This window comes from Onychostruthus taczanowskii, unplaced genomic scaffold, assembly GCF_017590055.1.
Source record: "Onychostruthus taczanowskii isolate IOZ18803 unplaced genomic scaffold, ASM1759005v1 scaffold115, whole genome shotgun sequence".
Lineage (NCBI taxonomy): Eukaryota > Metazoa > Chordata > Aves > Passeriformes > Passeridae > Onychostruthus > Onychostruthus taczanowskii.
In genome coordinates, this window is record NW_024498183.1 from 1 (window position 1) to 57277 (window position 57277).

Genomic DNA, 57277 nt, shown 5'->3' on the forward strand with positions numbered 1-57277 from the left:
GCCATCAAACAGGCCAAGAGGGTGAAGTCCTTATGGTATGGTGGGCGGTGTCCAAGTACAAGTATGGGGAGGCCTGGCAGATTGACTACATCACACTGCCCCAGACACGCCAAGGCAAGCGCTATGTGCTCACAATGGTAGAAGCCACCACAGGGTGGTTGGAGACCTACCCTGTGCCTCATGCTACGGCCCGTAACACCATCCTGGGCCTTGAAAAACAAGTCCTGTGGAGACATGGTACCCCTGAGAGGATTGAGTCCGACAATGGGACTCATTTCAAAAACAGCCTCATCAGCACCTGGGCCAGGGAACATGGCATTGAGTGGGTGTACCATATCCCCTACCATGCACCAGCTGCAGGCAAAGTGGAAAGGTACAATGGACTGCTAAAAACCACCTTAAAAGCCTTAGGTGGGGGATCTTTCAAAAATTGGGAGCAGCATCTGCAAAAGCCACCTGGTTAGTTAGTACCCGAGGCTCTACTAACCGAGTGGGCCCTGCCCAATCTGAGCCTTTGCACAGAGCAGATGGAGACAAAGTCCCAGTGGTACATGTCAGGGGTTTGTTAGGGAAAACAGTTTGGATCAATCCTGCCCCGAGTACAAACACACCCATTCGTGGGGTTTTCTCCTGAACCGGTTGGGGGGGAGGGGGCAATTGAATCTGCTTTCGTAGAGAAGCCCCTTTGGAGGTTATCTCCCAAACTTGCCCTAAACCAGGACATTTACTCAGGAACTGAACCTGGAATGGTCAGTTTTCCCTCCTGGTGCTTTTTGTCTCACAAGTGAGCAAGGGTAAAGCAGAGCATGCCCAGTTTATTCTAAGTGTCTGAAACTGGGACAGCTGTTAAGCAAGAAAAGTAGAAAGCAATGAAAATCTGAAGCAAGAGGACATCAACAGCTCACTAAGCCAGCAGATGATTGGACTTCATTGCAACTTAAATATTTTAGGCCTCTCTTGTGAAAACTCTGTTTTTTGATCCTTGAGTTAACACATCTCTCCTCTTGTCTTTTTTTCCTATCCTATGTGCTTCCTATGTGCTTCACTCATGGAGAAAATTCATTTCCTTTAAAATAAAGCCTGAAATTCAAAAAAAGACAAACCCAACAGCTATGAGCCAATCAGATAAAATAGTATTGGGAAGGGAACAAAGGGGGACTGGAGAATGAATATGACTTGGCAAAAACATTACTAAGTAAAAGCTTTCAAAAGAAAGCAAATCCCATAATAAGTTAAAGGGGTTAAAGAGATTTAATGGGATTTACAGAGGATGAGGAAAAGAGAAAGTCCAAGCAGACAGTAGGTCTGATAGCTATATACAGCTTAGAGGAATAGATTAAATTAGCTAAACAGAGTAGCTGAATCCAGTATTTCACATTCGTTTGAGGTTTTCTTCAGTTTAAGAGAACAAAAATAATGTTGCATTTGAACATTTAATAATGAAGGTTCATGTAATGGTTAGCTACTGATAAGAAGTATTAGGAAAATCCTGTGAAGCCTGAAGAAAGCACGTGCTCCAACTTACATTAAAGGAGTTTGCAAGTGTATTTGGCGTGAGAGGCACGGACCAGAGTTTGGAAAATGATAGAAACATGCGCTACCGCGTAGTCTGGGAGTACTTCAGCTTTTCCGTGTTATAGAAGAGTTATCCATCTTCTGGTTGTCAATCCTGTGGACTCTACCCAAATTACACACACAACAGATAGAAGATAATAATTTTATCACTCCTTAGAATGCTGTCTACTCCTATGAAATAATCCAATGAATGTCATACAACTTGCAGATAATGTTCAGTAACAAAGAAATCCATCCCTTGGGTGTATGAAGGATTGATACCGTTCGACAGCATAATTTGGGTGGAAGTTAAGACATTAAAGGACATGACAGGGATGAGTGAAACTAGCAGGAATATTGGCCAAAGTAAATATGTAGGAAATTAGGAGCAATTCAAAAACGAGGCTGCAGACAGGTCTTAGATACAAATGGTAGGGGACAAACCAGTGCTGAAGCAGCACGACAACGCCTCAAAATCAGGCTTCTGGAATATATGCTTGTTTCTTCTCTAGCAGGCTCAATTGATTTGCCATTTTCTTTGGTTCTTGTCATCTTAAGGAAATGCATGACGCTATGCATACATACAGACCATAGGGGAAGGGAGCAAAAACTAACCACAGTGTAACAACCCAATGCAGTGCCCAACTGCCAGAGATACTGCTGAGCACATCCAAAATACAAAAATCCAGGAGGACGATGTCATAGTGCTCATTAAGTCAGCTTCAAATAAATAAATTAAAGCAGTTAAGAATAGTTGAAGATTTACTAAGCATTCTTAATAGCCAATCACTTCATCTGTCTGTCTTCCCCAGGCTGAGCTTACCACCACACAAGCTACTGGTAAGAAGCTTTTTTCATGTAATAATACTTACCATTTTATCTTGAGAGAGCTGAAAAAGCTGATACACCACTGCAGTTTCAAAAGCTCTTTCTGCTGTTGAAGAGCAAGGGCTTAGGGCAAAGACCTTACAGCTGAGAGGACAGGGCAAAGAACCACCATCACTTGTACTTTCTTCATCAGTTAAAGCAGTGCACATGAACACACTGTCTGATAACCCAGGGAAAGAAAAGTAGGATACACAGATAAGGCATCCTTCTGCAGCTCACCAGCAATCCCATGTGAGCTGACATGTCTCATTCACGTCCCAGAACAAAAAAAAACCAAAAACCAAACAAACCAGGATTTGGGTTTATTTTGACTCTCTCTCTTAATTTCACACCTAATGTGAATACATTTGATTAAAAATGAGACAAATCAAAGTATAACAAAATGACATCCAACACAAACACTGTTCTAGAATACTGCAACAAGACATGACCATGAATAAGGTCAATGCTGCATGGCCAAACATCTTCTAAGCAGAAGTGAATGTATTTTATCCCAAGCAGTTAAACAATAGAAACTATACAAAATTGTTCACAAGTATGACTAGAAAAATATTCTCAACGACAGCTTTCAGATTACTAGCTATTTTTCAGGACTTCATTTATATTACTAACCTGAATTTATATAAATACATGACACTCAGAGATAGGAAAAGAGACACAGCCCAATGAACTTTCATATCAGCACCCTCAGGCTTTTGGTAACCAGTAGCCTTCCTTACTGCTTTCTCTCTACATACACTATCGGTGTTTTGACTGAGCTGACATACAGGGAAGACATTACCTTTTTTGATGAGACCAGTTAACCAAGAACAGGACATGACATTTGACAGGGGAATAAAAAGTGGAATTTTTACAATAGACAACAGAGTTACTTAAGACAGTGCTGTTTTTATTAATGAGACCCAGACCGGAAAAGCTTCATATCTAAGAACTAGATTATTTAATGCTTATATGGTATGACATTTTACTTGATTTACAGAAAATTCAAACTCAGGGGGACAAAGAACAATGGCATTATTAAATAGGACAGGACATAGTAAGATCTTAACTCCTTAAGTCTCAAGATATTAGATATTAGAGCTTAAATTATGCTTTCATTGAGAATTGAACTGGACTTTGAAAGTAAACCACTGCACAAGGGACAGAATAATAACTGAATCCAACTCTTTATTATGGGACAGCAGTGAACATCCATGCTTCTGTCTAACAACATATTACTCAAAAATTTTTCTCCTCTCAGTTTTTAAAATTACATTAAAACAAAAACCCTAATTTTATGTGCTACTGACCTTCCTGGAAATTCTTTCTTATTTTCCTCCTCAGATACTGTGATGTTTCAGCAAAAACTCTAGCTGTGTATCCTTACAATGTCTAATATTATGAGGAATTTTTAATTCCCAGACAGGAATTTAATAACTACCAAATTTTTTAGCCATTTTTCCTACGTTGAGCCAATCCAGATCAGAGCAGCACAAAAAGTACAATGCAAAATGGTGGCAAGGCAAAGGGTGAGTATTGTGGGGACATGTGTTTAAATTACTACAAAGCTCAAGTAAAACCGCAAGTACAACTTGAACATTTTATTGCTTGTTCCTATGGAGAAAGGTTTTTCAGTGAGGCCTCAGACAAAACTCCCATCCTAATTCAGAAATTACACTGGTCAGTATAAAGAAAAGCAGTCCCAAGCTGATGACAAGAAAAATGAAGGAAAAGGGATGAGAAACACAACCTTGAATTCATATAGAGCATATTCAATCCACTATTCAGGCATGGCAGCTGTTTGTTAATCACCATAGTGCACCAGGATACAGCAAGTTTACTTGTATTTCTTGGCCAAGAAATTCAGAAAGTGCTGTCTGATAGCTGAGGTAACCAGCTCCAGGACATTCCTCCCTACCCTCCAACTAAATACTTCCAGTTGCAGACTGGTTTTCCGTGACTTTTTTGTGAGAAAGGTACAATACCATTTAACATTATACATAAGAAATATTATACATATTTTTCAAAAATAGTTTTGCATCGTTATTTCTGAAACATAATTAAAACAAAGCAACATAGCTTCATGTGTTTGGGAGCTGCAGCCAGCTCAGCAGACAAGCTCAGCAGTAAGCAACTCATTGCTTACTAAAATACAACTATGGAAGCCAGAGCAGTAGTCCTCTAATCCAAGGTGGAATTTTCCTTTAGAATTTAATTACACAGAATTTAAAACCAAGAGTTTTAGCAGATTGTCTCACTAAGAAAATATCATTGTCAGGTGGTTTTACTACAGCACCATTCCAGTTTTTCAAAGGATTTCACAGAGTTGGATTGTTTTCCATGTCAAATCACATCTAACCACAAAAGCAATTTCTGAATCCAGTGACAGCTCAATGATAGGGAACTCTCTAAGTAAAAAAGTATGTGTTTGTGGGAGAGGTTGTTTCAGTGATCCTGATGACAGAGAGAAAACACGGATGTATGCATATCTGCTAACATTTTTGCTGGCAATATGAGAAGGTGGCAGCATTAAAAATAGACAGCTGGTGTTAACTGATGCCAGCACGATCTCAGTGTGTAAGAGTCATTGACCATGGTTGGAGATAGAAAGGTGTGAAATCAAGAATGACACACCAAGTGAAAATAAAGAACCAAACTACAGTGTTAGTCCATATCCATAGGTCACATTCAAAGAAAGCCACAAAAATGTTTGCCATAACCAACAGCCAAGGACCAAAACATGACCTTCAAGAAGGGAGAATCCAGACTGCAGCTATGCACAGAGCAAAAACCAGGTATTTTCTCTTTCAAAGAAAACAAGAAATAATGAAGAAACTGCGTATTTCTTCCCTACTGGAAGACTGCCTTCCCATATGAAAGGGAAAATTGGATGGTGACAGCAAAGCTCTAAATATACAATTCCCAATCTTGGAGAATTTCCCATTCTATGTCTGTTTCTTGCAAAGGAGATTTCACTCTATGTTAAAACAACAACATCCACAATGATGTTCTGCTCCCCATGTCCTTCTTATCTTTATGTCTTATGAAACAGCAATTAGAGATGCAATTGTCTGCATTGGCAGCATTCTCATTTTACAAAACAAAAAGCAAGATAGAAGAATAGGTAGACTGTGGCCAAAACAGTCTCTCAAACAGTTTATAAATGAGAGTAGGAGAGCATTTGAAGAGGCATCCACTTGAAGAGAACAATACTGCTTTTAAAATGTGCAGATGGGAAATGTTAAGGCTAAATTATCGAGCAGCAAAACCCCTGTAACACTTATACATGAGAGTGTCTCGTTTTCACTACAGATCCACAAGCCAAATCCATATGTCTGCTACTGCCGGTGCAGAGAATATTCTTTAGTAAGTTCTTCTGCCATGCCTTTATCACTTCTTCTGCTATGCCTTTATCCTTACCATAACTTGTGGAGATAGGTACCTACCTTTGCACCGCTTAGGGAAAAAATAGCTAATGCATCTGACCACTTACTTCATATACCTCAAGAGCAGTCTCTAGGCACTTTTCATCTCAGCACAAGATTGTTGCTGTTGACAATGCAACCCTCAATCTGAATGAAGATCCCCCTACTAATCATAACCAAGAACAACTGTACGAAGCCCCTGTATACCCCACAAGTAATTAGGGCATGCCTGTGAGCTTAGAGACCAATATAATTCAACATAGGCAAAACACAGAGTTTTATCAATCTCCTCACAAAAAAACCCCAATTCTACAGAAAGAGAAAGCCTGCCAAACAAGTAGTTATAATAAAGCTACCTCCAGCTTCAAAAAGAAGCCACTTGGACTCCTTGGGTGAGTGAGACTGATCTCTCTGTGTTTCTCTACAGGGATCTGTCACCTCCCTGGTTTAAAGATCCGTATATCAGTCTTTACAGTGCTGAATCATGTGCGTCTGAAACCAATCCAAAAGAAAGGCAGAAAATTATGACAGTTGATACCAATACAGATATTCTCTCATTAACGTCACACTTCTTTATTCAAAACATGCAAGAGTTTACAATGGAGGTTTACCCACACAGTTGCAGACATCATCATCACAAACCAAAATGATAAGGAACAATTGGGAAGACTCCAAGATGCTGGAAAGAATTGTGAAAGCAGTGAGGAGACTATAAAAGAGCAAGCATATGCTCTTTTGGAAATCTGTGACTTAATAGACCAACACCTACTGAAGGAAGGTATCGAGCCAATGCGGGGTAAGATTTGCTGCCCTCTTGATTTTTGCTTTGTAAAAAAGGGTACTTTCATCTACAAACACAAATTAGTACATTCTTACACTAGCAATCTCCAGCAGCTCTGAGTTACTTACATTCAGAAAATGAAGCTTCACATCCATTTTTCTTGGATTACTATTTCAATTCTGAAAACTGTTTTCTTCAAAGCCTATGATTTCACCAGCAGAAGCAACAAAGTACTGCTCCAAACTGACATGTTGGTGCAAGAATATTCAATGTATCTATTCCCACAATGTTTTGTATAGAAGGGCAAGTTTTCTAAATAGTGGACAGTTAATGATGCAATTAGTATTAGACTTCTGTGCTCTTATCCCAATGCATGAGAGAAAACTGTCTTACTTTCCAGGTATATACTAACTTATCTGTGGTGCAAAATCTTCTGAATGAAATTACTGATGAATTTCCATGGGACCTAACTCAGCATATAGGGGTCCTGCCCTCCATCAGCACTTCCAATAGGGTAGATGCTGTTTGTAAGCAAGTATATCCTCATAACCTATAAAGCACAAAGCAAACTGGCTCTTGCAAGAAAATAGGATGGTACAAAAAATAATAGATAAACACAATGAATATATATATATATACAGTTCAGCTCTACGTTTTGTGTTGCATGTATCAGCCTGTGCAGGTCTACTCTGAAACCTCCCAAAACACACAACTGACAAACATCTTTGCAGGTTTACATGTTGGTCTTTTTATTACAGAACCTCTACATTAGGAATATTTATTCAAGTAGTCAATTTAATCTAGCTTAAGTTCCTGATGGATGTATTTATGGTTATTTAATGTCTCACAGTAACGACAGCAAAACCAGCAGGAATTCAAAAGCAAATGTTTCAGGCAAATTCTCTCCTTCAATTACTTAAAATTTGACAGGGTTGAACACAATCAAAGCAAGTTTTATGCACTCCTGAACATCTTACCCTACACGTACAGAGTACCCTATACCTACACAAAGCTCTGAGATCACAGCTACAAAAACTCACTTTTTAAAGTCTTTATGTCTTTCTAACTTGAAGCACTTATAGGGTGCCTACCCCTTTAGAGGCATTAGAAGCCACATCCTCTCACACTTCAAAACTCAAAAAAACCCTCCAGATTTTCAAATGGAGCTTAATAAAGATGACAAGCAGAAATTCTGGCCAGAAATCTTCTGAGTACATGCAAACCAGGTATACTCTATATGCTTCATTTTCTAAAAACAACAGCATATGACAATTAACAATGCTGTTGAGAAGTAAGTCAATACTGTAACCCCTTTAAAAATTACTATGTATGTTGCAGAAGCTGTGCTCTTCAGCAAATGACTTCCTCCAAGATTAAGAGATCACACCTGGGGCAAGCACACATAGAAAAAAATCTAATCAACACTTGGTCTAAGTTATTTGGGTAACTGTCTCTAGAAAATATGTCTTGTCATCTTCTTTATCTCGACACTTTGACAAATTGAGTCAAAAAACTTCCAAAAAGAGCAAATGTCATCTCAAATAATATCAAGTCAATGCCCCTAACATTAAAGAAGTCCAGTCCTCCATGGGTAGTCCTTCAGTCTGATTGCTCTTATATACCTCTCCTGTTTATCTCAGGTTAGCACCACTTCACTGTCAACCTGGACTATGGTTTTCACAGATTAGTACTCAAAGACAAGGAAGCCAGTGACTGGGTGACATACTGCAGCATCTAAGAGAGAAATAAAAGGAACAATCTTCCAAGCATGCATGAGATAGTGTATTGTTGGGCAAAGAACACAAAACTACATCAGGAAAGGAATTATCAAAATTGTTCAGAATGGCCAATGTTAACTGAAGCTGCAGTCAGCTGGATTTGCAAGTCAGACTCAAAACTAGAATGTTAAATCAGCACACAGAGTTCATCCTATTCAGTAGAGAAGCAGGAAAACCAAGCAGCTTATTTAACTGCCTAGTACCCTCTCTGTAGCTTTTTCATCTGGTTAGAGGAGTCCCAATAGGCAACAGTCTGTCGTCTTGAAAAAAAAAAATTATCAAGCTAGTTCTGTTTAGCATTTTAGTACAACACATTTCCCAGCTACAACATCCACTTCAGCATAATGTAAAGCTCTCAGCTGAAGTGAAGTGATGAAAGAAAAGAAACATGTCTGGAAGAGGACAGCACAGCTCCAGCTTTTCTGTAAAGGTAAGGAAATAATTTCTATTTGATTTTACTATGAAGTCTTGGGAAAAAATCATGCTATTTATGTTTTTTTAATAAAGGATGGATTGCTGAAACACATGGCAAATGTACTGGCTCTCTAAAGGATCTACTAAATTGAACATTCTCATTGTTCTTTTTAAACTAGTACCAGGACTTACTGGGAAAAAAAAAAATTTCATCATATTATAGTCATTAATTTTAGATTTGCATTCACACTCCATTATCTCTAATAATTAGCATTAAAAATGTCCTGAACTCAAATCAGTTCACCACCATTTTCATCTGATATCTAGAATTAAAATTCTTTTTTTCTGGATATATACAGGACAATCACCTAATAGAGTGGCTGCCATATGAAGTACATATTTTCTTTTACTATAACTACCTTTCTGTACCTACACATATTGTTCTGTTAGACTTGAAACCTATCTCTCAACCTACAAAGTTCCTTAGACTGAGAAAAGACAGAACCTATAAATGCCAAATTACTCCCTTTTTCTTATTTTTCCTATCTATAGGCTCTTTTAAGAATACCAACTCACCTGTGAAATTTTTTGCTTAAAAATTAAAAATGAGCCAAAAAAATAAAATAAAACATCCTCCCTAGAAACCCTCTTGTAGAGCTGAAAACATTAATCAATGCATACTGCTTAGAAACCTATGAAACCTTCTGTTGGCACCAAGCCAAATGCAAACAGTTTGACACATGCTGATCTCCACTTGGATTACAAATGCCCCAGGCATCTATTTCCATACAGCATCCACGACAGGAAGAAAATGTAAACAGCCTGAATTTGGAAGAAAGGTTACTTACTACAGGTTTCAAATTGCAACACAGGAAGACAGCCCATAAAGGAGTATCAAAATAGGACCCCTTGTGTTCCCCTAGTAACACAAACTATCTTAAGTGTGCAGCAGCAGTAGCTGCTGTGCACAGAAAGTGATGGGAGAGCTGATGGTAAATACTGCAGTCCTCACTTTTTAAGAAGCCCACACCACAGAGGCTTGTTCTAGCAGAAGCAAACACCTAACACCTTTTTGTGAAATACAGAATGCATATGATGATGACCAAGAACTGCCTATCCTCAGATCTATGATCCTCTAGTCAGTAGCTTCTTTTATTACTCTTACACTGGTCTGGGTCAGATATAAACCCTCCATTCTCAGCACTGTCGGTTCCATTCAGAAGTTTAACAAACACTACCCCACAGAGAGTAACAAACACCTCAAATATCACAAAACAGCTAAATCCAGGGTTAATGGATTTACTCATTACAATTTCCAGTGCAGTACCAATGGGTTACCTACCACTGGTAATGCACTGGAAATTGTAATGAGTATATGCAGAGATTCTGTACAACTGAGATACGATTCCAGACAATAAGCACAGACCCAATTTTGTTTTCTCACACAAGTTTTACAGTTGTGCTGTAATGAACTACTATTGTGTTACAGTATCACTGTATTATATATTGTTAAATGCAAGAAAAACAACTTCTCTTGTACACAATTATAATGATATAAAAGCTATCAGTTTAATCTTTTACATACCATTAAAAACACCATATTCACAGTACAATAACTACTTGTTAGCTTATTTTCATTTTTAAACAATATTTGCAACTGAAGGGCATATAATAAAGATGCAAGACATCTGGGCAATGAAGCAAGTGCTGTCATGTGTCATGAGAGTCACAGCCTGGTGCCAAAGATCACCAGTGTTCTGCAGCTGTTTATGCCCATGATCACAAACGGCACTACGTGGTACAATGCTCTCCTGTATCAGCAGAGACAAACAGATGTGCTGGCTCCTGCTCACCAGAGGATGGTGGTAGCTTATCCTTTTCTTCAGAGTCTTCTATGTTTCTGCCTAGAAGAGCAGCACTGTAGAAAACTTTTAGCTGTTCTGAGCTAAATGAGAATAAGGAAAGAGAAGTATATACCAGTTCGCAAAGGAAAAATATATGAAGTGACAGCTCTGCAGCTGCACTGGCTTGGCTTGTTTGCGGCAGGAAAATTGTATTGATTTTATGGACTCAAAAGACCCCATAAAATCAACTCTTGTGTCAAAAGGCTAGAAGCATCACGTGAAGCTAGTGAAGCCTCAACCATGAAAGTAAGGTAACAGTGCGAGACTGGAAGATTTCCCACACTTTCAACGCTCTTCCTTCCAGAACAAAGCTGAGGCAAAAGAAGAGGAAAGACAATTCAGTGCTGCCAAGGTAGCGTTCCCCATTTTCTGTCAGCACACATTACCATCCCCTCCTCAAAGCTCACAGTTCAAAACCCAAGCAAATGTCACAAAGCTTTGCACCCAGCACAGGGGAAAGGGCTCCACGAGCAGGGCAGTGCAGCACCACACTCCTGCAGCTGCACAGGGTCACTCCTGCAGCACCACAACCCCTGGCAGCTTGCGGGAACTCTGTGCTGGGCAGCTCTGCACACGGCATGGCACTATTCCCAAAAGGTTCTCCACAACCAATTCCTGGGAAGGAAAAGCACCGAGAAAACATACTGGACTTCAGGAATATCACACCTTCCCAACAGACACCGAGTGCCCTCGCTTTCACAATGAACTCTTGGCTCCACTGAAACAACTTTGCCTCAAGGTATTTTCCACCGCTTGCCAACGCTGACAAAGATTTGGGCTTGATTTAAAGCTGCTCCACAGCTTAGGCAGAAACTTAATGATGCAAAACCCTGCAGTTGGGTTTTCTGGCTGGTTTTCCTTCCTGAATTAAAAATGTCCAGAGGGTACAGAAACAGTCCCTGCCTGCCTGAGGGACAGACTGAGTCTCTTCAGCAATCAGTGCTGGGAATGCCTGCACTGCCAAAAACACTGGTGACAGGCAGTCAGTGAGCTGCTCCTCTTACTCCTCACCAGAAGGGTGCAACACCTTGGCCACAGTACTCCTGGCTACACTGTCAGCTGCAGTCAGCTTTTCTCGCTGAAACTTAACGCTTTCCAACATTTGCTCCTTCCACCATAAAACTTCACTATCTAACAGCACATCCTCCTAGAAGAAGTTGCCATGGAGATTTCTTTATGCAATTAAAATGGTCTGGGAGCCTGCAGAATCAGCACCAACATTCATGGTCTCAGCAAGGTTTTGAAATTATCGGTCTGCTGGTAATATCCACAACCTTTGTAAAAAGAAGAAACAAAAAATGACTGTAACATGGAAAAATAAATTTCAAAGGGAAAGTCTGCCCTTTTTGGGGGTGTGGGGGGCGTTGTACCAGAACTCCATATTAAAACTGTATTGACTTTGTTTTTAAATTCATGGGAATACATGCACATGCATTAGAAGACTGCAGAAAGTCAGAAACAGAGGTCAAGCTTCAGATAAAATTTGGATTTCATTCGTGTTGCTTTGCTTTAGCACATGCACAGACACACCCACACAAAAGTAAACGATAAGCAACTCCACTTCAATAATGCCAGAAAGTAACACCATTTTAACTAATCCTGGTGAGGATTTCATTTCCAGTCTTTAATGAGACTTGCTCCAATTCAGTTGCAAAAAAGTCCTCCTAAACATCTTGGTAATGGAAAGAGTACATCAATTAGGCTCTTCAAGTCAAGCCACTGTTGTTTTTTTAACGAACGCCAAACAAAAAGGTTGAAGAATGATCACAAACATCAGATCCCAAGCAGACTACATCTAAATTGTTTAAGCAGTTTTAGACACATAGGCAGATTAAATATATCTAATTGAAACATATATAGTATATTAATCCTCTTTCTGAGATGAAGGATTTCTAGCTCATGTCTACTTTTAGGAGTAAATAGCATCCATATACACATTTTTTCCCTATAAAATTTCCACTCTAACTTCAAAACAAGAATTTAATTTCTACTGCCTATACAGAAGCACAGAGAAACTTGTATTTATTCTACATGTCACCATGTACCAAACCAGCCCTGGACCATCTTGGTGGCCCTGCACCAGGCCTGTTCCGTGTAACAATCTATTTCCTGCACAGGGGAGCCCCAGACTGGGCACAGCACTCCCAATACAGTCTTACAAGTGCAAGCTGCATGCAAGGATCACCTCCCCAGACCTGCTCTGACCACACACTGACTCATGCAGCCCAGACGTAGCTACCACAACTTGCTGCCACAACTCACACTTACTGCAAGGACTGCTGTCACCTCACCTTCAGAAGTTTCTCATCTGTGCTGGTTTTGGCTGGAGTAGTGTTAACTTTCTTCACAGTGACGAGTATGAAGTGGTATGTTAGATTTGTGCTGAAAACAGTGTTGATAATATAGAGATTTTTTTTTTATTGCTGAGCAGCACCAAAATAGCTTCAGGGCCTTTTCTGCTTCTCCTGCTGCTCCTTCAGCAAGAAGACTGCGGGTATGCAAGGAGCAAGGGAAGGAATACAGTCAGGACAGCTGACCTCAGTTGACCCGTGGTATATTCCATATCATATGATATCAAGCTCAGCATACAAACGTTGGGAAGGAGGAAGTGGGGGATATTCAGAGTGATCATCTTTTAAAGTCAGTATTCTGCATGACGGAGCCGTACTTTTTTGGGGATGGCTGAAAACCTGCCTGCCCATGGGACAGTAAATTACTTCCTTAGTTTCCTTTGATTGTGTGAGTGATTTTTCCTTTTCCTATTGAACTATTTTTACTCAACCCATGAGTTTTCTCACTCTTATCCTTCTGATTCTCTTCCCCAGCCCACTGGTAGCAGAAACAGAGCGGCTACATTGGGCTTATTTTCCAGCTGGGTATTATTAAACTACAACACTGACACCATCACCACCTCTAGAGCTGCCCCCTAGATTGCTGGCCCACTCTCCAGCCCACACCTCACCAATTTGGTGATGATGTGACTGGAGTCAAGTCCTTGCTTTAATCAATGTATACTAACTACACCCCTTTACCCACAGTGTCAGTCATTTCATCAGAGAAAGCAATGAGGTCAATCAGGCAAAACTGGTCCTTGGCAAATCCATGCTGATTGCTCCAAATCACCTTCTTGTCCTTTGTGTTTTAAAAAAGGACTTCCAAAAGGATTTACTTCATAACCTCCCCAGGGACTGAGGTTATGGTGATTGGCCTGAACTTCAACTTTGCTCACTCTGTTTCTTCATGCATGGGCTTTATTCCTCCCACAAAGCCTGCCCCAGCTTCCGTCTCTTGCATACCTCCTTCTCGTGGGTCCAGCCCAGTTAGAAGCTCCACGTTTATTCTTGCCAGCCCGTTGCCATCCTTCCTGACTTCCTGCACATGGGAATGAAACGTTCTTGTGCCCTGAAGAAGTTGCCTTGAAGACCAACCAGCTCTCCTGGACGCCTCTACTCTCCAGGGCAGCTTCCAGAGAAAAAAATGCAGAGGCCAAGATCTGCCCTTCTGAAGTTCAGGTTTGTAATTCTATTGTTAATCTTGATCATTCCCCTCAGGACCTTAAACATTACAATCACCTGGTTGCTGCAGACAAGGCTGCCTTGTCCTCTGCATCTTAATCATCTTCTACTTCAATCCATGAAATCAAAACTGATATTTAACAATCTGGAAAATACTTGCCTGTTACTTAGTTTATTTAGTCAGTAAAACTAGGGCAGATTTCACATAGCTGCTTTTATAAATGAAAAGGGGGTAGTTTTAAATTATGGTGCAATTGGCTGACCTGCAAAAAAAACCCACAAACCAAAACAACAACTGACTTCTACTCTAAGCCAGTAAAAGTTTGTGTAGCACACATGTGGAATGGGCCACAAAGTGTGGCAAATACCAAGCAAGCTGCTATATATAGTACTGTGTATGACATCATGCAGCATTCCGTATCAGCTGGGAAATGAATCACCCACCACCTAATCTATAGGTTTTCATGTGATGTCCTGTAAAATGGTGTTTTTAAAATCCTAATCAGCAAACATCATTACAGGTATAACATTTACCCATTATACATGCATAAAATAAGCCTATGTTACAGCAAGTGAATTCCTTCCTTCTCATAGGCTATCACTGTTTTGCTTTTAGAATTTATGCCTCTTGGCAGAAGAGCTGCTGTGATTTTTTTTAAACAAAAAACATTCGAAGGATAAAGTGCAAATGGCAACATTACATTTGGTTCTTTAGGAAAAAAGGCACTTCGCTCTTAATTTCAACTAAAATATAGATGTCGCAAAAAAGAACACTTTCTGTTGAAACTTACCTACATTTCTACCTAAAAATGCACAGTTCACAATTTGCCTGAGACTTACCAGAAAAGATTTTCCTCTGCATATTGTTCTATATGCACTTAAAACTTATTTCCTGATGCAGCCATACTAAAGTACAAAAGTTAACTGTTATGCCTACTTCATGCATAAAGTAGGATTACAAAAATCCTTTTCTATGTCACTGCCAAAAGAATGTCTCCAATAGGGATGTAAAACAAAGCTTGCAACTACTAGGTACTTCATTTATACATAAAGACCACTACATACCTATTTAAATACTTGAAAAATTTAAGAGAGGCTTTGGTAAAAATCTCCATTAAAGACTATTTACTTCAGAGAAACCTCATGGACAGATAGTTGTTTTGAATGAGCTCAGGTGTCAAAGTACAAGTCCTTTCAAATACAAAAAGGAAGCAAGAAGTATCATTCTTATTCAATACAAAGAAAAGACAACAATTATATTACAGCTGACAAATGGGGAAAGCCCATACTCATTCTTGCCGAGAGTTTTCTTGCCAGCTTCTCAGAGCAAACATTACCCAAGTCTTGCAGCCACAGTGAACTACTGCTGCATTAAGGCCCAGCTGTTCTCAGGTGGAAGTGCTCCTGCAGAGACCTGACTGATCCAGGCTGTGGGAATTAGGCTAAACAGCCAAGTGCGCAAGACAGTGCGGACAGCGCATGGCTGGGTCTGCTCAAAAGTCAGGGCACAATAAAGTGTGTTGCGAAGATTCTCCATAGGAACAAAACCATCTTTTCTCAAAAAGATGGAGGAGAGTTTTCTGGGCTTTAGAATACATGGCTTCCTCAGCAACAAGAAAACATGTCAAAGCAACATCAGGAAATACTAATGGAATTTCAGAAGACAATTATGCTTCCACTTGATCTTTTACCAAGAATATTTTAGAGGGCAGGGAGTAAGGTATATTTACAAGGCTTCTGTAGCTTAATTAATCTTCAATAACAATCCAGTATAGAACCACAAAAATTTGTTTAGAATTTAACACATAGTAACATCAAAACAAACAAATGTTTCCATGGAGATGGCTACCTAAATAAATGCTCACAATGGATCCAAGGGCTGACGTCACCCAGGCCTGCCTGCAACCATAGTAACATGCCAGGGTAAACAGAAATATTTTTATTTTTCTATCTAATAATGTCATAGAATTAGCAGTTTTATGGCAGTGCTTAAAACATATTCTTGCAGTGCTCAATGGTAACACTTCTAAAATAAGTGCAGAGATATTTATATAGGGACTATTACTATGACCATGTTAACTACATACAACAAGTGGAGTATGTGTACAGCATTGCTAACGTATCAAATTTCCCAGAGCAGTTGTTGACCCTCAATAAACAAAGAAATTTAAGTTCCTAAGGCAACATGCTGGAATGCTGGTAAGAGCTCAGTAGCATCTATTATTCTTGGGTGCTCTGCTCTCCTTAATACAAAAATCCTGAAGTTCTTAGACTGTTGTGTCTCACCGTCTTGCTGGAACAAGAAGAATGCAGCCACACATTGCTTTTCATACCAAACGCAGAACTCTTCAGTGCCCTTCTCCTCTGTCACCAATGACCTTGCTTTCTCCAAGGCAACAAGATCCACTAAATCCATACTTGCACTCTGCAAGCAAAATAAAAGACACACACCCTACAAACCTTTGGAACTCCAGAAGAGTACCAGAAAAGAAACATTTAATGAAGAACTTTTCCAAGAAAGCAGGCAAGTGTTTCAGTGACTGCAAAGATGCCCATGGAATTCCCACTGTCATGAAAAACATCCATCTTCAAATGCTACTGCATGCCTGCATATTGTATGTCTCTAAATTCAGTGGGCCCAGATTGCATTATTGCTTTTCATTAAAGAAATATAAAAGAAAGCTGTCTGTATAAGGTTCAGATAGTATGTGAAAAATTAATGCATTGAATGATCTAATATTACTAAGATATTGATACTAAACTCCTACATTTTAGCAGAAACCTGAGATACAGGGAAATTGAAGATATTATCATAACAAAAGAAGTCAGACTACTAGTTTTGGTCCTGTCACAAATACTTCAGCTACAGTAATTTACGAAAACTACCTTTCCCACAGAATATGACTGTGACTTATTCTTTGTCTTCAAGTATGTCAGTGAATTTATGGACCAGTTAAAAAAATCACTTCCTAGGAAGTATTTTCAGGCTTTTTTTTTTTAACAATTCCGTAAGCCATTTTTTCTGAGAAGAGGTTGCTTCCTTTGCCATTTACAGAGAAAAGGTTTTACTGGTATCAATTAGCAGAAGGGACTTTCACATAACTTTAAGCAAGTAACTTTAGGCTAGCTTTGAGATTAAAATTTACCCTGCAACTGGTGTTACTGTTTTATGTAGTCCAAGGAAAATATGAAAAAAGGAGTACAACATCTCAAGTGTTGACCATGAAACTACAAAAAAGAAATCTTACTGCATAATTACATTTACAGTTATGTACGCTACTGTTGGCTTTGGTGCATTTTTTAACAGATTTCATCCCATAAGATATGGTAGAACTTTTGTCATTCACTCGTCACAATTTCTTTTGCTCTTCCAAGTACAGGATTCATGAAAAGTTAATGACATTATAAGAGATAGCTTTATTGTAAGCTTTATAGCCTAAAAAATAAGAAAAGTGAACTCTCCTATTAATTACAGAAACTGCAGACTGTTCCAACTGCATTAATGCAATCCAAATATTTGGCATAAACGTAGGTGTTTTAACTCTGCTGTCTAGAGAAGCAAATCATAAATATTCATACATATGATGGCTACTCTTATAGGTGGGCTTCAGCTTTTCATTTCAAGTAATTCCACTGCAAAATTCTTTTTCATTTCTTGTATGTTCTGAGCTAACAATTTTAACGAACATAAAATTGTATTATAATCCACCAAGTTGGAAGGACTTGTGGGGTCCTACAAATTACTGTTACACAAAAATATTTGGGGGGAGAAGGGGAGAGATCACCCAATTTACATATTTTCTTTCCAAAGAATGCAATTCCAGCAATAATTCTTTCATGTCTGCTACTGTGGATTCTTTGTATTAGACTAGTCCTTCTTCTTATCCTCAAATACATATAAATGTTGTGCTCACATGAAGGCCTTCAGCAGACCTTTTAAGCAAGATAAACAGACAAACTACATTTCAGCCTGACCTGACATTCTCATGCATTCCATATTTATTTTCTTATTTGTAACAAAGGTTCAATGGAATTTCTTCAAACTTTATAACAACACTAAACTTCAAATTAACTAATCTCTGAAAGACAGACACATAGGTCCCAGCTTTCAAGAAGTATCACAGACTATTTAAAACTTTCAGAAGTTTTGTTCACTTGGTTGGGCAGAGGTGGAGAAGGGGTGTTAAGTGTACAAAAATGTTCATTACTTCAGAGGTAAAATTTCTCCTGGAGCAGAGCAAGTTGCCAATTAGTGAATAAAACATTATCTTTCAGTAGCTCTTAAGTAAACACATCTCCTATTAATTTCCTTGTTACTTTACCCTATCAGCAATGTTTAGCTCCTACCTATTTTGCCAGTATCTACTAGAACAATAAATAAAGCCTGGGAAAGTTAGCAAGACAACAAATGTGGGCTTTATACATAGTAACTCATAAATCCAAAGAACATTTCCATTAGATTAATTATTTTCCAGTGTCTGAACAACATGTGCCATTGTCATAAACTCTAATAGAAAACAACCCTGCTAGGTACAGTGGCTTCCCAGTAACAGAACAGAAAATATGTTTGCAAGTTCTAACACAATGCTAGATGGCAATTGTAGTTGGGTGGCAGACGTTGGCAAACATTTTTTTTTAATGTTTGTTGTGTTCCCTGGCTAGCCTACAACTGCTAAAATCCACCAGCCCCATCCTACTGAACCATCACTTTGGCTGATCGTAAGAATCCTAGGCTGAGGCTAATCTTGTGAGACACACTTTAGCTCAAGAGCTCAAAATCAAGAGTGATGCACAAAGCCTTCTGGTAACCATAAGGAAAATTCTTATTGAAGCATGGAAGTCGCACTTCACACTTTTGGAGGGAGTTGGAGATTCTTCTATAGTGGTTAAGGTTTTACATTTAACATAGATGGGGAAAAACTTGGTTTGTCAAAAAACCACAGAGCTCTGCTGGGAAAAAGCTGCTTGTAAAATAAAAATGAGTGTGAGTTTATTATGTGAGTCTGCCTGCTTTGATGCATTCCCAAATCTATCATTATCCTTGAGCTGCGGGGTTAAATGTGAAGTAAAAGAGAAAGCAAGGAAAAATAGCTGTCTGAACATGCTCAAGAAATCCTGTATGCCTAGCTTATGCTTAATCCTCCTAAGTTAAAGCATATTACTGACACTTGAGTTCCTATAGCCATTAGATCTTCCCTTTTTAAAACTTAAAGTATTATATGTGAAATAAATGTGATCTAGACTAAAAAGAATTGCTGACACATGCACTCAAGAACAAAAATGTAAAAAATTCACAAAACCCTAACAGTTAAGAAAATGTGGAAGTATACCTACTGAAAGCATACATTCAAAAATACAGACCTTCCCAATAAGGACTGCAAATCTCAGCTCCCACATGCCACTTAAGCAATATCATTTAAAAATAAAATCACTTTAAAAGAGAAGAATATATAAAACATATGTTACATGTACAGGTTGAGGAATTAACAAAAAATTAAACAATTAAAACTAAGATACTTTTGCATTTGATGCAGTTATCTACTAAGCTATTAAATACTGGAGTGCTGATTTTGGCTAGGGTAGAGTTCATTTTCTTCGCAGTGGCTGGTATGGGGCTTTATTTTGGATTTGTGCTGAGCATACGGTTGATAATTTAGTGATATTTTTGTTATTGCTGAGCAGGACTTCTGCACGTCCAGAAAAGCCAAGGCCTTTTCTGCTTTCCATACTGCCATGCTGACAATGAATGTGGGGGTGCTTCGGAGGCTGGGAGGAGACCCAGGCAGGAAAGGTGGAGTGACCCCAACTGACCAGAGGGATATTCCAGACCACACGACATCATGGTCAGTAAATAAAGTGGAGGGAGGAAGGAGGAAGGGGGGGACATTTGGAGTGATAGTGTTTGTATTCCCAATTTGTTAACATGTGATGGGCTCTGCTCTCCTGGGGATGGCAGACCATCAGGCTGCCCATTGGAAGCACTGAATTAATTTCTTGTTTTCTTTGCTTTTTCTATTAAACTGTCTTTATCTCACCTGTGACTTTTCCAGCTTTTACTCTAAATACTCTCCCCAGTGCTGCTGGTGGGGGAGTGAGCAAGTGGCTGCACAGGGCTCGGCCACTGGCTGAGGTTAAACCAGGACAACTGGATAGAGGAAAAGATGGTATGCCTCTTCCAAGAGAAATGACAACACTTTACAGTGGTCACAGCAGCGAGGTCTGAGAAAGTCCTGAGGTAGCCCTCCCCCTCAAGAGGCAAAGACAAGAACCCCCAAGCTGAGCTGGGAGCGTTCAACAGCAGCAAGGGGATTTGCTAACATTCCCCGGGAGGCTCAGGTACCTTACAATTCACTCCTGCACAACAGGACGGGATTCCTTCTGCCCCAGTCACCAAACCTGATACTTCCTTATATCTGCTAATGCTGTACCTCTGTTTATGCCATATCACGAGGTCATCCTGTCACTAAAGAGTCCAGAAACTCATATAAGAAAGTAGCACTAAGATTATATTTATCTACAAGAAATAATAAAACAAAATTTTAAGCTGATGAAAGTCAAAGAAAATTTCAAATAAGCCGGCTCTCTAACTCCATTCAAGTAGGGTCTGAAACAAGGACAAGAGGGTGGGAGTGTGCATATGTAGTGTTTTCAGTTATCCCTATAGATAAGATCCTCAAGGAGAAAAGAAGCAAAGAGAGAAATCAATCAAATAAATAAGGTCATTCTAACTATATATGTTACACAGACAACTTTCAAGATTAAAGATCTTTTCTTCTCTGCCTCTCTCCAGTTTGATGCAGTCTAAATGGTCTGCAGTTGTAGCAAGATTTTCCAACTACCTTGTAAGCAATGCAGTTCACATGTTCTCCCAGCATTACACCACAACAGTTGAGTGCACAAGCCAAATAAGTGTTCCTACAGGCTACAAGTACAATTAAGGGACCCCTTTAAAAAGTATGTTCCTTAACACAATGACATGTGAGACAATTTGAACAATTAATGTGGTAATAAAAAGCAGAAAAGACAAGATTATCATATTAGATGCCATGGGAATATGAAAGGTGAAAATAATCCAATTCTACACATAAAGCAAAACCAAAAATATTATCTGGGACTTCATCCAGAACATGCCATAACAGATTAATGCCTTATTAATATACTTCCTTTAATACCTTGTCTTAGATTTGACAAGTTTCTGAGTAAGCCTGCCTAGGTTTTCAACTGGGGACAAAGTTTCACTAAAGCTCCAGTCACAAAAATAAGATCATACAACCAAGATAATCCTAATTCATCATAGCCAAGGGTCATCATCAGTCTGGCATGGCCCTACACTTCAAACCTGAGCTGGTGTTGTGCTGGACATCATGACTGCTGTTAGAATACTGACTTTTAGTACATATCCCACCTAAGCCTCCGTCCTCTGAGGCCAAGCTTTGGCAAGACCATCCTGACATCCTGACTTCATTCAGATATCTTTCAGGAAATACTGACAGCACTTACTGCAGACCAGTTTATTGGAACAGCCTGCATTTATCCTGATCACATCATAGTCCTTGTATAGTATAACACTTGTGAAACTGAAGTCAATTTAAGACAGTAGGTCAGAAGCTCAAAGCTGTATTTTCAGACCAAGCAAAAAAAATTTGTAAAGGAACAAGAAAGAGATTGAGTTTGTCAAACACCGTCTCACAACATCAGAAGCAACAGAAGGTAAATTTAGACGGTATCTATAAAACATGGTGGCGGGGGAGGGTGGGGAGAGGGAAGACAATGAAATTATGGCTAAAATGCACTTACTTGATTTTACTGAAGACGATGTCAACATCTGTGGTTGTCACATTCTTCCCATCTATGATATTGCAGTCCTTACATAGCTTTGACCAGTTCTTCCCATGCATTTCTTTTCCTGTGGCTCTCGTATCACCATGGACGGCAAATTTTCTAAAGGCCTCTTCCAGAGCACTTATTTCTCCTGCCGTAGCTCCCTCATGGGAGTTTGATTCTGAGGATAACCGTTTTGCTGGTTTTGCTGATTTTTCAGCCATTGTGCTACAAAGAAAAGGAGGGTAAACTTATCGCATTAATTTGCACTAGATTACTTTCTGTCAATCTACATGCTAGAGTTCATGTCACAACATATGAAGTCCATATGAAGAATAAATAGTCTATAAAATTAAAAAGAACTCACTACCCTCCACCATCAAAAATCAGTCTAAACAGAGAACTATGTAACTCTCTGCCCATCTGGGAAAAAAATTCTAGCACATTAGAAAAAAAAAATGCTATAGCAAGAAACTAGGAACACAAAACTAGTTTCACCACCATTACACCAGCCATCAAAAGAACAGTTAATATTTGCTCCTTTTTTTTTTTCTTAAATGGCAATCATCACAGTCACTCTGTTGATTTGAATAGAAGTATGCCCTTTACACTGTAGGCATTACTATGTATTTGTATTTCTGAAGGAAAAATAAACATCCCTTTATTTTCTGGACTTCAACTTATAAATTATTTTTTTTTCTGAAAAATTAAGTATTTTTGAAACACAACAAAAATATTAATGTTAGAACCCTTATGTTACATTATGTAAGGGCTAACAAGTACAAGACAAGTCTCTCTTCTTATCCAGACCATTTATTTCTTAAGTTTATGCCCAAAGAACTGCAACTGTGGAATTCATTTGGAATGGACACATCCATGATGGAGGCATACTGAGAAGGGATGTCATTACTGCAGACAAGAACTTTCGGACTACTCCTGCCTTTTTTGAAAACATGTAAATGCTTAAATCCCTTGTTATATCTTAAGCCAGGGGATCCCTCTGTTCTGTTTACACAGTCAGCACAGGTTTTGGCCAACAAACCAAAATGCTAAATTAAAATTATTATGACAGAAATTTACTAACTGTAGCCTGAGAATTGTATGTGCACCAATGAAATAAAAAGTGAAGCACAGAGGGGGGAAAAAGAGTTTGAAAATGTCAAGTTCATTAAAAAGTTTAAAAAGTAACCAATTCCCACTTCTATTTCCTTTGCATTCTGATTACTGTCCAAAGAGGAATTTTACCTCAAAAACCTTATCTGAAAGCATCCCAACACCGAAACAAAAAAACAAAAAAATGAGCAGTAAATTAAATTCTACTGCAAACATTAAGGCACACATATTTTCACCAAAATGTGTCTAGATAAAATCTTCTGTTTCATCACACTACATTCTTTTGCCACCAAAACAGTCGTAAAAGAACATAAGAAAAAACAAAACAAAAAAAACCAACTATTGACATAACATATACAATAGAGTATTTAATTAAAAATCAGATCATGAAGATCTATGATGTACCTCTACATTCAAGGAAGCTTGACTTCCAAAAGCAGAAGTCTCTTCCAAGCTTGTAGCATTTCAAATCAACTGGAGCTGAAATAGAGAGCCAGAAATTTTCCAAGCTAATATTAACTGGCCAGAGAAGGAGAGTACAGATCAGCAAAAAACCAAGTCTGTGTAGGATATTAAAAACCAAAGTTACCTTTGTATGCAAGAAACAGGACAGGAAAAGCTGAAAATTTTCAATGGTAAGGTATGTATGATTTGCATCAGTTTGTAATTCTATCTTGTGGCAAATAAACTTTCCAAAACATTTTCAGGGATAGCTCCTGCTTGCTCTTAGCAATTCTCTTAAGAAGCTATACTCAGAGTGAGTATCTTTAAAAGATACAACAATAGCACAGTTTACAAGCTATAAACAAGAAAATATCTGTGCCATTCTGTCTCATCTGAAATTGGAAAGTATAACCACATGCCTACATTTTTAAGTATCTCCTGAACAAAATCTTTCCTTAACCAGTGTCAGTGCCTTGCTGGCCAATTGCTTAGTGATTTGTTGTGTATAACCGTAAGTCAACTTTGCACAGCACAGCAGAATCATGTTTTACTATCTTATACAGTATTTAATATGATAGTTGCATCAAATGAAAGAATTTTTTACTTACTCTCAGTAGCTAATAAATTTAAACTTTATAAACTTGCTATAGGAAAAATGCTCAGGAATGTATTTGGCCTTCAGAAAGATAGTTTCATACTAACTTCTCTCACTCATTAATAAATTAACTTTGTATTCGGGTTTTTTGAGTAGTTCTGGATCAGGCAGAACAGACACACTACAGAAAAGGCTTTAGTTTTGAATGGTGAAATCTGGTATGCAAAACAGACTCATTTCAAATAAATCCTTGCCATCTAAAGCGGAAAGTCAAGGAGAGATTAAAACCAGGGCTCTGCAGTGGTTGCCAAATATTATTATGGACAATCCTTGTTGAATCATAATTACAGTTTACTTGTTAAAATCCTATGTAAGAGCATGAAATATATTAAAAAGAAGCTACCTGGATTTAAGAAAAAAATTTCTAGTCTCAATTTAAACTTTTCTTTCTTAACACTACAAACAACACAGTGTGAAGAGAACTGTATTTGTTAACATACTATAATTAGAAGGTAAAGAACTGCACAACATAGGATATGAAATTAGACTATGAATGGGGCCAGCTCCTTTAACTTTTTTTAGTGTTTAGAGATAAGGAAGGAGATCATGTCATGTTGAAGAAATGATCTCTCAAACAGAAATAAAGAATATGCTATTTGACAAAAATCCAACACCAATGCTGTTCTGAGTCTTCCTTACCCTTTTTCCTGGAAAAAGGAATCAAAGGGTGCTCGGTACATTCTGCTAGAAGTAAAGATTATGAGTAATTTGGGGCAGGGCCACAATAGGAAGATAAGTGAAAGACAAAAGAAAGTGATTACTCTAGAATACCAACTACAAAATACAGTAAAACAAAATTAAGCCACTGTTGAAAAGCATGAGCTGTGTAGATGCCGACTACAACAACTACAGCTGACCCAAGAAATGCCTTTCATCACCATCCAAAAAGTCTAATATGTATACAATTAGACAATGCTAATTTCCAGAGTCAGCAGAAAGAAGGTGGGACTAGCCACCAATACAATCCTCTCCAAATACTGCATGCTCCAAGCAAGGAGGTCCACATCACCAAAAGCAGCCAGATAAGAAAGAGGTACAAGCAGATGCTAGAGTTTAGGAGGTTTGCAAAAGAACAACTATTATCCAAAAAAATGGAGTTTCAGAAACCCACAGAATACTTAGACAGTTAAGTGCTGTGTCATGAACTGCTACAGTCTGTGTCCTGTAGTAACATGAAAAAACAGTTCTTCTCCCTTCCCTCACTCTGCAATAGGTAAATAATACAGCACATTAAACAGAAATTGAGCCAGAGATCAAACTAACTCATGTTAACTGATGCCAGCCACTGACTTCATTTTACTATCTTATGCTAAATAGACTGAAAGTGCAGATCCGTGTTCTCAGCACATGTCTAAGTCATTAGAAAAAGTTTTCTAATATCATCAAACTTTCTTTTAGCCAGAGACTAGAATATATAGTCATCTGCAGACAGAGAGCTGGGAGGCCTCCACTAGATAAAGTCACTTAACCTGGATTCTTCCATAAAACACGGGACAAGAGGTAAATGTTTCTGTGAATTTCAGTTGTCAATTTCTAGAGCTGTGTGAATAACCAAAGCCTCAGTACTAACCAGCTGCCAACTCTACTGAAGGATTTATATTAATTTACACTCTTCCACTTATCCACACCCTCTCCAGGTGTCAACAAACTGCAGAAGTTCTGGTATAGCGTTGATTTAAATTTGTGGGAATTGCTCTTACAAGTAATCCAACTCTCAGCAGCAAGGAAGACTTACTAAGTCCCAGAGTATTTTTTCCAACAATTTCAGAAGCTTATGCAATTCTGAATATGCATGTATCCTAACAGGCAAAAATTCACCACTGCACCTTTACTACATCATCCCTGACAACTAATTCATGGCTTATTTGCTCAGCAGAAAGCTTAGTATCTGTAACACAAATTATCATCACTGCCATGCCATGGACAGGGAAACCAAAGGAGTGGGACAAAGAAACATGTCTGTTCTGCAGTATTCAGAACATCATGAGGACCCTGGGACCCATATTCGACACTACTTTAATTATTACAGTCACATAAAGCAGATACATGAGTGTAAACTACTCTAAGAGCCAACACTCTCTGACTTGATAAAGGAAATAAAAATATATTCTCACTAGCTGCAAATCTATTAAACCCCTTTAGGATCTCCACATTAAAAAAACTATTTTCTAAAAAAAAAAAAAATTTATATTTATATATATATATATACACACATACACCTGTTACAGAATCACAGAATCAGTAGGTTGGAAAAGACCTTCAAGATCATCAAGTCCAACCCATGCCCTAACACCTCAACTAAACAATGGCACCGAGTGCCACATCCAGTCTTTTCTTAAACACATCCAGGGATGGTGACTCCAGCACCTCCACAAGCAGACCATTCCAGAACTTTATCACTCTTTCCATGAAAAACCTTTTCCTAATATCCAACCTATATTTCCCTTGGCACAGCTTAAGACTGATACACATATCAGCAGGATACAAAAATCTGAATGCCTATTTTTTTGTGTTATACCATGTACTTTTTCATCTGCTTTGTCTAGCTCACCTCTAATAGCTTTCATTTGCAGGAAGTTTTAAACAGTGTTAAAAACAGTTTTAATGGAAGTCATATCACAAGATCAACCACCATGGAAACGAATATGAGTGTAACTGTATAACACAGAACAACAGACTAGAACATTACAGCATTATTACAGCCTCAGATACATTCATGTTAATGGAAAAGGCAGTGTATTTTTAAACTGTTCATGCTTTAGAATACTTATCAACCAAGAATTTGCTAAAATGAGGTCAAAAGTCTAGCGTGAATTAAGGGAAACTTCCAATTCACACTTTTAAACAGCAGAATCATTAAAGAATCAAGCAGATCTCTGACTGCTAAGATTGATGAATTTTCAGAACTCAACAGCACAATGGCACAGCTGCAATGCAATAATGGTACTGCTAGCATCTCCTCTTTCCTGTAACACTCACCTTTGCTCAGGCCAGCCTTATTTCTCAGGTGTAATGCTCACCTCCAGCACAACCCGCAACATGACAACACAAAGTTACCTTTATGCTGAGCATCAAGGCCATCATCTAGCTATGAAGTCTGCAGTGTAAATAAAGTCTGCAGTGTAAATGAAGTCTGCAGTGTAAATTCCTCAGGCTCCTACAACCTAAAATGCACTATCTGTTCAGGGTCTCAGTCTTAGCCCTGATACCTCCCTAATTTCTTAATCCTTTCTACCACACGCCCCAGACAACTAGTTTTATATGTTCAGTGTTACCTGTTTTTACCTTCCATTCTCCTGCTCATTTTTAATGCCCACCAAGTTTTGGCAAGCATGCAGGTGCTCAGGGCACAACTTTTCTCAGAATCTGTTACTGCACTGTTGGTAAAACCCATCCAATGTACCACAAGCAACTGCCATCCAAAATTTCTTAAGACCTTCTAGCCAATCCAAGTAAAAAAGAAAGCAACTTTCCAATGAGCACAGGAGGTGTTATTTCTATGAGTTAATTGAGTGCATAATGAATTATGAAACTGTGCAAAGCATTTGGATTTGCCTGACTGCATCTGGTTTATTTTAGTACTTGATCCATCTTCCCCTTGTTATAAAAACTTAACAAAATTGCAATGAAAGGGAATTCTCATTTATTTTCTCTCTGTAATTATTTATGCCAAATAAAAACAGCGGAGACAAAGTACAGCAGATGGAATCTTCTTCCCACATTTTTGCATAAACATTCAAGCTTAGGGAAGGACAAACAGATGGAGAAATGCAACATCCTCCTAATAAAAAGCAATGCTTTAGACCGCTCTTAAAGCTTCCCTTAAGCTTCCTTCACAGCTACCTGCAGGAACCAGAGTTAAAGCACTTCTATTCAGAGATCTGCCCTGATTCTATTTCTCCACATGTGATGCTGAAATGAATGACAGCCATTCATTTTCCCTAGTATACAACACGGAAGGCAAATGAGCAGAGACCACTGCAAAACAAGCAAAGCTAACAAATCTATCTACAGTTAAGCCGTCTTTACCTAAAGAAAATGAAATCCTTTTGCAGGCTTTATGAGGAACTGCATCTGGCTGAACCTCGAGTTCTCTTAACAATATATGTGAATTTAGCACTATGGACAAGGGCAAAGCTGGCCAGATCATGCAGATACATTTAGACCTTCAGCAGGACACGCACAAATTAACAGAAAAGGTACCTACTTAACCTGCCCAATGTTTCTCCTCAGCAAAACAGTATTTCAGACTGTGAACATATGCCATCACATATGCCATTAAAGGATCTAATTTAGAAAATGTGTTATCCAGCACACAGATTATTTTGACTGTTGACAAATTATTGTTACTGTTGTATTTCTAAAAACTATTGCTATTCAGCTAGTTACTTCTACAATGTTGCTTGAAATACAAAACTAAGTTTAGCTCTTAGTGAATTACACTCCTCCATTTCAAAGAACCAATTCATAAACATCACCTCTTTATATAAACAAAGCATTTGTACACAGACACACAAACCTTTATCAGTAACAGATCCATTGCAACTTATTTCTTTCAAATGTTCACCTGACAACAATTCAAAGTATGCAAAAATTCTCTAGCTAACTCTTCACTAGCTCCACAATATCCTGTAATACCACTTACAGGATACTAACACAAGGTTTTAACTATGAAGGTAAAAGCATAAATAAGGCATCCACAACATGTACTGGTAAACCCTTATTATGCCTTTTTTTTTATTATGCCACTTCTCCATTTGAGAGTTCCACTTTCTAAGTACTCATCCTAAACTCTGCCAGGCTGCTATCATTGGTAGATGAATAATCTGGACACAAACATTCTGCAATTTCATACACAGGCAAGGATACAAGCCAGTGTCTAGAACTGCCTTCACAGCAGAAAGTGAATATGACACCAATTAAAGAATGAGGAGACTCAAGTGTTTAGATGAGGTATTTTTTCATGGTGCATCAAAAAAAGACTTCGAATCACAGACCCAAAAAGAGTGGAAGACAACAGCTGCTCTCCACAGTAGTCACACAATTAATTTACAGCTCCAAATAACACACTGGGCCTGTCATCACTTTAGGATTAGTTGAGTACAGGATCCACTACAATTGTAGAGCTTGCTTAGCCTCACTTCTTCATACACTGTATCCTCCCACCACCCCCACCCAGACCAGACTTTACTTGGAACTTCCACAGAACCCTTTCAAAATATTTTTGGAAAAGCCACAAGTAAGGAAGATCCACTCCATGAAAGCGGATCAAAGATTGTACAGAAAGATCACTTCAAACTCCATTAAGATGGGGGACTTTGAGTACCACCCATAAGTAAAAGTATCTAGAGAATCAACTATTGACAGGGACAGAATTAAATCTAAGAAAAACTGAGCTAACAGACTTGAAAGCACTGTAAGATTTAGTAGTCACAAAGCACTACCTCTGATCAAAGAAAGGAAAGTGATACAAGAGATGCAAAATCATGAGACAAGATGTTTTACCATAAGACACTTTACAAATTACATTGGTGGAATTCTTGAGAGATCCAAACACCTCTGCAGAGAAACTGAATCACCTACCAAATGGCTCTTTACTACCAAAGATATCAAAAAACTCAACACTTGAAAATTCAGGCTACACCTATGCAAATTAGAAATACGACTTCCTTACGAAGAGACAATCATATCAGGTACTAAAGGTAACTCCCAAGAATAGCTGCAAATACTTCACATCCTTATGTTGGCACATTAGACTGCCTTCAATACGGAAGATATATTTAGTCAAGTATCTCTGAAAGACAGACTTTTACCAAATCTAGGTTATTGCTCTTGGATAATTAACTCAATATAACCAATACATGAATCAGGTTAGACTGTCTAAAGATCCGTTATGTTCTTAAAATCTGCTACTTCACTTTTGTCGGAATACAGGAAAATAAATTAAACATTAAGTACAGATTTTTTGCAACCACCCACAGCCTGGTCCAAAATAAGAAGGGAAATACTTACTTTGCTAAATCAGTAAGTTCTTTCACATCTATAAGCGCTTCTAAGATGAAATATTTGGGTACTACTCCTTCCAATACTCAAATCAAAAGAGGCCAAAAAAGGTTTTTAAATTAAACAGTGTCATCAACAATGGAAAAACAATTTTGTGAGCAAGACGTCTTAGCATTTTCACTACTACTGCAAGAATTTTCTTAGCATTGATCCATTTAAGAATTTGAACTAGGACCGCAATCCTCAGAGACTCAAGCAAAAACTGTTATCTCATGGATTTTTTTAATTTTAAGTTTCTCTGTGCTTCATTTTGTCAAATCCTCCCAATATATGAACACTGACACAGAAGCATATTCCTGAAATTAGCCAAACTGAGCAAAAATTAATATGATTATTTAAAACAGTAACACTGCAGATTCATTTTTATCATTTCATCAGCCACATAATGCATTGAACCTTTGATCTGTAAACTTTTGGTTGCCACCTCTTGGGTTTCCCTCCAGGACAAGGAAAACTCACACCACAAATGCAGGACACTACGAGGGAGGAGAAGGGTGAGGAGGAAAAGAAAGAGGGAACCTTAAGACAACTAGCAAGAGTAAGAGCCTGAGCTTCTCCACAGCTGCCTCAGAGTCCTGACAGAGTTAAGAATCCCTGTTAGCAGCAGCAAAATGATTGCCCACCCACCACAACTAACAATAAAGAAAAACTTCCTAGCTGTTTTGATGGACATACCACTGTGAGCCAAGAAAACTGAGTAGCACAGAATCAGTCTGTTCTGCTCTGTCAGCACTTGAGATAAACACCCACTCAGGAAGAGTGTCCTGAAACCTGAGCAGGATACTTGTCCTGTAACACATGTACAGTCCCTGGGTACTTAAAGACCATATTTATATAGGGGTACTTTACCAGTGACATCCTTTCACTGCACAGTTCTTTTCATCGCTATTCCAGACTATCCCAAAAAACAGCCTACAATGAAATGGGAAATTCTTGCAATACTTCTATGTACGGGCAATTTGGGAAATGTCTTTTAGCTGAAGGTGTATTTATTATTATGTATTTCTGGGGGAGTTAGGCACATGAGGGGGGAAGAGATGAAGAAAGAGCTAGAACAGCTTACTGAAAACACCGACGAAAAGGAAAAACAACATGAAATACAGGAAAAACAATATTTTCCTCTACAAATGGAATTTGAAATGAAAACTCCATTTCAAAATTTTAAAATATTACCTTAGATTTAAAAAACTGTAAAAATTAGGTAGTCTGAAGAGAAAATTTTTCATATGGGTTGATGTAGATTTTTTACCTTAGTTTTCAGCATTTTGTCAAGTCAGACGTATTTCAAAATCCCCCAAACCCAAGCCATTCTCATGCCCTAACGATAACCCTCAGAGAACAGTGGCAGTCTTACATTAAGTTCTACAATTCCCATTGCTCTTACACAAGAATGAGAAAGTACACAGCTGGATAATGCACACACATACCAATGTATCCTTCTTAAAATCAGCCTGATTTCTCTTTTGCACCACTCACAGTTCTTTGTTCTTTATTTTGGATCATAATATTTAGAGGGCCATGCCCAAGTTTTAGTTCCATTATACTGGACACAACACATTAGTAAAGTTCCCCGACCACAGCTTCCAGACACTATGGCAATACAAACAGTAACCAAAATATTTCCTTTGAACTAACTGGCAGAGACTTCTAGAAGTACTTATGTCCACAGCAGTCTTGCCAGTACAGCAGAGAAAGAGTAAGTGTGGAAATTATATACCTGCATTTTATTTCAGTTAGGCACAGCATAAAAATGGGTTTCAGAGGGGAGACAAAAAAAACAACTTTGCTGCTTGCTAAAGAGAATTCATTCCATTTATGCAAGCCTACAAGCAGTATGCATGTACAAATAAAAAAGGACATTACATGACTGAATGACTGACTATGCCACAGAATGACTGCTCTTGTTGTAATATATGAAATATATGCAATAATATATAAACAAAGAGAGATAGATGCTTGTGAGTATGGTCACATCCTCACACTGGAGATTTCCCTAATTAAAGTGTGTAAAGCAAGAAAAACATATGACATTTTATTTTGTATTTTAGCTTATCACCTGAAAGCAAGTTGTCAAGGTTAAACATTGCATGGCTTATTCTCTGAAGTGCTATGAGATATACTGAGTAAAATTAATTGCTTTTACGTATAATGAGAATACTTACCTTAACATAAATTGACATAACTGACTGCCTCACTCCTTGAAAGACTCTTATTTTATTTTTTCAAATTAAGCTCAAGAAAAAAGAAGCAAAAACAGTTTCTACCATAAATACCAATACCACTATCAAATAGCAAATTAATATTAAAATACCAAAACCACTACAATCACACAGCTGCCTCTAGAAAGTAACTGGAATGAATATATCTACTATAAAAATTAAATAAAAATTTTTTTTCACCACAGTCAAGCCACAGATTAAATATGACACAGAAAGAACCACTTGCTGGATGTGTATTTCCATTTATAAATATCTTTTCTTAGATTTACAAGGGTCAAGTGCAGGCATTGCAGGAGATTCCTATGTGAACTTTATCTGCAATTTGATCCTTGCATGGGAGGCTGTCTAAGCATTACACTGTACTATAATTTAATACTGGACATACACTTCAGCAGTTACAAATGATGGACTATTTAAAAGCATGTAACTGTGCCTCAGAAATGTACAAAGGCATTCAAAATAGCATTTTATTTTGGACTGGGGAGATGAAAGTTTGAGTTGGGATAGGGTCTCCCAAAACACAAAGAAGTGGCTCATCACTAAAGGATTAAAAAAATGGCCATTGCCTTTAAAAAATACGGTTCGATAAACAGTGATGCTATTTTAAGCCTAGGACTATGAAAGTGTATAGGTATCTCTTTGGTTTTCCTCAAAGTTTTCACATCACTAGAGGGGAAAAAACCTCATACCTTAATGTTTTACTCTCATGCTAACCCTTTCCAACCCACCTAAAGCATGCTATTTAATGATGCTAGCTGAGAAAACAGGAGGACGGCTCAGTAAAAGACAGTCTCGCACCACGTGTTTCATTTCAGGCTGAGGTTTGGTTTGCTCCTCCTCTTTCTTTTTTTCAATAAACATGAGGAGTTATGCAACCCTCTGTAAAATCCTAAAAAAACCTGTCCCCTCCCAAACCTGCCATTTGTAGAGCCTGCCAAACATGAATAGGGAAACTGGTTGTCAGCAGCATCTCCTACGTGATTCGAATCTGTCAGTGTTTAAGATGCTATTCACACGTGCGTTCGGCACCTTGTAGCATACACCCAACTTCCCCTTGGAATAATTTCACCAATGTCCAAGAGCTTTTACCCAGGACTGGAGAAATAACTGCTACTGCAGGTGATCTGACAGGGGAGGGGTCGTATTTATTTTCAAACGAGCTAGCCAGGGTTACAGATTAAAACACAGGATTTTGTCTCGTCCTTGTTTTCCATCCCGGAGTACATGGCTGTACACCTACAAGTATTACCCTGGAGGCGCTAAATGGTCTCCCACACCTGATGCTGGTTTTGTGGAGGACGCTATACAGCAGCGGCTCTTGAAGACGAAGCCCCTCCAGCGACCGCTTGGGCATTTCAAGAAAGAAAAAAAAAAAAAAAAAAAAAAAAAAAAGAAAGAAAGAAAAGAAAAGAAAAGAAAAGAAACGGCAAATAGCCTCTCCGCATCGGTCTCCATAAAAGGGGGCCGCTGCCTTTGCACGAGCGCATGAAGCAGCAGCAGCTGGGGCGGCCGAGGCTTTGTTGCTGAATGCGGAGCATTTGGTGTGTGCGCGCAAGGTGGCTCCTTCCCGGCTCCTCCAGGAGCCGCCCGCGGGCGCAGCGCGGGGCTCGCCGGCCGCCCGCAGCCAGCCTCCAGCATCGCCCAGCCACGGACCTGCTGCCGCCGGGAGCCGGGAAGCCGCCCCGGTCCCACGCTGGCTGCGGCCGCGCGTCCCTCCTCGATGGCGATCGGGGGATGCGGCTGCAGAGCCTATCCCATGGCAGGAAAAGGCGTGCAGCCCCTCGCCGAGTCCCGCTCCCCGCCAGTCCCTCGTCCCCGGCTCTCAGAGGGGAGCACAGAACATCGGGGGGACAGCACGGAGGTGAATCCCAAGGAGAGACACGGCACCGCCGCCCGCAGCCCCCCGCGGGCGTTACATAACGACGGCGGCGGCGGCTGTGCCGGGCTGGGCTCGGGCGCCCCTCCGGTGGGGGCTGGCACCGGGAAGGGACACCGGAGCCGCCAGACCCCCGGCAGCGCCTCCACCGCCCCCTCCCCTCGCGCAATCGGCAGCCGAGCTGCGATCGATTAGCGGCGCGATGGGAAGAAGGGAGCGGGCACGGGGCACGGGGCACGGCACACGACACGCACACGACACGCACCCCACCCAGCCCCCTACCCACCCCCGGCTGAGCGGTGCTCGGTCGGCCCGGGAGCGGCGCCCGCGCACTCACCGCCAGCTGCGGATGGCGGCGGGGCTGGCGGAGCTCCGTGCGGCGCGCTCGGCAGCAGCCGCGGGTGTCCGCAGCCGGCGCGGCCGTTGCAGCGGCACCGCCCACCCAGCGCGCCGTCCGGCCGGGGCCGCCTCCGCCCCCGCGGGCCGCCTGAGGGACTGCTCGGCCGGCGCTGCCTTACATGGCCCGCTGGCGCGGCCGTACTCCCGCCCGCTCCGTTTTCCCCGTTATTCCTGTTATCCCCGTCATCCCCGTCGCCCGAAACGCGCCGGCAGGTGCGCTGCGGCAGGCGGGGCCTCGCCCTGTTCGCGCATCCTGTGCCTCCCCCTCCCGATGCACCGAGGGGTACCAATGTCCGCTGTGCTCTGCCGCGCCCTGTCACGTTTGGGTCTGGGTTGCCGCTCGGCTGTGCTTGAAGCTGGGATCGTCGGCGTAAATGCACATCGTGTGAAAGACTGGGCTGTGTGGTGCAGCGGGCATTCAGTAAAAGCTTCACCTTCCCTTGGCTTGCCTCTCGCCTGGGAGCAGCCTGAGGCCGACACAGCGGAGAGGCGTTGCCACAAACCTACCCCACAAATCAACCCCATCCAAAACCCTGGAGCACAGACACAGTCCAGGAGTCAGCAGGAATCTAGTCAGCCGTTATGCACCCTCATCTGTGAATTTATAACCAGAGTCCAATGACCCTGCAGAGCTTGGTGGATTTTAACTTGATTTCTGCTGTGCTGGAATGAAGTTAAAACAACCTACCGACAGTCATGAGGGAGGAGAGCAAAATGCTGATGTGCAATGGATTCTCAATTTTTCAAATGCAGGAGATATATATGGCTAAATTTTAAATTGGTTATATGTCTATACTTGCCTCAGGATACAGAATAGTTTACAAACTATTATAAAATTAGCTTATAAACTCTGATTTCAGTAACTCAAGGCAATTATTGAAATTACCCAGAATGTCAAAAAGAGACTTGAAAGGACCCTTCTGGTTAGGATTAAGTTTGTCTGTAGTATGAGTGAAGGTTTTGTGGTATTGTAGGGCAAATGAAAGTGTGATCTCTCATAAGAGCAAAATCAATGTCTGCAAATCAATCTGCAAACACCTCCAAGTCCTTCTCCCCAGGGCTGTTCAAAATCCCTTCATCCTCCAGCCTTTATTGGTACTCAGTAATGAAACTAAACGTGTTTTTGGTAGGCACAGACATACAACGTCGTTTTGGCAATATCTATGTGCATAGACATGTGGACAGCTACACAGATCAATACAGCCAGAAACACTCAGCATTCATACAAGCACGAACAGCACCAATGGCCTCATCTTATTGCCCTTTGACTAATCAGGATGAAAGTGTATTATTAGGAAATATATGCTCTGTATAATGTGGATTCCTCCAGTAGCTGAGCTTAGATACTCAGTCTACCCCTGGATTCACAATGTGCCCCACTGCTGTACCCTGGACATACGAGCTCCTAAGACCTGCAGTCTCAATGTTGTTGCTCTTCACTTGTCACCCACAGACACACAGACCCCTGATCTGCTGGTACCTGAATCTCCAATCTTCCCAGCTGCTGTACCTTCACGAATGAACACCTCTCCAAGGGCTGGTGCAGACCTCCTCACTCACGTGCACCACGGTTCTCTCAGTAGCTGGGCTTAGACATGCAGTCCACTCAGTAATTGGCTGTGGATCCTAGGTCACCCAGTTACTGGCATTGGGGCACGCTATTCCCCACACCTCACAGTCCCACTTCAGCTGCTGGTACAGATTTCCTTGTACAGAGCAGCACATTAAGCATGCACACTGCAGATCTCTCCTGAGCAAACACCACCCAATATCTTAGACAGGCCCTCCTTCCAGCCTGGAACACTGTTGTCCCCAGCTTCTTCCCTGCACATGTACACACACACACACACACACTCACAAACACACACACACACACACACAGAGACACATGCAATCTCTCAGTTTACCTTCAGATTTTATATCCTCTCCATCAGTTGACATAGACTTCTTGGTCCCTTTGGAAGTCACCTTCTCCAATTGCCTCACTTTCAGAGACATTCTTCCGTCCCAAGCCTCTTAATCTCTTCTCCACCTAGTTTGGTTCAATATTTGCACTCTCACTTGGTCCAATTGCTCACACCACAGGCACATATAACCCCTTATCTGCAGTGCAGTTATTGTTGCTTGTTTTTACTCACTCCAGTCTCTTCAGTTGATGACTCTGCTGATTTGCAAGCCCTATAATCCCTTGTCCAATTTCAGTTGCTGACTCTTAGACATCCATAGAATCATATCCACACAGAACAGAGTCCACTCATTTAGGATAATAGTTAGAAATGGAATTTAGGAAGAATACGGGACAGCAGGTGATCAGGGTGTGGGTCATGGCCAGACAAGTATACTGCCCAGCAACCTGTTTACACATGGGCAACTGCTTTTATCCTCCTAGCCCTCTATGATGCATTTTCTCCAAGCCAAGATAAGCCCTCCCTTCCTCTACCTTTAGTTTTATCTCCTACACCAGCCAAAAGATGTCTTGTGTAATCCTAAGGTTCCCTGAATGACAGGAGAGGTTCAGACTTGATACTTGGAATCATTTCTTTACCAAGAGGATGGTCATACCCTGGAACAGGTCTTCTGTGGAGGTTACTGATGTCCCGTGCCTGTCAGTGTGTGAGGCATTTGGAAAATGTCCTTAAAAACAGCTTTAACTTTGAATCAACCCTGTGACAATCAGGCAGTTGGACTTGATGAACATTCTATTCTATTCTATTCTATTCTATTCTATTCTATTCTATTCTATTCTATTCTATTCTATTCTACTCCCTTGCATCCCACAGTATGTGTTATACCCTCTTTTGCCTAACCTGGAAATTGAACTCAAGATAATTTTCGTAAGGAGGTAGTATAAAAGGAGATCTTTATTTGAAGGCCTTCAGAGGCAGTTATGGAAAGATGTCCACAAAAGCCCACCCACCTTCTCCCAGGGGTGAGTACATTTTTATAGGTTTAAGAAATTAGTATAATGGATAAAAAACACCAATTAGGAGGACAAGTGGTGATGCAATTCCCCCTCCCTCCAGGCCAAGCCCCTTCTCTGGAGCCCCCTTCAGCACTAGTTGTACTTTGTCCATGAAATGTATCTCGAAGTGTTGTTCTGAGCCTTGGTTCCCAGGAAGAACCAAGGTAGCATGGAGCCTTGTATCACCCAGGGTTTGGAGCTCTGGCATTTGTTTTGTCTTTCTGCTTAGGGAAACACCATGGAAAATTACTGGGAAAACTAGCTACTAATGCAATACGTGACAGAGTTACAAATATATGTGTGAAGAATACTGAGAACATATAAAATAAAAAAAGGCAAAACCCAAATGGCATCTATTGTAGCCCTGACTTCAACCACTAAGTTTGTCTGGAAGGCCTGTCCAGACTCATCTGGTGTGTTTCAGACCCAGGTGATGACCATCAGTTCTCTTTTGTGACAATCCTGAGACTGGGACAGGGAATCTTTTTTCTGAGCTCCCCATAAAGATGAAGGTTCCCCTCCTTGATATTGTTGTTCTGTGCCAAATTTAGAGTGTGGAGATGAGATTTTTATCAAAGAACCTAACAACACTTAATTTCTGGTCACACTTTGAAGACCATATATTCTTGGATGGAGAGGATTTTAGAGATTTAATTTAGCAATTTAATTTAATGGAATTTATTAATTTAGTTCCTGATCCTGGAGTCATACTGTTGAAAATGTGGCATCATGAGGTTTTGGCAAAGACAAATGAGTCACAGAAATAAATCAGTAATACTAAAATCAGTAATCAGTAATCAGTAATCAGGGCATATATGTGCTGCCAACCTAATCCACACCATCCTCCTTTCCACCCTTCAGTTCATTGTCTACCAGGTACCTCCCTCTCAAGTGGCCAGGATAGGGATGAGACAAAATATTGGAGCCTTTATTTCATTCTTTCAACTGTTTTTTTTTGTTCAAGATGCTTGTCTTTTACACCTCCCAAACAAATTTTTAGAAAATTCTAGTATAAAATTTTAAAAACCCATTTTTGGATTATCCGTATTACATGACAAGGTTTTGGTACCAAGCAGGCTACAGGGCTGGCTTCTGTGAGAAGATACTAGAAGCTGCCCCAATGCCAGAAGGAGTCAGCTCCAGCTGGCTCTGATGGACCCGCTGCTGGCCAAAGCTGAGCCTGGTGGCAGCACACAGTGACAGCGTATTTAACAGTGTCTTTAATAAGGGGGGAAAAGTGCTGCACAACAGCAGCGGATGGGTGTGAGAATAGTACAGACAACTCTTCAGATCCCAAGGTCTGGAGGGAAAGGAGTAGGAGGAGGTGCTCCAGTCACTGGAGGAGAGATTCCCCTGCAGCCTGTGGTGCAGCCCGTGGTAAGGCAGTTGTGCCCCTGCAGCCTATGGAGCGGACATCCACCCTGAAGCCTGTGGAGGATCCTATGTCCAAGCAGGTGGATGCTCCCTGAAGGAACCTGTGAACCGAAGAAGAAAAAGTCCATCCTTGAGTTGGCCTCTCACAACAGCTCCTCTCCCCATGGAGAGGAGCCCATGATAAAGCCTGTTTTCTGGTAGGACCTGTGACTCCGTCTGGGAACCCCCACTGGAGCAGTCTGTTCCTGAAGGACTGCCCAGTGTGGAAAAGACCCACACTGGAGCAGTTAATGAAGAACTGCAGCCCATGGGAAGGACCTGTGTTGTATAATTTTGTGAAAGACTGTCTCCCATGGGAGGCACCCCATGCTGGGGGAAGAGCATGAGGAGGAAGAGACAAAACATTAAGAACAGACCTGAACCCCTATTCCCCATCCACTGTTCAGGAGGAGGAAGTAAAGAAGTCAAGAATGAAATTGAACCCTGGAAGGAAGGACCAGTGGGAGAAATGTGTTTTAAGATTTTGTTTTTATTTCATATTATCCTACTTTTGATTTGCAATAAATTAAATTAATTTACCCACACTGAGTCTGTTTGGCCCAAGATGGTTATTACTGAGTTATATCCTTACCCTTGTCTTGAACCATGAACTTTCTGTCACATCTCCTGTTGAGGCAGGGAAGTGGTAGTGGGATTGGTGAGCACCTTGCAGGCTAGCCAAGGTCAACCCAACATATTTTCACATTATCTTACTAATGTAATGTATCTTTGGGTTCATCTTAATCCTGTATGGAAATTAACTTCTTCCATATTTTAAAGCAAATTTGGCAGTTCTTTTTTGTCTGCATTTATTTTAATTTTTTTTCTTGAGAATGCTGTCATTGGGTCCTACGTGTGCCTTGGACATTTTTCAGAAAACGAAATAATGTGAATGCCAACATGTATGTTGTGTATTTCTACAGCACTCAGTACACTTACATTACATAATACAATTACACTGTTACAAATAATTCCTGAGAGTTCCCAGAAGCCCTCTCTCCTCCTTGTACAAAGAGTGATTTTTCTCAGTCCAGAGAATAATCTATTCACTTGTACACTGATGAGACAGTAGTGCTCTGCCACAGAACAGGGTCTTGCAGAAAATCCAGAGAGTAGTCCAACCCTTGATTATCTCAGTCTCCTCAGGAAGTCTATTCTCTCACAAGAGAAAAGACCCTTGACCACAACCTGAAGATCTCACTATCTTATCCTAAGATTAGCTGCATTTCCCCAGGAGGCCAGTACACAGTACAGCTGTGTTTGTAGGCTGTTGCTGCGGATGAAGGATACCATCTTTTCTTCTTGGCACAGGCCAATTGTGTGCGTTCCCATGAGATCTGACCTAATGATTTTTCAGTGTGACCTAGCATTTTAAATTCTGTTTTGCTCTTCTAAACAGACTAAATGACTGATCAAGTGTTATTGTCTCTGACACACTCTCATTAAATACTCCCAAGCTACTGCAGCAGGAGTAGATATCCTTAGAACCAGGAACAGAGCAGAGGGCAGACACTGCCTATAATCTGGGTCCCACTGGGACTTTCAGAGTACAAAATTCCTACCAGATGCATTTTAAGGATGAACTTTCTTGCCACTGGTCTGATGGCAACAGGCATCTTTCTACAGAAAGTAGAAAACTTGCTCTACATTTTTCCTTTCCAGAGCTACACAGTAAGTATAGCACAACCAGACTTCATGTTGAATTCAAGAATATTGCTGATTTTAATTAACACTGCAAGAAGAACACAAATCTATTCAAAATAAAACTGTACGTATTTCCCTACTTCATTCTCTCCGTCAACTAATATGCCACTTCTTCTGTTTCAAGACAAAGTCTTCTGGGAGGGATGCAGTTCTCCTCCCTGCATTTGACACAGCTTCTTTTCAAGCTTCTATACTTACTGCCCATTTCTGTTATTTCTATGTCTAGCCACATATGAATACTGTTCAAGTTTTGTTATTTTAATTTTTTTTGCTATTTCTTCCTTCTTTGCCTGGTTCTCCACAAGACACAGAATTCTTTCCTGCTTAGACAGCTTCTTTGTTAATATATTAAGCCATTTCCACCAGAGTTGGAAAACTTTGTGGGCAACATTAGTTCCCAGATTGAGAGACATGTGATGTAATGGTGACAAAATGTTAGATTACATAAATCTTATGTTACTCAGTGAATCAGAAGACACATCCTGTCTTGAGCCAGAACTGGTAAAGAGCAAATAAAAGGATTCCTTGAGCCATCAGGCCTGGGTAGGGAAATGTATCACCAAGATCACATTATTAAAGGTCACTTTAGTTCACTTGTAAATTTCAAATATGATAAGTTTTAATCAGAAATCTGTGTTAATCAAAGAGCATTAATTTGGTTGAAACTTCCTTCAAAATTATGGAATAATTCTTAAATGTCTAGTATTCATTTCATTTAGAAAAATAGAGGTTGTTCAGTTTTTTCCTTGTTTTAACCACTTCTTGGAATAGTTACAGAAACTGAAAATCCATCAAGCCTACTCCATCTTGTGAGAATTACGTACAGCTTTTCAAGTTATACCAATAGTCATAAACAATGTCATTTGTATATCTAAGTGCCATGTTCATATTGTCAATATGTCATACTATGTTACACACAGTCAATTTATGTACAGCTACTTGTATAGTTGTAGTCACTTTATAGGAGGGCAAAACTACTACCTGCCAGATACCCACTAGCAGTGCAAATGTATTTCTAAATATATGAAATTTTAAGGAATATTTAATCACATGAAGAATGTGGCAAAAGTTCAAATTGGTAGCCAAGCATAAAGAGCCATTCTCATACGCAGAAATTTTGATTTAGGACATTCTGTATTTTGCCGTATGCAGTCCTGTAACTTTGTATAGAAGCTAATCTGATTATATTTAAGGAATAAGAACTGCTCATCACTTTTACTGAAATATAAATAATTGATAAAATCATGCAGATATGGAAGCTAGACTGCAGGAGACGTGCACATGTATTAGTGAAATAACTTGATCACTCTAACAGTACAGAGCATAGTCCTGCAAATGACTGACCATGATAAAATTTTCATTGCCAAGTCTTCCATCAAAAAATTTAATGAAAAGTTAAGTTTTAATCAGAGCTTCAGAAGCTGTAAGGTTTAAAACACCCTTTCTCACTTAGTCTTCTCTGTTGCACATAAACCCTTTTTGGGAGAATTCATCACATGATCTTTCTCTCAGATGGAATGCTGTTCCAACTTCTATTACATTCACTTCCCCAATGCCCTTCCAAAAAGTTAAAATTAACAAAAAGTAGGACAATGCAGAACAGCTGTAGGAAAGGATAAACTTTGCAGCGCACCCAATGCTTTGGATCACGATTTAAGAAACATGGATTCCAGTAGTGTATTTTGCACAGGCTTTCCGTGGAGAAGCTATCAACATTCACAGTTTCCTTCTGCACCTGTTTTGCTCACATAAATTGGGGATAGTCCATTTTGTATTAAGGAATCTGAGCAACATAGAATATTGTAACACAAAGTCATTACTTAAAGGAAAAAAATCTTTTTAGGGAAGCATTCAGGGATGTAAGGATTAGAGGTTGTAAGGACAAGACAGGTCCTCCATCTACTGAATATCTTAACTCTATGTGAAGTGACACTGTAGTTAAAGCCACTGACTTTGTAGTTAAAGACAACACATTCAAAAGCCAATACTACTGAGCCATTTCTAAATATCTATATTCCATATCATTTCATACAATGGACAAAAACTGAAGTACTTGCTGAAGACTTAGTAATTCTCTGATTTCTTTCTTCCTCAGTTAATCATTGAAAAACATTTTGTTGTCCCTTTTTGGTGGTTTATTCAGTTTATCACGTACACTCCCCTTTTCGCTCGGCCTTTGTTAACATTGTATACTCTTTTCAAAGCCCTAAAAACTCTTAGGAGGGCATATAAATCATACTTCTCTTTCTGACAGGAGAGAAAATGGCCAGGAAGTGGACTTCAGAACTGCAGAGAGGGTAAGCTTCAGTGAAGCCTAATGCCTAAATTCAGCATTGCAGTTACGACATTAGAAAATCTTAATGGACTTTGTATGGAAATGGCCATGCCATACTGTTTCCATGGTGCTAGGCTTTTTCAGCACTGCTTTTCCTTACTTGACCTGCTTTCTCAAATGCTTCAGGGGGAGCTGGGAAAAGTCACAATGAAAGAGGAAAACTTTAGCAAGACTGACCACAGAGCAGAAGCTTTCTGAAGAGGTACTTGCGGCAGTTAGCTGCTGGAATCTGAGACGCTGAGTATTTTTTTTGTTCAGTTTAGCTTTAATTAGTTTGTGTCAGCAAATCTCAAAATATATGAAGCATTGCTCAAAGTCACCTATTTGTTCATCTCAAATGTTGCTGACTGCCCCTGGCACTAGATTCCACAAGTATTTTCTTTGTGCGAAAGTAAGAATTCTTTTATTGTAACATTTTTAAACTGTTAACAAGTGTTCATTGATTAGGAAATGAATTGGTAAGAGATGTAGATTTGTGTTAAAACTAAGTGATTGTTATCCAAACAGCTACCACATGTCATCTTATTTCACATGAGCCTATCCAACAGACTTATTTGTGATACTTTTTTCTACTGGTGTTAAGACAAAAAGATCTTTGTCAGAGCTCATTTGATCAGTGTGAATATGTACTGGCACCATAAATGGATTTATTGAAGTTCAACCTAAAATCAACATGTGAAGTTCCAGCCCCATTAAATTTAAGAACCTTATCATTAACATAAAATGAGGTAGCATTTGATTTGCAATTTCGTTACTTCTCAGTTACTGTGACTATCAAAAAATTAGAAAACTCAGATCAAAGCCCAAATAAATGAAACTAAACCAAACCATATCAAAACATCATCTTTTCAGTACTGCTTAGGACTGTGGTTCAACATGAAGCAAAGGGTCAAATACAAAAATGGTTCTCAAATTCTGAACTGGTTTTGATTTAGGTCTAATGTCATATTTGGCCACTTGGTGCTTATTCCTCAGACGCATCTGAATAGCTGCATCGACTCTTAATTTAGGTCTTCATCTATTGCAAATAAAACCCAAGTAACTAGAAAATATGAGGTAAACAGTCAAATAGAGTAAAATCAGAGTACTTTCTGGTCAATAATTATGATTAATACAACAATGTTTTCTAATAATCAGTGGAATTGGAGACCATTCTTTCTACACTAAAAGTTGCAGGTGCATGCTCTGTAATTTTGCTGAAGCTGATCAAGTTATCCTTGTATTCAGGTGTTTGCATTAGAATTCTTCCACTTCTATCACCACTGTAACAGGATGTCTGAGTAGAGTATTTGTCCACATGTCAAACAGCGAATTTTATACTCTGATGTGTCAAAGTACTGCTACATGTAGATTATTTTGTGTCAGGCTATGAATGGCAATACCTAAGATAGGAAAATGCACTCTGCTACTTCTGCTTTAGGAATGTAAAACTCTTATGGTGAAGAAGAGCAAGTTACTATAAGGAGGAAAAGAACTCGGGCATTAAAATGGGGTTAAATCAGGCATGCATTGCTAGAGGACATTTAAAGCCTCAAATGTGGCATAGTTCTTGATTTTTTTTGGTAGTGGGTGCTGGGGTTTTGTTTGTGCTTTGTGTGTGTGTGCACACAGAGCAGCCATACAGGTCATGTCAGACAAAAAACAAAGCTACACTGGGATCAGGGTTCTCCTAAAATAGTCTCAGATCACATTTAAATGTGCATGGTTGAATGATCACTAAAATCATGTCAGTTGAGTTACTCAGAACAAACATGATGTATTTTGCCAGCTTTGTACTTCTATACTGGATGGATATCTTATTTAGGAGAAGAACAGTAACTAGTTCTTTGATTGCATCACAGAGATGCAGAACAAAAATACTTGATGTGCCACAAGGGAAAAAACCCACAAACATCAACAGAAACCCATCCATTAGTACTAAATTATCAAACAAAATACCTTTCAACATTGGAAATTCATTCAATGCTCGTACACTCTTTTGTTACAGTACAAGAACTTTTAATATGAGCCAGAACAATTAATTTGTCTCATATGGCAAAGAGATGTGAACATAACTGGAATTAAAGGGGCAGCTTCTTCAGGTTTCTAAGGACATCAAAGTCCCTAAGGCAGTTGACTACAATGTACTCAAAGCTGTGATTTAGCAGCTACCATCTCAACAGAGCTCTATAGCTCAGTTTCCAAGGCTCTGGTTCCGTGAATTGTTACAGCTAATGATTAATAAATAATTGGCTTAAAATAATATTGATTTGTTTTATTAAGTACAGATGGAAAATATTTTTTTCAAAGCACTATTAGTCTACCAGTTGGGTAAAACAGAAAAGTGCTAAGCAAAAAACCCAAAATTAAATACAAGGGCTAAAAAAAAAAGCATGATAGAGAGAAATCTCTTGTGAAAATTATTTGGCAAAGGTTTACAATATGCAACATGGTCTACCTTTTTTCCCAACAAAATAAGTATTCAATAAAGGCTCTTAATTTTGTCCTGCCATTCCTCATATACTGAACTATACACAGAAGCGACTAAAAAAAATCTCATGTTATGTAATGACTGTATCAGAACACCTCTGTCAGTTCATGTCCAGAATAGTATTTTACAAAATAAATCAGAGCACTGTGTTTCATGGTCACCAGTCTGATAACCCAGTCTTGTGCTTTCTCTGATAGCAAGAAGGAAAGATGAGTATGATGATGGATGCAGCTTCTTATTTTGGATTCTTGTGATTTTTAATTTAAAGTAGAACTACTTTCACAAATGGGTATTTTTTTAAAGTAGAACACTTCAGAGTGCTTTTTAAAGTAAAACACTTCTCTTACCTTTTTTGAGTCAAAGAGGGGAAAAAGGCACTGAGTGAAAGAAACAGAATTTTCCACTATACTTCTAGGAGCAATATACAAAAGTAGCATTGCAGAGAAACAAATATTGGGACTGGTATGAATCAAGTATGAATGCAAATAAATAACAGAACACAGAAAAGAAAAAACAAACAAGGAGTGCTGGTAACACCTAGATCAGTGGGCGTGTTTATTCTGCCTGGGAAACCACTTGCTTTAGGAAGAGGAGCTGCTGATCTACATCACAGCTTGCATGAGTAGGCACAGAGCTGCACTGTACTGTGCTGCACACCCAGCGAGGCCTTCAGGCTGTGCTGTGCTGAGCTGTGCTGAGCTATGCTGGGCTGTGCTGAGCTGTGCTGTGCACACCAGTGTGGCTCCCAGGCTGTGCTGTTCTCTGTGTGTCCCCATTTCTGCAGGGTCACTTCAGCGGCTGGCTGCAGCAGAGGAGCCTGCAGACAGCTCCTGCTCTGCCTGCACATCTTTGCCCATGTCCAGCAGTGCAGCCAGAAGTTCTCACCTCAATTACCTTCAGGTAGAGTTGCTTACTTGTAAAAACATTATGAACTATCTTGAAGGACCAAAGAGGAGGATCTTCTGTCCACAGACAGTATACACAGTCTGCACAGCATACTGCACCTAAGTCCGCCCAGGGTCCACCTGACGCTGCTTGCATGTGTCCTCAGCATCTGAAGGGACAAAAGGTTTACTTCCTACCTATATTCCTGGTTTTATTCTGTCTTATTTATTCTGTCTTCTTAAAGCAGCTGTTTTACTAAGCTGCTTTATTTATTAAGCTATTTATTTCATTTGTTGTCAGGTCTTTCATACTGAGCTGCAGAAGGTGCCCTGCACCTTCTTTCTCACCTCATCCACACTCCAGACCTTGGTGCAGAACAGCAGGTCGTCACAGCCTCAGCACATAAGCATGCAGCTTATCGAGATATCTAATTAGGCAAACAAAGGACAGACTATTGTTAGAAAAGGAGGCAAAAGGATAATTAATAAAATTGTAATGTTAATAACGCTCAGAGGTAAGACGATGAAAAAAATGAACGATAACAATCACTGTGAACTTAAAAAGGCACAAAAAGTATGTTCAGGAGAACCAGGATTTAGTTACTGATAATGAATAATCCAGGACCACACAGGATGTGTGCTGAGGGCTTAGTAAGCAGTGCCCCTTGTTCTGCTATGTTGTGGTTTAATCCCAGCTGGCAACTGAGCACCAAGCAGCCAATCACTCCCTCCCCTTCCCCTTACCCCCACACCATGATGGGAAGGAGAATAAAAAAAAGATGAAATCCATGGGGTAAGAACAGTTTAATAATCAAAATAAGTTTAAGTGTAATAGTAATTAATAATAATAATGAAAAGTGAGATAACAAAAAGAGAGAGAAGAAAATCCAAGAGAAACAAGTGATGCAGAGTACCATTCCTCTCCACCCACTGACTGATGCCCAGCCCATGGGCAGCCAACACAGTGATCAGCCCCTCCCAGCCAACTCCCCCAGTTTAAATACTGCACATGACGTTCTGTATCTGGAATATTCATTTGGCCAGTTTGGGTCAGCTGTCCTGACCATGCTCCCTCCCAGGTCCTTGAGCAGCTCCTCGCTGGCAGAGCGGAGGAAACTGAAAAGTCCTCGGTTCAGAGTAAGCACTGCTGAGCAATGACTGAGCCATCAGTGTGTTATCAACATCAGTCTCATACTGAATTCAAAATACAGCCCTGTAGCAGCTACTAGGAAAAGAATTAACTATATCACAGCAGAAACCAGGACATGTTCCCAGAAGTAATCCTGGCCACGCCACTTGAGTATACACACCTTGGTTCTCCTGACAGAATGAGTGAAATAGAAGTGAGTGAGCTAAGTGAGATGAGCTTTAAAATAAAAATCACCATCCCATTCTGTATGGTCACACACAGAGTTTTCTTACGTTATATGCCACATTAATTGGTCCTCCATTGAAATTTGCCAATTTAGACATAACAGGTTATAATAAAAAACTAGCACATATCTCCAGCCGTGGAGATAGGAAATGAGACCAGATCTAACTGTGCTATACATGAGGAAGTGTCACAATTAGAAAAAAAACAAACCAGTTTCAAGTCATGGACCAAAATACAGCAATAAAGGCTACACCATTCTCTGCTGGCCAAAAGTGTGCCTGGCCATTCTTAGTGAACAGGAATAGATTGGAAATCTCAGGCAGTTATTGCATGATATCAGCCACAGTGCCTTCACAGATCTCGAGCCATTTCAAATTTACTTCCCTTTAAAATACATAAAAACCCTTGATAGCAACAAGGGAAAGCTACATTTACAAGAGGATGGATTCTGCCTGGTGTGTAATCCCAAATTAATTCTCTTATTTAATTTATGCTGAATTTCATTCCTAATATACTGGTCAGCTTCCCCATCACTTCCAAATAGTTCATTCCTTTGGATCAAATGGGAATATATTAGGGTACAAAGGAGTATCAGAGCTCTAAACTGAAATTCGGATGAAAAGCAAAGCTGCAATCAGCACACCAAAGCAAGAGAGTACCAGAAATCCTGGCCTGAAATGAGAATGAAAAATGGCATGGAAATTAGCACTTTTAGAAGAGCTTTTTAGCCGCATGTGAGAACACAGAATGGGTAAAAGCTCTGTTCTTGGAAACACTTCCTCCCAATGCCATATTATCTGCCATTTAAAAAAATCTATGCTACTTTCTCCTAGGAAACTATATCATAGAATATGCTGAGTTGAAAGGGACACACAAGGGTCATGGAGTTCAACACCTGGTAGATTTACTAGTTAGCTAATTATGCTAATTATTTAGCATAATTATGCTAATAAAAAGTTATGATATAGTCAAATCTTAGCAATGAAGTTGAAAGCTGTTTTACAGAAGAATCTGGGAAATGCAAAGCACCACCTCAGCATATCTCAAAGGAGCTTGATTTCCACAACTGTTTCTCTTTAAGTCACAAGAAATTAATTTACAGACATATTGTTAACAGTTGCTGCATTATTTGCAGAGGAATTACGTAATTTGTAGTAGAGTTTCTCAGTTGCTCTCTCACACTAAAAATATTCACAGGACTAAGCTTAAAAATAGAGTAAAATGAAGTTTTAGGTGAGAACAGACAGGGTTATGGAGCCTGTTCTAGAACCAGTGCCAAAGTGCACTTTAAATTGGAAATGGAATCCCCTCTTTAGATGTTTTTATACTACTGGAAAATAAAAGACACAGTCCCACTTATATCTAGGTCAGAAACCCTCAGCAACCTGACAGCAGGCAAATCCTCTCTTTGTGATCAGTCCTTTGGGTTTTTTACCTTTGACCCAACTCAGAAGTCTTTTGAAAGCACATTATGTCATACTCTAAAGCTGATGTTCCAACAAACTGTTTGGCTGCCAGTCTGTGACAGTCTGAGTCCTTCCCAAAGGCAACAAAGCAGAGAATATCATCTGCTTCATCATGCCCTCAGCATACTAATGTTCAGTAATAAAATAGACATACAAACCCATGCTTATTACTTCCCCACAGAACTCATTAAAAAACCACCCATTAAACCCACAAAGACAACACTAACTGAAAAGAGGAGGCAGCATTTTTCTCTCTCACGTTGACTTGAAGGGGGTTGACAGAGCTCAACAAAGTTTTTCTGTCAATTCTAAGAACAAAGAACATGCAGTGTGGCACAAATCATAATAATTTTGTCAAAGGCAGCGTGAACAAGAATTTTAAGTAAAAAGTGGAGCTGGGAAGTGGAGAAGTATCTCACATGGAAAAAAATATTGTGCTTTACCACAATATCTCTTCAGTTAAACCCACCTGAGGGATTTAGACTCTTGTACATAATTTATACACTTCTTTGTAGAACAACCCTTTATCAGTGGACATTATTATAAGAATGTTCTTATGGAAGTCCGCATAATCTTTCCAACCAGTCCTAGAGGAATGTCCATGAATGTGTCTGGAAAATCTTGGGAAAAAAAGGTAGCAGGTTCTGGAGGGTAGGAGAAAAGAAAGTAAATTGCCATTTTCAGGATTGCTGGACTTCCACCATAAGAAATTAGCAAAAATAATGTGATATGCCCACTTTTCAACCTGGTACAAGTTCTCACCTTGTTTAGTTGGATAAATATTGCTGTGAAATAGGACCTACTTCTTCCTATTTAAAATATGGACAGCGAAAGTTTTAGACAATATTTGAAGAAAGATGTCTTGCTCTTTTAGAGCTGTGAACTTGTTCCAAGATGAATTACACAGGTCCTGCTTTATAATTTTTGTGCTGGATGTCAGGAAAAATATCGGAACAAGCTTGCTTGTTTAGTTTGACAAACAATTCCTGATAAGACTAAGAACTGGTAATGTCGGCTATTTTTAGCCACATCTGTACAGACAGGAACTCTTTTGGAATTTAATTTAGTAATTTAACTCCTATGTTACCATATGATTTGACACAGGACTGGTTGTAAGCGACTGGACCATTTTAATAGGTAAGGATTTTATGGCAATTATAGGAACTTAAAACTTTTGTAGACTTCTTGCAGAACTGCTTAGTTTTTGACGGTGGTTCTTTCAACTCTACTTTTTCAGAGCAATATTTTTCAAAGCCCATGACTGGTCACTTAAATTTTAAATTTACGTTTATATTGCATACATACAGCTAAGAGAATGTGTGAAGCTCATTTACAGGCATTTTATGTTATCTAAAACAGGAAATTGATAAGTCACTGATAGTGGTGGAAGTTGGACCCTGTACTTAACCATTAAAGGGTTTTTCTTTCAAGTCCCCACTGCAATTGGGACCATGCTGTTTGGTCATTCATATGTAGGTCACATTATGACTGTAACCTGTTATTCTTCCCTTTAAATAGGTTTTCATTGCCCAAACAAATGGAAAATCAAAAGGTTCAGTGGTACCCTCTAACCAAAATGTGCTCAGTATGGAAGATGCACAACTACAAACTTAATATCTGTCCTTTATAGTGATCCTATGGAGGTGATAAAGCACCTTAACTCAAGTGAAGAAAGTCACTTCTTGGAAGGTGACCAGCAGATGACAGCTGCATGTTAGTTTTTCATTCCTGCCCTTATGCTTGGACGTAAGCAGAAAAAAAGAGAAAGCATGGCCAAAGAGGCATAATAAACAAATCATTCTTAACAGCCATTTCTAGAACACTTACTATTCATGTAAAAACACAAGAATAACCGTGAGATTGTCTTGACACAAATAATTAATCTGCGGCCAGTATGCTCCCAGAACAGAGGAGCCATAGCAAGGTAACTGGATGTTTTTGAAAATCTCCTTTTAAGACAGTATCTATCAAAGAAGGCTAATTTATTGATGAAAATTCTTTATGGCAAGGCATCAATGCAATGAAAACTTGAGAAACTCACTAAAGCATTTTTAGTCAAAATATCCCATCTTAAAAAGGCTGATTGTATGTGTATTTGTCAGCTTTATAACAGCCCCAGTCTTATTACTTCCAAGTTTCAAGTACTGTTCATGTCACTGCACTGAGGGATTATAACAAGCCAGGGGATTTACAGCCCAGACTAACAGCAGTGGGATTTCTTCAGGAGTTTAAAGCCCTATGAGCTGTTCTGGTCCTGACTGATGGTAGAAAAAGAAAGAATAGCATGTCAGATGCAACTAGGCAGCGACATAGCTTAGAATACAGCCCACAGCTGGACTAATGAGGTCAGGGAAGGATTGATTCAGCTCATGAATTGTAAACAAGGTTTACCATTGAAGACAATGGGACACAATTACCAAGTAGAGAAAACTAGAAGCCCAAAGGAGTATTTTGGTAACTTGTGTATAAACTTGTGATATTTTCTCCAACCTCTGCTTTCTTTTCCTCCACAAACAGGTGTTAGTGTGTTACTTTCTTCCTTTTTGTTGTTTTATTTGTTTAGAGCAAAAAGCATCAGGATTTTTGCAGGAAAAACTCTTACTTGCTTACTTTCTGCAGTTCCTATGAAACATTTTGACACTGGTTAATCAGTACCAAGGAGATATTTGAGTGAACTGAGAAGGAACAGTCTTCTACAACCTAGCAGCATAGATAAGGGCAATGAGATGCATCAACCAGGTGTCCAGTGACTACATGGTTAAATGGCTCATGCTTTTAAGGCAAGACACAAACAGCCAGCCTTATTCTAAAGAGCAAAAACTTCCCTTTTCTGCAAAGACATTGTTCTTACAGCAGCAAGTTGTCACACTGAAGGACATGTTTCGCCTAATTAAAGTCAATAAAATGAATGCAAGCAAGGCAGGTTTTAATGTCTACCTCTCCAATGAGTCATTCACGGGTTTAGCAGTTCATTAATGAAATCCAGCATCCTGATGATTACATGAGCTTCATAAGATTTTTTTCTCTCAGCATTAATTTTCTGAGCTGGTTCTAATCAGATAAGTAATGAGGGTATAGTCTTTAACCTTGTTGTCAAGAAAAGCAAAGATAGGCAGACCGTAACCATGGGACAGGGTTATACTCTGTGATATCAGGCACCCTAGCAACAGGGATCTACAAACAGCAGCTGGAAAACACATTCTCCTTGCTATTTCACTGAATTATTGTGGGGTTTTATATCGAGATTACTGCATTCATTTACAAGGATTTTTCTCCTCCCCTCCTGCATGTAAACAAGTCTCATTACAAAGCTCAAAAGACAAATATTTCAAATATAGATGAACAATTTGCACTTGGACAGCTGCCCTGTAACGATGCAACAGAACACAAGGCCTTATCTCTCTTGGATAGGGAGTGATGTCAACAGTAGCCATGTTAACAAAGAGGTCAATAATGACTAGTAAACATAACCCAAACAATTGAGTAAGTGAAGGGTAAGCCATCAGGGGCTGGTGCAAAAGAGAGGCTAGTGCTTTCACAAGGCCTTTAAACAAATTCTTCATTTATTTGTATCAGGAACACACAAAGCAGGTGCAGACACTAAGCTGGACTCTTTATTAATTATTATAGAGAAATTGTCATTATCTTTGCGTACATTCCACAGAAATCCAGTTCCAGACACTGCTCAGTAGAAAACCCCAACCATTCAGTTGAAAAGACTGTCAAACTGGTCTCTTGGAAGAATAATATCCCCAGCAGCATTTCATGAGAGACAGTATGTGCATACACAGAAGAAAATTAGCATTTCTACTCAACCAGTAAAGGGCAGCTGTGTAGAAATATACTATGAGCTAAATAGGTCACAATACAATGCACCAATAAATAGTTCATTAAAAAATCCAACAAAACCACAAGAAATTATTTGTTTGTTTTCAGGTCTCCCTTGAAAAATTTGTGAAAAAATTTGTTGGCTCACAAATTTTACTTCATGCTCTTGATAAATAATTCTTCCTTCTATGCACATTGAAATTACATATGCTCCCAGAGGGTACAGGGCAAAGGCTACTTTTAAGAACAATGGTAAGAAAAATGTCAGGGCTCCTCATTACTGCTCTGATTACGAGCTACTTCTGAAAGCTATGAGAACTATTCATAAGAAACAACTTGACAAGTCTGTATTAAAACAAGTGTTAATAAATGTCACAAATGAAAATAATACATCTACATTTTCAGATTTATCTCTGTCTTCTTTAAGGGCTTTGTCAATTAAATTGTTCAGTACTGCACTTGCCAGGTGCCTTTCCTTATAAAGAAAAAACAACCTCTGACAGTTGCCACGCACAGATGTTTTGACATCTATATGACACATAGCTTTAAACTGCTGAACACACCTTAATTCAGCTGTTTGTTGGGTGGCTGTGGTTTAAACTCATTCTGGAATGATAAAATCTACACTTCAGTGCCTCCATTTTTTTTTTTTTTTTACAATCTGTTCTGCTTTTATCTAGTTTTCAAGCAATATTTCTGAAGCATGAGTATATTATGACAAGAAGTCTGTGAACCATCTACAACTAAAAAATAGCCTTCAAAACCAGTATCTACTCAGGATTTTTCACAAAAATTTTTAAAGGTGCTCATTTATTTCTTGGGTTGTAGAAAACATGAGTGCTATCAGTTGAACGACAAACATATGATTCCATGATGTATTTACTTGAAATACTGCCAGAAATCCACACCTTGCACTAACAGATCTGACTGACTCACACAGTACATGGGGGGGGGGGGGGGGAAAAAAAAAAAAAAAGAATGCATGAAAAAAATTATCAAATAAAATTTCATTCTAGATGTTGAAAACAAACACATTAGTAATTTCTATAAAAGTAATTAAAGGAAAAAGGCATGAGAAAACTAAGTTACCTGTTTGTTCTGTTTTGTTCTGTTTTGTTGCTAATATTTTAAAGTTCTTTCCAGTGTAAACTGTGTGCTTAATCTTAGCAGATCCTGCATAAAGTGCTACAGTTAACCAACCATCACAGGTGTTTACAACAAATACTTACATATTTAAACAAACAATGAGAGCAATTTTCAGTTCAGTGAATATTCCAGCCACTTAGAGCTTGGCAGAAAGCCCTGTCAAAGCAGATACAAAGGCTACAAAAAGCAGGGCAACACAGAAAGTACAGTTTTTGCTTACATTCCTACAGCTGTTACATGATCTTAGTCATGTAGTAATGGTGTAAATACATAAATGGACATCAAAATGGTGACAAAATTAAACTCCAGACCCTTATCCAATCACAAGTGGCTTGAACTGAGAATAGTCAAAGCAGTCAGTAACCTGCTGACAAATTCTGTGCACTTCACTAGCACAAAATGTGCAAGTGACTTCTGCACTGTTTGTTCCTCAAAAGAGCATTTAACTGGGGTTATTCAGGACTTGCAGATCTTATCAGTATTGGAAAGGCAGTAGAACATCAAGGAATTAAATGTAAAAGAAAGACCCTGCAAAGTAACCTGTTAGTACCTTATTCTTAGTTTGATGCCTCCAGATTTCTCTCACTGAAATGTCCACTTGCTCCACCACATTCCACTCAGACAGCAGTTCTTGCCCATGTGTGTGGCAAAAGTGACTGATGACAGGTAAACTGTTGGAGAACCCACTAAAACTTTTAATGCTACAAGATAATTTCAGTCAACAGATGGATGGTCAAAAGAGGACAATTACTAAGGAGACTTCCCTATCTGACCACCCAGGAGCCACTCTGGCATCATCTAAGCTGGGACCAAGGCCTCTTTGCAATTACACCCCCCATACTGCCAGTCAGACCAGGTTTCCTTATGGGCTCAACCCCAGGTTTCCCCTAGCAGAGTCTCTGAGGTCCATTTAAAGTAATTAAATCTTGGAGCAATAACAAAATAACAGTTCGAGCTGAGTGCCTCCAGGGAGGGACCCTGAACAAAAGAACCCCTGGGCTTTTATACCCTCACAGTGTTAGCATGGGAAGTCAGGAGTCATCAGCTCCTGAAGTGTCTCTGAGTTTCCAGTCACCCGTCTGGGCCACGGGTCCCTGAACAGGTCATGGCCTCTTGCCTGAGGCTTGGGCTCCCACACTCAGGGCCCACAGCCTGCAGCTCCAGCTGCAGCTGCACTTGGAGCTGTGCTCCTTACATGAGCACTAAATGTACTCCTTAACACACTGACCACTAACAACTCCCCATATTTTAGGCATATTCAACACAGCAAACTCTGCTATCCATTTGGTGATGGTCTGGCTGCAGACAACAACCTTTAATGTGGGAGAAAGATGTACAAATCTATTCCTTTGTTCCCACAGCAGTTACTTCCCAAGTTAAAGATACTGGAACAGATCACACATGGCTCTCTGTTAAGAACAAGCAAACAGAAATGTCTACTTCTGGTCCCACCAATTTTTCATCATGGAAAGACCGTAACTTATTAAGGCAACAAAGCTTGTATAGCTACATGATCACCCTCTGTTTTACTTTCGGTTTTAATGAGAGTCAGGAGAGGCTGAAATGGCTCTTCTGGTACTTAAAGTCAAGCAGAGAAACCCAGTATGTATCCTCATAGCATAGAAAATTGCTCCCCTTGGTTCCATCACCAAACATATATGGAGTATAACAAGTAGCAGGGGAAAAGGCAGACTGAACTACAGAATACTCTCAAAGGTGCCTGATGGCTCCATAATAATTTTGTAATTGCAAATGACAAACGCTCTTCTAAAGCAGTTCACACTTACTCTGATTCACTCTTAATTTATACCCAAGACTGTGAACTGAGAACCAGCAAAGCAGTTCTTGATCGACAGCAAAACAGGCTGTAGCAGCCCAAATCAGGGCTCACAGAAGGGGACCAGTTGCTCCCTGGCCAGCCTTCCTACTATTCAAGTTGTTAATTAATGAAGTGCACTAATTTAAAAGTGCGTTTGTACCTGCTCAAAGCTCTTACTTATTAGCAATATCAATCATCAAAGTGCACTTTCATTTCAGTGTGGGCCAAAATACACTCAGTTTAGGTGAGTGTGCATGAGCGCACCCACAGTGTATCTCAACACCCTACAGACAAAACTGGAGACAGCCAAGACAGTTCTTATCTTTTACAGCAACACAGGTGACAAGAAACAAGTTTGGCCACTTTGCACAGACATTTGTATTCTCCTGAGGGAACAATGCCCCACTCCCCACAAACTACATGGAATTTATGGGTGAACAAAACAACACTGAACCAGATTGCAGACTAGAAAAGGAACCTTTTCCTCTCAGAATTCTGTTTGCACTACAGCAAAATACCTATACAAGCACTTGCTGCAACTTTGAAGTTAAAATAACATGGTCTAGATTGAAAGGGCATTTACAAAACTTTATGTGTGGGGTCTACAGAATGAAGACTATTTCCCACATTAATATTTTAATCTTGAATCAAAGATCTGGAAAGAAGAAAGTTCACTTGTTGCCTTGTAGGAAGAATATGCAGAACCTATTATAGTTCCACAGATTTAAAGTATGTGTTTTTAAATGCTGACATGAAAGCAGAGAGCTCAGTGTTTTGCCACTCTTTACATGGAAACCTTCTTTGTGGTTGTTTACTTCTCATTTTAAAGCAATTGTTCAATTCTGTATGTTTTGGATTATCCAAGGTAGAAAAAAATTGATATAAAACATACATTTTCTCTTTCTGAAAAATAAAAAATAAATTGTCAAACATTCCTTCAATTTAACTAAGAACATTTCAAACACTTGCCAATAACCAGGAGCAAAATAAAGACCTAACAAACAAAAATGTATCTTCTGAGATTAGAAAGATTTTGTTTTGTTGGAA

General features: G+C 39.5%; 1 protein-coding gene across 2 annotated transcripts; it reads right to left on the reverse strand.

The window, feature by feature from the left end:
- Positions 1 to 10497: 10497 nt before the first annotated feature.
- On the reverse strand, positions 10498 to 34801 carry LOC121348215 (tubulin polymerization-promoting protein-like). Of its 2 annotated transcripts, none has more exons than XM_041427496.1 (3): positions 34716 to 34801; positions 22036 to 22287; positions 10498 to 10764 (listed from the first exon to the last, which is right to left on the reverse strand). In XM_041427496.1, the coding sequence occupies exons 2-3, from the start codon at positions 22281 to 22283 to the stop codon at positions 10611 to 10613; spliced, it is 402 nt and encodes a 133-aa protein (XP_041283430.1). In that variant the 5' UTR covers positions 22284 to 22287; positions 34716 to 34801; the 3' UTR covers positions 10498 to 10610. The 2 variants fall into 2 exon arrangements, with proteins under 2 accessions (XP_041283430.1, XP_041283429.1); XM_041427495.1 differs by having other exon boundaries at positions 34767 to 34795.
- Between the last annotated feature and the right edge of the window lie 22476 nt (positions 34802 to 57277).

Coding starts and splice junctions, on each gene's coding strand:
- LOC121348215 (XM_041427496.1), bottom strand. CDS start 22,283: ATGGCTGAAAAATCAGCAAAACCAGCAAAACGGTTATCCTCAGAATCA. Junction 10,765..22,035: donor ATCGTCTTCAGTAAAATCAA/GTAAGTGCATTT, acceptor ATTCTCATTTAG/CTCAGAACAGCTAAAAGTTT.